This window comes from Marmota flaviventris, chromosome X, assembly GCF_047511675.1.
Source record: "Marmota flaviventris isolate mMarFla1 chromosome X, mMarFla1.hap1, whole genome shotgun sequence".
Lineage (NCBI taxonomy): Eukaryota > Metazoa > Chordata > Mammalia > Rodentia > Sciuridae > Marmota > Marmota flaviventris.
In genome coordinates, this window is record NC_092518.1 from 1,445,007 (window position 1) to 1,517,095 (window position 72,089).

The 72,089-nt window shown below is 40.8% G+C and overlaps 2 protein-coding genes, 1 long non-coding RNA gene and 1 pseudogene across 3 annotated transcripts; 1 reads left to right on the forward strand and 3 right to left on the reverse strand.

Annotated features, from left to right (window-relative positions):
• Window positions 1-5,495: 5,495 nt before the first annotated feature.
• On the reverse strand, window positions 5,496-20,962 carry LOC139703304 (zinc finger protein 709-like). The gene is made up of 4 exons (XM_071606563.1): window positions 20,827-20,962; window positions 10,624-10,750; window positions 10,391-10,451; window positions 5,496-9,727 (listed from the first exon to the last, which is right to left on the reverse strand). Exons 1-4 carry the CDS (start codon window positions 20,827-20,829, stop codon window positions 7,090-7,092), a joined length of 2,829 nt encoding a protein of 942 aa, XP_071462664.1. The 5' UTR covers window positions 20,830-20,962; the 3' UTR covers window positions 5,496-7,089.
• Window positions 20,963-21,296: 334 nt separating this feature from the next.
• On the forward strand, window positions 21,297-24,480 carry LOC139703278 (uncharacterized). Its single transcript, XR_011705683.1, has 3 exons — window positions 21,297-21,366; window positions 22,759-22,886; window positions 23,297-24,480. It is a non-coding gene; the product is annotated as an uncharacterized lncRNA (long non-coding RNA).
• Window positions 24,481-33,226: 8,746 nt separating this feature from the next.
• LOC139703334 (olfactory receptor 2W3-like) lies at window positions 33,227-33,929 on the reverse strand (annotated as a pseudogene).
• Window positions 33,930-46,380: 12,451 nt separating this feature from the next.
• Window positions 46,381-60,426, reverse strand: LOC139703335 (zinc finger protein 120-like). The gene is made up of 5 exons (XM_071606657.1): window positions 60,241-60,426; window positions 48,934-49,060; window positions 48,701-48,761; window positions 47,146-47,566; window positions 46,381-47,061 (listed from the first exon to the last, which is right to left on the reverse strand). Exons 1-5 carry the CDS (start codon window positions 60,424-60,426, stop codon window positions 46,381-46,383), a joined length of 1,476 nt encoding a protein of 491 aa, XP_071462758.1.
• Window positions 60,427-72,089: the final 11,663 nt, after the last annotated feature.

Below are 72,089 nucleotides of genomic sequence, written 5' to 3' on the forward strand. Positions count from 1 at the left end.
AAAATAATTGACATATATGTCTGATTTTTTAATTAATATGTATCTATTTTTTCTAATCGTTTTCCAAAAGAAAACACTTCAGTTATATTTCTTATACATGCATCTATCTCATGTTCTGCATTTTATAGTACAGATATTTAAGATGAATGTATTTTATTATAAAATATCTATTTCAAGAGATATACAACCATCAAGCAATCTCTAATTATCAAATTACTGTACCAATTTTTATAAGATGATCAATAGATATGATTCTGTCAACAGAAATGTCCAACAGCTTTAACTATACTTTCATTGACACACTTCTTATCAAGGTACAATAAGTAATTTGTTTAGACTCTAAGATTTATAAAAATTGTCCCAAAGTAAAACAAAAAGAAAGATTTTTATAGAAGAAAACGAAGATGTTTCTACAGAGAGGAAACACACGTTTACTAGTATGATTATCTAGCCCTAAGTGACAGAAATAAAAGGATCTCTACTAGGAGGTCCTAAAAAGAAAGAAATCATCTTCAGATAAATGGAAAGGTCTTCATATTCTAAATTTTCATGATGAAAATATTAATATAATTATCTAGACAGATGACATGGAAAGGTCAAAACAATTGAGAAACAGATTTATGTATAACTGGACTGACTATATATATTTCAACAATCAATTCTAGGATATTCTAGCCTATTTCCCTGATTTTATTATGCTGATGTAAGCTTTTTCTCCACATTCTGACATGACAGAACTTATTAAAATATTAAGCTTATACCTACAATTTGTGCTGTTTGATCAAGGACCAATTTATAATGAATCAAATTTATACAACCTTGATCAAACAATAAGTGTTTTAAAATGCTGACTTAAATTCCAATTTTGACACTTCTCATTGGAGAGTAAATTTGACTGATACAAAGATATCAGTAATTGCAATGATTGCTGCTGATTCTTGCATATCATTTCTGTTCATTGGATGTTTGTGGGATTTGAGGAAACATTATATTCAAAATGTTCTCCACATTAAAGCCATATGTGAGTTTTGAGCAATAAAACTTACAAACATTGTTAGAAATTCATTGGTATTATATACATTCTGTAACTGGACCTATAGTCCGTGAAACACTGTAAGACTTGTATACTATTCCCTACACTGGGAAGTAATTTTAATCATAATTTTAAAAGGACAATTAAGAGACACCTATTTAAAGAATAATATCCCAAAATATAAAGATATTCTGTGTAAAGAATAGTGAAGAGGAGACACAGGTGTAGCAAGGCCCACAGGGACCTTGGAGACCTTCTTACCAGGTCCTTATTGTCGTCCCTTGATTGAAGCTGTGACATCCCAGTTTTGTGGGAGTGGCAGCCTCAAACCTATATGTGTCTGATGTTGAACTGTGGAGCCACCATGGGGTGAATAGGGAACCCCAGTCAGGGCACCTCTCTGCTCCGATGAGGGGTGTCTCATGTTGGGGTCCTGGTGTGGGGCTGTCTCTGGTTCACAGGGAAGCAGGATGCTAAAATCTTATTTAAATTCCACACATTCAGAAGACAATTTTGTACAGACCTGAGCAGTTTATTTGATTGTAGATGGTTTTTAGTCTCCACACTCTTGGTATAAGATAATATTTTCAGTTCCTACACAATGCTTAATGGACTTGCAGCTAAGTCCTGGGGAAAGGGGCAGACCTTTTATCTATATCACACAGAACAGACCTCTGGGTCCATCTGCTCAGGGCCTCGACGTCTCCATGTTCCTCAGGTTGTAGAAGATGGAGTTGAGCATTGGGTGAGGGTGGTGTGGAAGACAGGCAGAACCTTGTTCCCTGCTGAAGACCAGAAGGATCATGGCTGTGGGTGAGAGCAAAGTGTGCTGAGTGGAAGGTCACCACAGTGAGGCGGTGCTGCAGAGGGAGAAGACATTCTTCTTCCCTGTCCCAAGGCCATAAAGCAGAGAGCAAGAAGTACTTGACCACAGAAAAAAGGGATTCCAATGAATGCAAACATAAGGAGATGTCACGCAGATCAGTGAGGGACAGCCAATACACCAGGAAATAGAGAGGTGTGTGGAGGCGGACATCCAGGAGGGTGAGAGGATCAGGGACAGGTTGTGAATTAGAGCCATTAAGAAGATGAGAGCAATGCAAATGAAGAGGAAAGACTAAATCCATTTTTATATCGTTATTATTTGGGGCTGGGGAAACTCAATAACATAATCAATAATTTAGACTTAACTGACACATATAGAATATTTCAACATGCATTAAACAGAAACACTTTCTTCTCAGTAGCACATGGATCCTTCTCTAAAATAGACCATATACTATGCCACAAAGCAACTCTTAGCAAATATAAAAAACTAGAGACACTACCATACATTTCATCAGATCATAATTAAATACAATTGGGAATCAAAAACAAAACAAAAAGTAAAAATTTCTCCATCACCTGGAGACTAAACATTAGGCTACTGAATGAACAATGCATTGCAGAAGGAATCAAGGAGGAGATAAAAATTTCTTAGGGGTAAATAAGAACATAGAAACAACCAATGGAAATCTTAGAGACTATGAAAGCAGTACTAAGAGGAAAATTCATTGCATAGAATTCATTCCTTCAAAGAAAAAAAAAAATTAACAAATAAATGACCTCACACTACCACTCAAAGCCCTAAAAAAGAGGAACAAACCAGCAGCAAAAGCAGTAGAAGGCAAAAAATAATTAAAATTAGAGCTGAAATCAATAAAATGGAAACAAAAGAAACAGTTGACAATATGGACAAAAAAAGTTGGTTCTTTGAAAAAATAAATAAAATTGACAGACTATTAGCCATGCTAAAAAAGAGCATGAGAGAGAGAACTCAAATTACCTATATACATCATGAAAATGATAATATTATAACAGATATGAGAAATACAGAGAATAGAAGACATTGAAGTTATCAACAAATTTCTTAAGTCATATGATCTGCCCAGATTGAATCAGGAAGACATACACAATTGAAACAGACCAATATCAAGTGATAAAAATAGAAAACAGAGCTTACCAAGATTGTGCAATATGATTAAGTGGGATTCATCCTAGAGATGCAAGGTTGGTTCCACTTACAAAAATCAATAAATGTAATTTATCACATCAATAGACACAAAGATAAAAATCATATGATCATCTCAATAGATGCAGAAAAAGCATTTGACAAAATACAGCACCCCTTTATGTTCAAGACACTAGAACAACTAGGGATATCAGGAACATATCTCAACATTGTAAAGGCTATCTATGTTAAGCCTCAGGACAACATCATTCTAAACAGAGAAAAATTGACGGCATTTTCTCTAAAAACTGGAACAACACAGGGATGCCCTTTTCACCACTTCTATTCAACGTAGTTCTTGAAATGCTGGCCAGAGCAAATAGACAAATGAAAGGAATCAAAGGGATATGTATAGGAAAAGAAGAACTTAAATTGGCACTATTTGCTGATGTTATGATTCTATATCTAGAAGAACCAAAAAACTCCACCAGAAAACTTCTAGAACTGCTTACTGAATTAAGCAAAGTAGCAGGATTTAAAATCAACACCTATAAATCAAAGGCATTTCTGTATATCAGTGACAAAGCCACTGAGAAGGAAATGAGAAAGACTACCCAATTCACAATATCCTCAAAAAAAAAAAAAAAAAAAAAAAAAAAAAAACTTGAGAATCAACTTAATGAAAGAAGTGAAAGATCTATACGATGAAAACTACAGAACCAAAAAGAGAGAAATCAAAGAAGACCTCAGAAGATGAAATCATCTAACTTGCTTTTGGAAAAGCAGAATTAATATGATCAAAATGACCATACTACCAAAGCATTATACAGATATAATGCAATTCCCATCAAAATCCCCAAGGCATTCCTCATACAAACAGAAAAAGCAATCATGAAATTCATCTGGAAAAATAAGACATGCAGAATAGCTAAAACAATCCTTAGACTGATGTAGGTGGCATCTCTATACCAGATCTTAAACTATACTACAGAGAAATAGTAGCAAAAACAGCATGGTGTTGGCACCAAAACAGACTGGTAGACCAATGGAACAGAATAGAGGACACAGACACTAACCCAGAAAATTACAATTATCTTATATTAGACAAAGGTACCAAAAACATGCACTGGAGAAAAAAGCATCTTCAACAAATTGTGCTAGGAAAACTGGAAATCCATAAGCAACAACATAAAACGAAATCCCTGGGTCTCACCATGCACAAAGTGCAAATCGAAGTGGACCAAGGACCTAGGAATTAAACCAGAGACTCTACATCTAATAGAAGAAAAAGTAGTCTGTAATATTCATCATGTGGGACTAGGCCCCAACTTCCTATAGTCCAAGAATTAAAACCAACAATCAATAAATGGGATGGAATCAACCTAAAAAGTTTCTTCTCAGCAAAAGAAACAATTTGTGAGGTGAACAGAAAGCCTACACCCTGGGAAAAAGTTTTTACCCCTCACACATCAGACAGAGCACTACTCTCTATTGTATATAAAGAACTCAAAAAACTAACACCAAAAAAACAAATAACCTAATCAACAAATGGGCCAAGGATGTGAACAGACACTTCTCAGAAGAGAATATACAATCAATCAACATGAATAAGAAAAAATGCTTATCTTCTCTAGCAATTAGAGAAATGCAAATCAAAACTTCTCTAACCTATCACCTCCCTCCAGTCAGAATGACAGCTTTTATGAAGACAAACAAGAATAAGTGTTGGTGAGGATGGGGGGGGGGGGGAAGGTACCCTCTTACCTTGCTGGTGGGACTGCAAATTGGTGCAGCCAATTTGGAAAGCAGTGTGGAGATTCCTTGGAAATCTGGGAATGCAACCACCATTTGACCCAGCAATCCCTCTCCTCAGACTATACCCAAAGAACTTAAAAACACCATACTACAGGGACACAGCCACATCAATGTTTATAGCAGCACAATTTGCAAGAGCTTGCTGGGAGCCATTAGCCAAGTAGGTATGACAATTTCCTTGCCAGCATACCCCATGTTGCTGACATGTTGCAGCGACATTGAATGTAGGTGACCTTGCTCAAGGACCAAGGCAGATTAGGGTGTTCCCGGTTTTAAGATAATCGTTTTTAGGGCGTTCCCAGTTTAGGTTCCAGGTTTAAGGTTTAAGATTATTCCTGCTGGGAATAGGGTGTATCCTGCTGCCTGAGTTCCCCTTGAGTTCTCACGGGATTCAGACAGTATATTTTGGAGATAGAAGCCCAGTGGAGGTGGATTTGGGCAGAGAACGTGGATTTCCCCAGAACGTGATTGTAGACGGCTGGTGTGAGTTCGGGAATAAAGAGTTGCTGTTTGAATCTACAAGCTGTGTGGTGGCTCGTGATTGTGTGCCCAGCCAGACTGCGGCATTTGTGCCCAGCCAGACTGTGGCAAGAGCTAAACTGTGGAGTCAACCTAGATGCCCTTCAGTGGATGAATGGATTAAAAAAACAAGTGGCATATATACAAAATGGAATTTTAATCAGCAATAAAAAAGAAAAGAAAACCATGGCATCTGAAGGTAAATAGATGGCATTGGAGAAGATAATGCTAAGTGAAGTTAGCCAATCCCCAAAAAACAAATGCTGAATGTTTTCTCTGATAAGGATGCTGACTCATAGGGGGTACATAGGGGGAAAATGGAAGGATTAGATGAATTCTAGATAGGGCGGAGGACTGGGAGGGAAAAGGAGGGGACAAAGGATTAGCAAGGATGGTGGAATGTGAAGGACATCATTATACAATGTACATGTATAAAGACATGAATTGGGTGTCAAAATTCTTTATACACAGAGATGAATAATTGTGGTATATATGTGTAATAAGAATTGTAATGCATTCTGCTGAAATTTCTTTATCCAAAATAAATAAATAAATCGATAAATAGCAGACGGGTTTTCCCAGATGTAAATCCTTTTTTTAAAATTTTTTTAAAATATTTATTTCTTTATTTATTTTTAAGTTTTCAGCGGACATAACATCTTTGTATGTGGTGCTGAGGATCAAACCCAGGTCACACGCATGCCAGGCGAGCACGCTACCGCTTGAGACACATCCCCAGCCCAGATGTAAATCCTTTTATGTCTTTGAATAAAACTGTCAAAATTAAGTACTGCCCCTGGCTTATCCACAGGATTTTCTACAGTATATATATTTTTTTTAATACAACTGAACAAAACTAAAACATCTGAAACCTTGGTATTTCTTACTTGCATAGGATTTATTCATTTTGGCATGAATCTTTCCAAAAGAATCTTTCTAGTACTCAGAATAAACTGCAAAAATTAAAAGATTTCCCACATTTTTAACATTCATAGGGCTTCTCTCCATGAGAATTTTCATAAAAGAGAAGAAAAATAGGTCTAGAACATGAAGCTGATAGAGTACAGCAAATCATCCCCATTCAGAGTGTTTGTTTTCCAGTGAGGGAAATGGCTTTGAAGACAACAGGGAAAATGGAATGATTTACCATATTTTTTCATATTTAAACAGTTATTCAGCCAGATCTGGTGATGTATGCCTTTAATCCCAGAGACTTGGGAGGCTTAGGCTGAAGGATCACAAGTTTGAGGCCAGCCTCAGCATTTTAGAACAACCCTAAGGAACTCAGCAAGTCTCTGTCTCAAAATTAAAAATATAAAAAAGAATGAGGATGTGTCTCAGTGGTAGAGGGCCACCAGACCAAATCTGCAGTACAATCCCCAGTACAATATTCAGCACAGTGAGCAGTGTGTTTGAAGGGGACAAGAAATATTGATCCACCACATTTCACATTTAAAGAATTTCTCTCCAGTAAACTTCCAACATGTTGATGAGAAGAACAGTAATAAGAGAAGGCTTTGCCAATTGTTTTCATCAGTACAATTTCTTTGCAATATGAGTTTGTTCATGTAAGTGAAGCTGATGGGATATAGCCAAGGTTTTTCCCCATTGTTGACATTCATAGGGCTTCTCTCCAGTATGAGTTTGTTCATGTGAGCAAACATGAGAGGACTGAGTGAAGGCTTTGCCACACTGCTTACATTGATAGGGTTTCTCTTGAGTGTGAGTCCCTTCATGTCTGTGAAAGAAAAACCAAGAAAAAGACTTTTCCACATTGTTGGTATTCATTAGGCTTCTCTTCTGCATGAATACTTCCATGTACGTGAGGTTCACTGGATGTGTCAAGGGGTTCTCCACATTGTTGATATTCATAAGACTTCTCTTCAGTATGCGTTTTTGCATGTCTGTGAAGATGATGGGATTGAGCGAAGGCTTTGCCACACTGCTTACATTCATAGGGCTTCTCTCCAGTATGTGTTCTTCCATGACTCTTAAGGTGACTGGATGTAGCAAAGGCTTTTCCACATTGTTGACATTCATAGGGCTTCTCTCCGCTATGAGTTCGTTCATGTCTGTGAAGCTGAGAAGATTCAGCAAAGGCTTTGCCACACTGTTTACATTCATAGGGCTTCTCTCCAGTATGAGTTTGTTCATGTTTGTGAAGCTGAGAAGATCTAGCAAAGGCTTTTCCACACTGCTTACACTCATAGGGCTTCACTCCAGAATGTGTTTGTTCATGGATGTGAAGGTGAGAGGCAGTTCTGTAGACTTTTCCACATTGTTCACATTGATAGGGCTTTTCTCCACTATGAGTCCGTTCATGTCTGTAGAGGGAAAAAGAAGTAGTGCAGGCTTTCCCACATTGTTGACATTCATAGGGTTTCTCTGTAGTATGTGTTCTTTCATGTCTGTGAAGTTTACAGGAGTCAGTGAAGGCTTTGCCACACTGCTTACATCCATAGGGCTTCTCCCCAGTATGAGACCGCTCATGTATCTGAAGGTAGGAAGAAGAACTGAAGGCTTTCCCACATTGTTGACATTCATAGGGCTTCTCCCCAGTATGAGTTTTTTCATGTCTGTGAAGTTTAGAGGACATAGTGAAGGCTTTGCCACACTGCTTACATTCATAGGGCTTCTCTCCAGTATGCATTCGTTCATGTCTGTGAAGTTTAGAGGACTTAGTGAAGGCTTTGCCACACTGCTTACATTCATACGGCTTCTCTCCAGTATGCATTCGTTCATGTCTGTGAAGGTTAAAAGAAGTAGTGAAGACTTTTCCACATTGTTGACATTCATATGGTTTCTTTTTCGTATGAGTTTTTTTATGTGAGTGAAGGGTAGACGATAGAGCAAAAGATTTGCCACACTGATTACATTCATAAGGCTTCTCTCCAGTATGCGTCCATTCATGTCGGTGAAGGGAAAAAGAAGTAGTGAAGACTTTTCCACATTGTTGGCATTCATTGGGCTTCTCTCCAGTATGGATTTGTTCATGTATCTGAAGGTAAGATGAACTACTGTAGGCTTTTCCACATTGTTGACATTGATAGGGCTTCTCTCCGGTATGCGTTCGTTCATGTCTGTGAAGGGAAGAAGAAGTAGTGAAGACTTTTCCACATTGTTGGCATTCATTGGTATTCTCTCCAGTATGCATTTGTTCATGTATCTGAAGGTAAGACAAAGTAGTGAAGGCTTTCCCACATTGTTGACATTGATAGGGTTTCTTTTTCATATGTGTTCTTTCATGTCTGCGAAGTATAGAGGAGTTAGTGAAGGCTTTGCCACACTGCTTACATTCATAGGGCTTCTCCCCACTATGAGTCCGCTCATGTATCTGAAGGTAAGAAGAAGTACTGAAGGCTTTCCCACATTGTTGACATTCATAGGGCTTCTCCCCAGTATGAGATTTTTCATGTGTGTGAAGTATAGAGGAGTTAGTGAAGGCTTTGCCACACTGTTCACATTCATAGGGCTTCTCTCCAGTATGTGTCCGTTCATGTCTGTGAAGGGAAGAAGAAGTAGTGAAGACTTTTCCACATTGTTGGCATTCATTGGGCTTCTCTCCAGCATGCATTTGTTCATGTATCTGAAGGTAAGATGAAGTAGTGTAGGCTTTTCCACATTGTTGACATTGATAGGGCTTCTCTCCAGTATGCATTCGTCCATGTCTGTCAAGGGATAAAGAAGTAGGGAAGAATTTTCCACATTGTTGGCATTCATTGGTTTCCTCATCAGTATGGATTTGTTCATGTATCTGAAGGCAAGACAAAGTAGTGTAGGCTTTTCCACATTGTTGACTTTCATAGGGTTTCTCTCTAGTATGTTTTCTCTGATGTATTCTAAATAAACTTCGGTAAGCAAAGTCTTTCCCACATACGTTACATTTGAAAAGTACTTTCCCAGTGTGCGTGATCACGTGACTGTGAAGACCTGTGGGTGAAACCAAGGTTTTACCACCTTCTTTACACTCATGGGGTTTCTCTCCAGAATGAGTTCTTTCATGTTTTCTAAATAAAGTGGGGGAATGAAAGGCTTTCCCACATACCTCACATTGAAAAGCTTTACCTCCCCTATGTGTTTTTGTGTGACTTTGAACATCTGTGGGAGAAGATGAGGCTTCATCACATTGTTGACATTCATCAGGTTGCCACCCAGTATGAGAATCTTCATGCCTCTCAATGTCATTGGAACAACTGATGACTTTCCCACATACTGTACTTTCATAGGGTCCATCTCCAGTTTGTGTTAACATTTGTGTGTGAACACTTTTGAGAGAAACCAGAGATTTCCTGTATTGTTTCAATTCACATGGCTTCTCTTCACATTCTTCATGCTTGGAGCGTTCGGGTCCACAGTGAGATGTGATCTGCCTATGAGGAATGAAGGGCATATGAAGTCTTTGGCACACGTAATGCAGTCACATGAATTTACTCTATTAAATTTTTTCTTTGCTTAAGAATTGGGATCTCATGACCAGCACATTATTAATACTTGATTAATTCATGATGTTGTATTTATTTAAGGTCCTAGGTTAACGTCACTTCCAACATGAGGTAAAGCCTAGGATTTTCAAACTTGTTCAAATAGCCAGAAAATAAAGAGATTGAGAGGAAACAATGCTTTGCAACACAGCTTGCCTATGGTCATTATCCAAATAGTTATACTCACATATGCAATTTCATAATAATTTTTGCATGTCAAGCACCTTGAATAGACTTAATATCATATAAATATATATAAATATATATATATATATATATATATATATATAGAAATAAATAAATTTATTTCAGTTGACAACAGACTTTATTGATTTAAATGTGGTGCTGAGAAGAGAACCCAGTGCCTCAAGCATGCAAGGCAAGCTCTCTACCACTGAGCCACAACCCCAGTCCCAGTGAAGTATATATTTCTGGTAAAAAAATCTTATAAGAATAAATACATTTAAAGTTGTGCAAATTTCTTGGATTGGTTTTAAAAATTATATGATATCCCCAGATTCCCTCAAGGATTCCTCTTGTGAGTATAATTACCTTTGATTGCTCCCAAAATTTTTGATCTGATTTTCAATGTTCTTCTCATCACATTTGATTCCTAAAATGCCAAACAAAAACATTATAAATTTCTAGGAGCTAGAAATGCTTTTCCAAATTCATGGTGCATTTTATGCTACAATAATTCACCAACTGATTGTCTTTTCATGTTCTGCATAAATAAAAAAAAATGAACACAAATTCTCTAATTAAGTAAATACACAAATTATTACCTATAGATGCCAGGTTTCTGAGGACTTCCAGCATCACATCTCTGTAAAGGTTCTTCTGGGAAGCATCCAGCAAATCCCACTCCTCCTGAATGAAGTTCACAGCCACATCCTCAAAGGTCACTGAGATCTAAAATATCCCACAAATGTGTAGTGGAGAACAGGAGAGATTTCACAGCATGAGAAATCTATACTCAACATGCATGATGTTCACATGATTCCCTGGCCTCTCGATTAATTCCACGATTTGGTCATTGAAATCTCCAGTGCATTTAATTCTTCACAGCCACTCCAACACTAGATTTGGGCCCCACACAAGGTAAATAGTAGAGTGTTGTACACCCTTCCTTTGGTGAGTTCATAGGAAGTAAGAGGGGCTCCCGGGTCACCCTTATCTTATTTGTTGATTGCATCTCTATCACCTTCTTACCAACATCCTGTGCAGTAGAGAGCTAATATTAGCACCCTCCTTATTACTTACCCTTAGAAAAGAAAGCTGACTGAGTAGGAAATTGCTGGGATCACAAAACTCAGCATTTGAGAGATCCTGCCAACCACAGTGGCTCACTGGGCCTACACACTTAATATAGACAACATGGTATTTACTGATCTCCTGTTTCCTTCTGAAAGTCAATTGTTCCATCCTTAAAGAAGTGCCTAGAATCAGCCCTAACCCACACCCTCAGAGTATGGAGTCACTAAAGAGTTTCCCTTATAGACAACAGTTAGACAATCTTCCACACAGATTGTCACAATGTGTTCACTGGGGACTGAGCTCAACTTGTGTGATTACACTGAGGACAACTAGAAGTTTGCAGGTGCTTTACTCCAGAACAAATTTACCCAATTAGTAATCAAGGACAATGATTAATAAACACAACAATATAATAATTTCTGGTTTTTAATGTCAAAGCAGAATGGGGTGTGTGGAAAGATGGCATGTGTCTCAGAAAGAACTCGATGACCCCAAGATGTTATCTTGCCCAAAAAACAGCCTTACAAAATTATATCGGTTTGAAAAATAGTTTTCTTAACAGACAGCAGAAAATCCTTTCCCAAACCTCATGGCAACCATGAATGTCCAATGATTCTCAAACTCTTCTGAACAGCAGATGTCTCACTCAGATCATCTACAGTCATGAGACACATACCACCGTTCTGCTCAAGGACACTTTGATCAAGATAGGCCACATGTACAATGGTGGTCTGTCATGAAAGAGATTCCTCGTTCCTGTAGCATAGCTGGTGCAAGGAAACCTCAGGCACAAGCACTTCCAGGGTGTGTTAAAGCAGCAGGTTTGCAGCCCAGAATCCTGAACTATCCGACGCTGACTGCTTGTGAAACAGGCCACTCCATGTGGGTCTCTAAGCAGGCTATGATTTTTGCACAGTGTGGAACAGCCCAAAGGACCACCTACCAGAACACAACCCTGCCACTCACAAAGAACCATGCATAGGACATAAGACACATGACATTTGAAGCAGGACAGTATCAACAGAGGTTAACAGGAGCCCGAGAGAAAGCCTTTAGTGGGCTGTCCTTCGTTGCATGGAAAAAGTATGAGTGACAGCAGGTGTCTTGGAGAGATCACAATGATGGTCCAGTCAAACTGAAATCTAAGTGGCAAAGGGTACTTCATCCATCTATTCTGCAGACAAATATCATTTATTACACATTTAACTGTGAAAGACTAAAACACATTTCAAAAATTTAAAAAAGATATAATTACTACCCACCCCCACCCCCCAGAAAAAAGAAAGTCAAGGCTCTGACATCTAAAACAGGCTTCCATGAGACACTGAAGACCTGCCACCAATTTTCTACTGTTATTTCCAGACAACAGAAGTTGAGTTAAAACTTCCTAATTCTTTCTTTTTATATTTATTTTTTTACTTGCAGTTGAACACAATAGCTTTATCCTATTTATTTATGTGGTGCTGAGGATTGAACCCAGGACCTTGCACATGCTAGGCAAGTTCTCGACCACTGAGCCACAACCCCAACCCACCTTCTAATTCTTTATATGGCATATTTTAACATATTATCAAAATTAAATAGATAAAGAAAAATATTAAATAGAAAAGAAAACTATGAAAGACTCTAATCATCATAAATGCAAAATTCCTCAAACAATACTTTACTGAATCCAAAAATAAATAAAAAGAATTTTAAACACAGCCAAGAGGAAATTATTACAGCTCTGTAAGACTGATGCCAAATTTAAAACTCAGTTAATATTTTCCAGGGACAAGCATACTAACGTGGGAAGTCAAGCCCAGTGGCCCAGATCCACTCACATCAGCCTCTGCAGGGCCCAGGAACGCAACACACATGCAAGGCTGATTCAGAATTAAAAAACCAATTAACAGTATCCATCACAACAAAAAGCTAAATAATAAATATTGATTATATTAATAGTTAAAAAATTCAAGAATAATGAAAAAACACTCAAGCTCAAAAAAAAAAAAAAAAAAACACAATGTCTTCATAGAGAGACAGCATGATCCTCTATGCTACTGGAATCCACTGGAAGAATCATGAAAAACAATGATGTGACATCAGTGTTGTCATGTTAACAAACAAAACAATTATTATACTATTGACAGCAGGAAGCTGGGCATGGAGGCCATGCCTGTGATCCTTGCCAATCAGGGGCCGGGGCAGGATGATCCCAGGTTTGAGTCCAGCCTGGGCAATTTAGCAAGACTCTGTTTCTAAACAAAAAATTAAAAGTTTTGGGAATGTAGCTCAATGGTAGAGCAGCCCTGCAAATAAGGTGAAAATTATGCACAGAAAACTTCTCAGCAGTGACTACAGCAGCCATATCCAGAACTGCCCAAAGCTAGAAGCAAGGAAGATGCACCTTTCAATGCTGAATGGACAAGGTACGTTTTAACCACACCAAAGAACATCACCCAGAAAGTGAGCTCTGCAGCCTGCAAAGATACAGCACCCTTAAAGGCAGACTACTAAGTAAGAGAAGCCAGTCTGAAAGGCCAAGTACAGTAAGATTCCAATTCAAGAACATTCAAGAAGAGACAACATTATAGATGCACTGAAACTCTTCTGTATGACATTATTATGTAGAGTATGTGACACACAAAATCACACCACACAGAGGAGGAACCCTAAGGTAAAGGATGGATTTCAGCTGATGATAAAGTGTTGCTTCATCCACTGTCTTAATCAAATGTAGGCTACTGATTCAGTAACTAACAAGCATCCAACATCAATGCAAAATACTGAGAACAGTGTAGAGAAGGGTGTTTGATACTATATGTAATGGCTCATTAGAATTGTCAACCGCATTGGATTAAGAGATACCTGTGATTAAGAGGCCTCTGGGTGTGTCCGTGAGGGTGTGTCTACAAATGATTGGCATGTGGAACAGAGAACCAAACTAGAGAACCTCCTTAGGTATAGGCAGCACCATCCAATAGGACGGTGTCTTAGGTGGAACAAAAGTTGGAAGAAGAAGGAAGCAGCAGCAGAGAAAGCCCCTTTCTGCTCCAATGGCTGCTGCAATGGCCTGAGGATATCACACTCTGCCTTCTTCACTCTCCCAAAGTGGACTCTGCCTGTGATTCTCCAGGGAGTTTCCAGAACCTTTGGTCTGACTAGGGCAGCACCAGTGATCCCTCTTGTTCTGAGGCTTCAGCCTCTTGGACTCTGCAGCTACTACTTCTCAAGCTCTCCAGCTGCAGATGGCCACTGTGGACACCAGCTTCAGGTCAAGTAGGCCAATCTAATACGTCCCCTTTTAGATCACACTTCGTGTTGATGCTGTTTCTCTAGAAAACATTGACTAACAAACTATAAGTCTAAAATTGCTCTGAAACACAAAATTGATTTAATAAGGAAGTGAATGAACTACATGCCATAAACTTTAACAAATATAAACATAAGAAACAATATTACATAATGAATACCTTTCCCAAATAATAATGCAAAAAATAAAGCAAAGAAGAAAAGTCATAGTTACAAATTTCAAAACTATGGACGAAAGCAAGGAAACTGATTTTCAATACAATTTCCATCTGGAAAGAAACTAGATGATAAATCTATTTTTTTAAAAATATATATTTATTCTTTAGTTCTAGGTGGGCACAATTCCTTTATTTAATATTTATGTGGTGCTGAGGATCAAACTCAAGGCCTCACGCATGCTAGGTGAGCGCTTTTTCTCTGAGCCACAATCCCAACCCCTGGATGATAAATCTTTAAAAGGTATTCCAACTGCTGGTGTGGTGGTGTGCACCTGTAATTTCAGCCACTAGGGAGGTCAAGGCATGGAACTGGCAAGTTGGAGGCTCCCTCTGCAATTTAGCAAGACATCCAGAAATTTTGTGAAACTTGGTCTTCATCAACAATAAATGGGGGTACTGGGATTGTAGCTGAGTGGCAGAGCACTTGCTAGCATGTATGAGGCGCTGGGTATGATCCTTAGCACCACAGATAAATTAACAAAAATAAGGTATTCTGCCCCTCTACAACTATACAAAAAAAAATAAAAAATAAATAGGCACATAATAAATAGGAAGGGCTGAGGATGTGCTCAGTGGTCAAGTGCCTCTAGGTTATGTTACCCAGTAAAACACCTGCCCACCTCCAAAATGCTGCTCACACATTGAAATTCATTTTTTTTTTTTTTTTTTTTTGAGGACAACATAAGCATTAGCAAGTCCCTGGCTTCAATCCCAGCAATCAATACATCAGCAAATAAGTAAACTCCAGTCTACAATACTAATTTTCTTGGGGTGGAGAGTAGCTCAGTAGTAAGAACTTGATAGCCTTTGGTTCAATCCTCAACAGTCCATGTACACACACACACACACACAAAAAAAAAAAAAAACCCTGAAAATATATGTAACGAGTGATAAAAAAAGATTGTAATACAAAAGATACACAATGAGAGGCAACAAAAATCAATGAAAAGACAACACACTTTCTTACAAAGGAGACTGAACTTTCCCATGATCTACACTCTTTGAAAAAACAAAGAGCATTTCAGTAAATTATGTGAAATTTAGGGCATGGATTATTGTGTTTTTTGGGGTGAACTTAGAAAAACTATATCTAAAATGAACATAGTACACTGTATCTAAGACCAGTGAAAATATTGTACAGGACAGAGAGAGTAGAGAGAGCATTTATGTTACTCCCAAGTTTCATAAGCTAAAAGGCCAGCTCCCAAATGGGTAGCCCTAGGAGGAGGTAATTAGGAGGGAACAGGAATCAGGTGACATGGTGGGAGTGCTTGTGAGAAGATCAGCACCCTCACTGAGACATATATCTCTCTCCTTTTCAGAAAACAGGTGTCATTTATTATTTCACTGATAAAGTATTCAGTGATTTTTAAATGATCACAGTTGGGTATTTTAGGTATTGCCATATTGTCCTTAAAACTTCCAATGAAGATGGGTGTGATGGTGCACATCTGTAACCCCCGTGGTTCAGGGGTCAGAGGCCCAAGGTGATGTAGCAAGACCCTGACTCAAAAGGAAGAATCTAAAAGGGGCCAGGGATGTGGCTCAGTGGCTAAGCACCTCTGGGTTCCATTGCTGATACCAAAAACAACACAGCTAACATGAACCTGCCAAGTCCAGACAACAACAGTAACAACAAACTGTCATTCGTGTCAAATTCATCAGCTTGTCAACGACTGTAACTAATTTACATAAAATCAAATTCATAAATTTATCCACCACAATTTTTGTAGAAATGGATTCATTTCCTGAAGCAATAATGGTAGACAGAGTTTCTCTGTATCTTAAGTGGCATTCTGGAATCTAGGGCATGGATTTCAATTGGAAATCATTGAAAAGACAAGATCAAATCTCCCTAATTTTCTATGCATACTCAGGGGTAGCAAAAGATAAATTAGATGTGGTTTTTTGTTGCTGTTGTTGTTGTTTGTTTTTTTGTTTTTCTGTTCTGTTCTTTTTCTTTGGTTTGGGATCAGAGATTAAACCCAGAGGAACTTTACTGATAAGTCACATCCCCAGACATAAGGCCTGGCTAAGTCGCTAAGGCTGTACTCAAGTTTACAATCCTACTGCCTCAGCTTCTGGAACAGCAAGGATCACAGGTGTGCACCACTGTACCTGGCTGTACTTGTTTTCACAATGGAAATGTAACTAGAGTTTTTAAAATCCACTTCTTTCTTGCCTATTTGATAATAGTCCATCCCATTTGGCTCTGAAAAAATAGACCTGGGCCTCAAAATGTGAGCAGATCATTTCAAAGTGATACACAGAAAGCTTTGGTGCTGAGGAAGCACACATGTGTCAGGCTCAAGGGGCAGGGAAGGTTCCTGACATCTGGGACATGCTCCCTCCTGGTCTTGCTTCCTGAATGCCTCTAGGATCACCCTCCCAGGGACCTAGACCATGACTCCACTCTACGAGGCTTTTCAGGTTTGCACAGCTCTGCACTGGGGTGGGTGTTGCTTATGCTCTGGGAGAGGTTTTGCTCCTTCACACTGTGAGACTGAAAGGGCAGGAATCACTGGTGACCTGGCCCCTAAGCACCAGCATCCACAGGCTGAATGGCCACCTCTCTCCAAGGAATGGGAACAGAGCTTGGGAAAAACAAGGTCCCAAGGAAGTAGCTGTCTAGATGAGGCCTGTTCCAGGAGATTCCTCAGCCCAGAGCCCCCAGCAGCTTCTCTGAGAGGCTGCACCCCACACCTCAGGTGTCCTCTAGGAGGAACTGACCCAGGGTCTGAAGTTCTGTTCACCCTGCAGGGACCAGGGCAGCTGTGGGCACCTTGTGGCAGCTCCAGGAGAGGACAGTGGCTGAGAACATGGGACCCTGTGAGGCGTCCAAAGGGAACCTCTGCCCAAGAAATCTGACATGGTGTCTACACCTAAGGGAGATAAAGGGAGAAGCACAAGATTTTTACAGTTGTGAACTCAAGTTCTCTATACAGTTGCATCTACATCAAAGAACCTTCAGAGTATTTGACTTGGCTAACCTGAAACCATGAGTGTGGAAAAGCAGGGTTCTGTATGGAGAGCAAAAATTATCTTGGGCTATCTTAAGCCCTTTAATAGCCAATTATCTTAATTTCTGTATCAGACCACAATTCTCAAAACTATTAAATTTCTCAGAAAATATCCCTACCCTTACCAGTCATCTAGTCCCAACCATCTACCAAAGTAAGAATGTAATAACAACAGTCAGAAGAAATTTCTTTTTTCTTTTTTTCTGTTTTTTTTTCCCTGTAACCCAACCATCTGATGATCCTACCAACGCATTTGGTTAATGTAGTGATACACAACTTTCTTTTATAAAAGTTCATGTAGGCCAGGCACAGTGGCACACAACTGTAATCCCAGCAGCTTGAGAGGCTAAGGTAGGAAGATCGCTACATTCAAAGCCACCCCCAGCTACTTAGGGAAGCCATAAAGAACGTGGTGATATCAGCCTCATAATACAATATAAAAAGGACTGATTATGGCTCAGTGATTAAGTGCCGCTGAGTTCAATCCTTGTCTTTCAGGGTGGGACACATACATCATTTTGGGTCACTTGAATCCATGTTCCTGAGTATGCTCATTAATATTTGGATCAAAATGAACTATTTTCCATAGCTGGGATTGCCAATGCCTTTAATGTCAACACCTTGAGAAACTGAAGCAGGCGGGGGAGGACTTACAGGCCAGGCTGGGCAACATAGCCAGACCCCATCTGAAAATCAAATTTAAAGAGCTGAGGATGAAGAACAGAAGAATGAATCACACACTATTATCCTATGTGCACATATGACTATAGGACTGGTGTGAATCCACATGGAATACAACCAGAAAAAGGAGCAGTGACACTCTATTTATGTGTGTTGTGTCAAAATGCATTATAATGGCATATATAACTAATAAAAAGAAATTTAAGTAAATAAATAATATATGTCAAAGTAGGGAGGGAGGCTGGGTACATAGCCCAAGATTCAATATTCCTAGCTTCTATGTAGAAATGCCTTTTTTTCCTTTTAAAGTACTTATTTTGACCAAACACAGGGAACTGTTAAGTTCCCCTTTCTTTCCCCTCAAGTATAATATTCAGAAATAGAAAACAAATGCTTTCAAAAGTGTTATTCTTGCCAGGGACAGTGGCATAGGCCTTGTTAGAATGGCCTTAGGCCCGAGCCTAAGCAACTCCATTTTAGAAGACCTGCAGTTTCACCAGGCACATCCACAGATCCCTCCAGTAAGGCCTCAAACAAGTTCCTTCCCCTCACCCTGATAAAGAGAGTGAAGCCTCTGACAGGCTGTCCTTGCCTGATGAGAGGGAAAGGGAGAAGATCAGGGTGAAGACCACCAGACTAGATGTTTCTGACGCCAGGGTAAATGACCCCACTGAGAAATAGGGTGATAGCTGATAAGGATTGAAAGGGGGGTCAAAAGCCCCCAAATTTAGTATAAATGATAGAGCAAATGAACAGGAATTCAGCCAGCTCAAACAAGGATGCACTTGAGCTGGAGAGCCTGCTGAGGACCTGACATCCCATCACTTGGCATCTTTCCTGAGTGTCTGCGTGGTCCTCACTGCTCTCAAACTTCACTGCCTCCTCTGGACCTTGGTGAGAGCTGCAACTCCTTCCTAGGACCCCCTCCTCAACTGGTCATCTGCTCCACACCAGGAAAAGACTGCCTTGGTTACAGACCTGGGCACAGAGGTCTGAGGTCTGAGTGAGTGTGCATCTGCTGGACTCAAAGCCTAAGACATAAGACCTTTAAACTCAGCATACAGAGGGAATGTCTGTCATTAGCTTATCATGATTAAGTGTGTTTTCCAGTGCTTAGAATGAATCTAGAATTGTTTGCTGTGAATTAATTAACCTAGAATTGTTTGCCGTGAATTGATTATGTCTATGGCAATGCCTAGCGTTAAGGATTGTTGTTTTCTTGATTAAGAACCTATACAGTTCAACTGTATTAAGTAATTTGAGTGAATAGAGCATTGAAAGGGGCACAAGTGTGTGGACATTCTTTATTTCTCCCCTTGACTGCATAAGTCACAGTTTTGCCCCCTCCACACAGCCCTGTAATCCCAGGAACTTTGGAGGCTGAAGCAGAAGTGAAGCCAGATTTACAGATAGGTAGTTAGGTAAATTGGGTCTAATATTGTGTAAGATAAATAAAACAGAGGCCCTTATAGAGAATGGAGTCCTGGAAACCAGAGCAGCAATTGAAATGTTAATGTCCCCAAGGCAGGAATCTATTCTAAGGAACTGTTAATCATAATCCAAAAGCCACCCCAGGCCTTTCCTGCCCTGATTACTCCTCCAGCCCACCAATCTCCCACCTTTTGGACCTTCCCACCTGCATTCTATCACTGCAACATAATGAGAAACAAAGTGTGGGAAAGCGGAAAGAAGACTTTAGCTATAAAAGAGGGAAGACCTCCCCCTTACAGGGATTCCACCTCTTGGGTCCCCTTCTTCCTGCGGGGAGAAGTCTTTTCTGCTGTCCTTTAATAAACCTCCACTTTCCACTCTACACTTGCCTCAGCGTGCTTCTCTGGTGTTATACTTCAGCATTCGGGGAAGCAAGGACTCGTCACTGGTAAACAGCGGTAACAGAAGGATCACAGGTTGGAGACCAGCTTCCACACCAAGTGGGTGCAGATCTCAAAATTCAGTAAAAGTGGAGGCTGGGGATGTGGCTGATAAAGCTCCCCGAGTTTGGGTCCCCAATTAAAAGAAAAGAACTATTCTCTCCAATATTTCACTAGATGAAAAGTGACAATTAGCGGACGGTGTCCATTTGGACCAAGTGGGAAGAACGAACGTCTGGCCGAGCTGTGAGCTGGAGGGAAGGTGGGGTTTAGAAGGCAGGAGGCGCCTGCAATTTGGGGGACCTACAGCAGCCTCCGGAGGAGCTCCCCTGGGAGAAGGAGGGCGCATGTGTGGCCCTGCTTCCTCCACGTTGGGAAGAGTGGGTCGGGCCACCAGTAGGGAGCAAAGGGGACACCAGGGCCCTGAGCCGCCCTTGCAAACCCAGGGAACCAGGGGACAGGGCCCAGGGCCACCCTCCAGCGGGGACTCTGCCACGCTCAGCAGCTCACCTCAAAAACCCAAAACCCAGCTCACCCCACGACACCAAGGGACAGGGCCACGACTCCGCCGCGCTCCCCAGCTCACCCGGGCACCGGGCCCCAAGGCGGGTGGTGACGCGTGCCTTCTGCCCTGGTCGCAAACTCACCATTTTTGCGTTCTGTGCTGACCCGGCGTCCTCTCGAGGAACCTCCAGGCACCCGAGACGGGGGTGGGGGGGACACAGGCAAAGCAGAGTCACCTGAGTCCCTGGAGCAGAGAACTCTCGGCTTGAAGGATGAGGAGCGGAGTCGCTGAGGAAGAAACGCTCGCGAGATTGCGGAAGCCCGCCCTTCCTCTCCCTCTGCGCACTGATTGGGCAGTTCCCCCAGCATCCGGGATGGACGGCCTCAGACCCGCCTCTGCATCGTGATTGACATGCAACAGCATCCAATCACTGGCTGAAATTGGGTAGAGTGACAGATGCTTGGCCCCAGCCCTTTTCAGGCGGAGCTTCGCGGCTGTGCTGGGAACTAATCCAGGTGGGAAGCCTTGGCTTAGCCTCTGGTGCAGAGGTGACACCTGGCGCTGAGCTAGGCTTCAGCCATAGAGTGCTTTCTGAGCATGGCGAGCCCCTGGGTTTAACCTCAACACAAAAAACAAAGCACAGCTTCTCAGGGAGGGTGAGGCTGGAGGAGCCCAAGGTCAGGTCAGCGTCTGCAAACAATGAGACCCTCTCTTTTTATTTATTTATTTTTTAAGTTGTAGATAATAGAATCTTTATTTATTTCTTTTTATGTGGTGCTAAGGATCGAACCCAGTGTCTCATGTGTGTGAGGCAGGCATTCTACCACTGAGGTACAACCCCAGCCCCGAGAGACCCTCTCTTAAAATAAAATGAAAAGGGTGGGCATGTAGCTCAGTGGTCGAGGTCAAGAACCACTGGGTGTGTGTATATATATATACCTCAGGCAAATTAGAAAGACACGGTCTCCAAATTTTTGAAACACTCTTTAAAGATATCATATATATGATATCCAGTAATGAAAACAATTTGAAAAATATTTTAGTAATTCTCATTACCTCCTGGCCTCTGATCTTTGAGGAGGCAGCCTGAGCTATAAAAGGAAACATTTGGGGTTCAGGCTGTGGCTCAGTGTTCCATCCCCAGCAGAGAAAGGGGTGGGGTGGGGAGGAGGCAGGCAACCCTCTCAAACAGCAACGTGCAGCGGAAATAAAATGGGCGCCTTGTGCTCAATGTAGATAGTCTACATTCTACAATTATCAATTCTTATGTACAGACCTGACTCTGCTGATCCCACAAGTCTGCTCAGCTGTTTGCCCTAAAATCGAAAAGAAAAGGTGTTGATTCAAAGCAGGAAAGGAACTTTGACCAGTGCAGCTACACCAGGGAGACAAGGAAACCCTGTCCTTACCCTGTGTTTAGGTGCTGACAAGGGCTTTGAGACTTTCTAGAAAGGGAAATCATTGTCATGAATGTATAGGGGAAATTGTATGTAGGAGTTAGTATTTATTGTAAAAGAATAATGTCATATTATTACTGCATTAGGTGACATGCTAATAATATCATAATATGTAGAATTGTATTAGGTTAGGCTTCAGGCATCTGTAGTCTCATAACATGTCTGTGAACTCAAGCTCATTTGCCCCCTTGAAACATGTCATTCTATTGCACAGACTGACCTCATTATTTTCTCTCAATATAAAGTCCCCCTTTGTGAACTCTTTTTATGTGAAGGTTTCAGATGCACCAACATTTTCAAGAAAAGCCACAAACCCATCTGCATCCTGCCTAGGAAGCAATGTACCCCCAGAAGCTGACCCAGTGCTCTCAGCTTCCTGGGTTTCAACTGATAGTTAAACCAGAAAGAAATAATAACCCTGCTCAACTCTGCCAGAAAGCCCGCATATAAAACATAAAAATTTGCCAGTTGGGGCCAATACACCCTGTCATATTAACCTCAATAATGGAAAAAAAGGATTAGGGATGTAGCTCAGTGGTTAAGCACCCCAGGTTGAATCCCTAGTATCAATAGTAATAATAGTAATTAAAGTAATAATTTTGTTGATACATCTGCAGAATTGAAAGCTTGACACCTAAGAACATGGAGCTTCTATGAGGACACGGGCAACAAAGTCAATAGAGTCAAGGGTGTGGCTGGGTCTGAAGAACGTGACCCAGACCAGAGGATGCTGAAGAACTCAGAGGTGACAAGGGGGGCTGGTGACAAGGGACACAGATGGCCCAATGTGCTGGCTTTCTCTTCCACACAGCATGGGTGATGGGAAGGAAGCATGGCTCCTAGGGATGGCCAGCTGCCATCTCTTTCCTTATCCCAAGATCCACTGGGCTGGAGATGGGTTTGGCCATCAGGAAGAGGTGGAGTTAGCTTGGGTGGTGGCCTGAGGTCATCAATGTGTAGTCAGGGTCTGTGGTCTGAAGGCCCCCAGGCTAGGTGTTTTGTTACAGCAGCCCAGGAAGACTAATACAGTGACCACCAGCCCTCTGACCAGTGCAATGACCTGAGTGTGTCTGGAGCTGACACATTGGAACTGAGGGTCCCTTAGCTCTGAGTGGCCCGTGTGTGGGTGGGCATAAGCTGTTCTGTCCTCTCCAGAGCAGAGAGAAGGCGGCCTCCAATTAGATCCCGCACAGACACATTCACTACAATGAGACCTGAGAGTGTGACATCCAGAGAGCAGCTACTGCCTGAGGATCTACACCTCAGACAGGAAAAGCCACCCATCAGGATGGACCCCAGCCATGACTGACATCTGTCTGTTCAGCCTGCTCTGTCCTGCTGCCCTCCAGCCACTGGCACAGCCCACCAGCTCCCAGCCCTGCCCGGCTGCTGGTCGACCTGAGTCCCTTCAGCTCTCACCTTCCTCCGTCACTCTTCTCTATTTGGAGAAACACAGCTGATTTTAAAAAGGTTCTTAGAGATCAAAATTCCTCTGTCATCTCACTCCAGGGACAATGGCAGCTTCTAGGAACACAAACAACAGTGAGTGTGGCATAGGGGAGGGTGTTAGACCAGGACAGGATGCAAGAAAAGACCACTGGCTCCAATTAAAATCAAATTAAAGCAAGGTTATTATTTTGACCAGCCGGGCTGCCTCTCCCACCCAACACTGACCCCGGGACCTGTCTGCACAGCAAGGCCCCCTCCTCCCCCACCATCTACCTTCCCTCCTGGCATCATCTCCACCATCCTGACACCCGCTGGTTCCATTCTGTACTCCAGAGGCTCCACAGTCTTCAGCAACCTGGGCCTTTTCTGGGTCTCTACTTGAGACACCCCTGCACATGCAAACTTTTCTCCCTGTTTCTCTCTTACTGCCAATTTAATCCCCAGCCCACCTAGAGGCCCTTAATGGGGACAGTTTCTTTGCCAACACCTCCTGAGACCTCTCTTTCACGTCTCTGCAGTCACTCTCTGCTCTCTGGGCTGTGCTCCTGTGTAGAAGGCTTCAGCCAGTTTCCTGAATTTAGAATCCTGCTCTTGATGCAGGGGGGCCTGTTTTCAACACTGCGTCATGCGCAGAGTGCCCCCTTCTGCGTTATGACCACTGATTTTACATGCCCTCCTCCGTGGTGTTCAATCTTCAATCCCCACGTAGACGTGTAAGGTCCTTATACTCTGGTGCACTGTTCCAAGTGTCTGTTGGTGCATTTGCTACTGCACATTGCTTCCAGGGAAAATGGGCCTTTTTTACTAGTTAATGTGCCTGTACGGACACCTTCCTTTACCCAATGATCATTGTAAAATATTTTCTGTAAAATACTTCTCCATAAACTTTTAAAATGGTAATAAATAATGAAGCACCAATTGTAAGTGATACTGCATCTTTCCCCTTCCAGCTGCTCAGATCTTATATGGCATATTTTCTCCATGGTCTCTGGGAGAAGGCTTTGATATTTTTTACATTATTTTCATATCTTTTACTGAGAAAAAAATATTCAATGATAGATATTAATGTGCTGTAGGAAAACCATAGACAAGGACCACTGTGCTGGGCCTCTGGACTCAGTCCTGAGAGGGAGCGCAGCACGTGGGGATGGAGTGGTGCAGGGTCAGTAGAGGAAGGTGGCTAAACCGAGCATCAGCCTCAGAGAGCTCTGCTAAATTGACCTGAAGCCTGCCCAGGATGGTCAGTTACTGCCTGTGGGATGGTGAAGGACAAGGACCCTGATAAGGGATTCACCTGGGAATTTCTACAAACAAATGGATGTAGCAATGGTTCTTTGCTCTAAGTGTATTTCATAAGGATGAGTCATTAGGTTGACTAAACTTTGGCCAAGCAAACATTTATGTCACCTTCAATGGAGCTGTAACATCCGGGCTTCACATCAAAGCTGAGCCGAGGGACAGCTTCACTGGCACACCTATGATCAACCCTACTTACACAGCCTTGTGGGCTTGCAGGGGAATGAAGAAAGCTAAGGAGAAGGGTACACTTCTTGAGCAGCGGTCCCCACCACTGTGTTGCTGATGACACATCACAACTTCTAGGTCTGGTCTGCATTAGAAAAGTGAGAAGGCAAGTGGGGACACTGCAGCTACCTCCAAGTCACACCTGCAGGTGGTGGGATGAAGCGCTATCTTCCCTACTTCCTCCAGGGGGCACTGTTGCACAGCTGCTGGCCACAATCGTCCTCTCTGTGGGCCAGCGTGTCCATATGAATGCTTCAGAGACTGGAGTGAGGCAAATGTAAGTATGAGGTCACAGCATTGTCTTTCTGTTACTACTATGTGAAATCAAACTCTTTGCCACTTAATGCCCATGAGCAGCCCATAACTAACATTTATCAGTGTGTGCATGTTTTATTTCATCCAAGAATGTGCTCTTTTATCCAATATGCTTGTCCATTCTTACAGAAGTCCTCCCTGAGTAGAGTCAAGTCCAGCCCTGAAATAAAACTGTGGAGGAACATGAGGCCTTTTCTCACTTTTGCTTTAATTCTCCTCATTTAGTAACTGACAGGGGTTCAAAATGCAGATGAGGTTGTAATATTCTTTCAGCTGGTTCAAGTCAGACCTCTTTACCTGACACAAATTAGCCTTGATTTTATTTTCCTGGTGAGAAGAGCTTAGATGGCCCCAAACATTCATTAGTCCCTAGCTGGGATGCACTGGCTGTATGCACAGGTTTCTGCAGAGAAACACAGGTTTTAGGTTTTGGCATCTAGTAGGCACAGCGTATGTCCCCAGCTGGTTATGGGTGACAAGTTCTGTTCCCTCACATGTTCAACATTAGAGAAGCACACCAAGACAAGCATTTAAGAAAGGTTTATTTTAAAAGGCGGAGATATACTTCTCCCAGTGAAGCCAGAAATAGACAGGCAGTTGGTCTACATAGGTAAATCCAGTCAGGTCAGGTCAAGGAGGCCAATTGGAGTGAGTCTGAGAAGTTGGAGAGAGCCCTTCCTCCACCCTCACCAAGATAACCTGCCCCTGCTCCCACCTGTTGCTAAGGTAACCTGTCCCAGGAATTGCCCCTCCCTGCAGGGAGCTGGGAAGTTATTAATTAACATGTCCTGGGCTGCTCCATCCCGCCCTTTCCTGTCCATCTGGTCTTCACATTTTGGCCACCTCATGGACAATCTCCTGGGCCTCATCATGTACACAGGAAGGAGAGATCAGGGGAGAGAGCCCCAGAACAAAGAAAACCTAAGACCTATTAAAAAAGGCAGAACACCCCCTTCTTGGGATCCCAAGAAACCAGCTATGGCCCCCTCTCCCTCTTGGGAGAAGTCTAAAGGATATTTTTATTAACATAAACTCCCCTTCACATGCTTGCCTTGGAGAGGTTCCCTACTGTTATGTCTGAACATGTGAGGAAGCAGAACTCCTCACAGGCAAGTTGTTCTATCACCAGGAGGGCGAAGGGGGCCAGGGCTGGAATCCTGGTGTCCCAAGAAGGAGGGTGTCCTGCTGTTTCTTAGGGCTTAGGCTTGCTTTGTGCTCCTGCTCTCTCGCCCTCATCTCTCCTTCCTGTGTTATCTTGATAGGGTGGGGGAAGGGCTCTGAAGGCATTTCCATCCCTCAGGGGACAGCCTCCAACTTTCTGGACACACTCAAATTGGCCTCCGTGATGCCACCTGACTCCATTTACCTATATACCCTGATGCCTGTCTAATTCTGGCTTCACTGCTACCCGCCTTGGCCTTATATCTTGGCATCCCTCTGTCCCTACTAGTGAAAGGACACTCACACAATGTCCAAGGACCACGCGATGCACCTGAATCCCACTGGAGAGATTTTTTGCTGAGTTTCTGTTCACAGCTAAAAGGCTCAGGGGTCACTCCAGGTAAACTGGGCTAACTGGGCTGCACAAAATTACCACACACAAGACACAAATACCTTTTTCTTTGGGGTCACTGTGATGGTTCCTCTGACCTTAAGTGTCCACAGGAAGAGAGAGAGACAGAGAGAGAGAGAGAGAGAGAGAGAGAGAGAGAGAGAGAGAGAAAGAGAGAGAGCATATGCTGACCCTTTTTACTATTCAAATGAGGCAAGGGGTCAGGTTTCAGGGGGCTGAGTCTCTTTTCCTGATGTCCACTGTCAGCAGGTTGACTGACACCTGGGTAGGCCACACCCAAGGGCACAGTAAGAGAAGGGGACACACACAATGCACTTCCATGGAACTTTGTATCTTAAACAGGGCAAGGGCTTATATTACAAAAAAACAGGTGAGTGTAGCTCCACCCATGGGGCTGTAGGAAGACATGCCCAGGCACTGGAACCCTAGAAGAGCAAGGCAGTCTAGCAGCATGGGTGTCTGACACCACATTGCCCAGCAAGGGAGTTAACTCTGTCATGTGTGAGGTTGGTCTTTCACAATTTATGGGCAGAGCCTGGAGCAAACTGATAAGGTCGTACCTTCGAAGAGAGCACCAGCCTGTGGGCACTCACAGGGCAGCTTTATAGCCTGCAAGAGGAATGTCACCAGCATGCTTAGGGGTTATGTCATCTGCTGGAGTGAGGACAACCCTTTAGCAGGCACAGGTTCTTAAGGGAGGCTAAGCAGCATTGCCTCAGGGTCTGCAGATAAAATGGCTCCTCCTAAAATGGTGGATCCGATGCCAACATTTCTCCCTTTTTGTTTTTATACATACTGAGGGTGGGGACAATGGTCTTTCTTCTGTTGCTTGTTTCTGCTGATTAGGGGCAAAGAATCTCACTCCTCTAAAGGGATGAGGTAGGGTTTTAGGTGGGGCTGAGTCTCTGGAGTCAGAGGACTTGACCATGAGTCCTAGGTCTTGGTCTTGGGCATCAGGGCTTGGAGGCTTGAAGGAGAAGTAGTTGATTGACTGGCTGATTGGTGAGTTTCTTTCTCTGATCTTGTCTGTAGGCAATTGAACAGGCATGGTCCTGTTAGGAGAAACATAGAGGATAATAGGGGTTCTGTGAGGGGGAGGAGCCAAGGCCATACTTGACTGAATGCTCCCCAGGGGACTGTTGTCCTAGATGCTGTCTCCCCTTATCTAGCTGCTCTTGGAGCTGTTTGATCCTGTCCTTTACTACCCCTGACTGGTTGACATAAAAACACCACTCTGGCTGTAGGTATAGGCAGAGGTCTCTTCTCTCTGCAGTTAATAGGTCCAGTCCATGGCAGTTTTGTTTGACAAAAGTGGCTAAGGAGTCCAGTTGATTCTGGAGAGGTATATAGACTTGGCTACCTGTTGGGTGTCCCCTATTAGCTGATAGGGGAGCTGAGGAACATGGGTAATGAACATGGTTATTCCCGGTGTTCCTGAGGCTGGGCCTGCTGTATCCCCAGAGCAGATACTAGGGGAAAAAATTCAATAGCCCATTTGTGGCAAGGGCTCATATGAGTCATAAGAGGGATAGGGACTTCCCCATTCCCTGAGACAATGACTGTAGATGGCAATAAGAGAACTAAAGCACATAGACCCTTCCATCTGGGGGGCAGGCAACGATATATAGCTGTCCTGCACAGGAAGGAGGCCTTGGGGACTGGTGAGCAGTGTTTGAGACACTGTGTATGAGATGATCTGTCCACACTGACATTTCTGCAAGTCCCCAGAGGACATATTCCCCTATGAGTTAAAACCTATGGACAAGTTGGAAGAGGGGTACTTCTGAAAGCTCAGGTGAAATGTCAGTGGAGTCTGGGGAGGTCTCATGGAGAACAATGAGCTGTTCAGGCCTAGAGGACCTGCTATTCAATGAGAAAAACCAGCCTTTAGGCCCATCCAACACCCCTGGGCCGGGAAGTCTTAGTAAGGTTTAGCAGATGGTGAGTGGCGTTAACTATCTGAATTAAGAAGCTGTCCTTACATCAGGGTTTCCATCTGATTGATAGGTTTAGGGCTCGGTCACCTTATAGGGAAGAAGACATTAGGAAGTACTTGGGGCAGCTCAGTAAAATGGTGTTCCTAGTGAGCCTGATCCTGCACCCCACCCCCATCTGACATTCGCAAGTCAGTCTGGACAGTCTAGCAGTATGTCTTGAGAGTGGCTTGATCTGGCTAGGGACATTGAGAGAGTGTAGCTTTAAAATTTGACGGTCCTGTTCAATACCTAGCCTGATCTCATTTGCAGAGGGTTGGCTGATCATAGCATTCCTCTGGGACATGGCTATAGGCAGCAAAAGAACCCTGGGAAGAGCAAGCCCCAGGACACTCTGGGAAATAAGCTAGATTTGGTTTCGGAGACACTGGGTCTGGCTAGAGGGTAAGTACAAAGGTTCCTGCCATGGGGGCAGAGGGGGAAGAGCCATCAGGGTTTTTCTATCCTTTGCAGTAGCCTGGCCTCCTCTGTCTGACAGGAGCCTCCATCAGGAATCCGCCAGAAACTTTGGAAGGTTGAAAAGCCAAATTTTGGAAATGCCAAAGATAGAGGGGGTTGCCATAGAGCGAGATGGGGTGAAGAGTTTGAGATGGGAGTTGTGAACCCAGTTTGGAATGCCCTCGAGTTAGGCCACAGAGGGGTAGGTAAGGTAACCCTGAATGGTCCCTTCCATTTTGAGGTTAGTAAAGAGGAGGAGGTGTGGGGGGGAGAGAAGAGGACTCAGTCTCCCGGAGTCAGAGAAGAGCATGAGGCCTTCGGATTGGGCAGCAGTTGGTCAGCATGGGCTCATGGGAAGGAGTGTAAGAGAGGGGTCTTTAGATAAGGGAGGAGGTGGGGGTAGGTGAGCTAGAGTAGGAGGGAGCATGGGGACACCTGACATTAGCTTGAGGGGGAAATGGCCTCCTCCGTCTGACAAGAGCAGGGCTGCAACCCTAGTGGGGCCCAAGGGAGGAGTTTCAGCCTGTCTAAATGTAATTCTATCGACAGCTTCGTCAAGGTTGATTTTAGGGTTCAGTTTGTTCCACCTTTCCAGACATCTGAAGATGGGGAATGTAAAAGTGCCCGGGAATGTTTAGGGCCTTTGAAATAATTTGGGAGATTTGAAATGTAAGTTCCAGGCCATTACCTGTCTGCAGTGAGCAAGGTGACCCCAAGTGGGGAATGATTTTTTTTTCTATTAAGGTGTCAGCTACTGCTCGGGCCCTCTTATTAGCCTCTGTCCAGCTGCTGAAGGTTTCTAGAAAGATGTGGCATGCTAGACACCACGTAGTCCTGAAAAAGAGGCTTGGGGAGTGGAAGGACAGAAGCCACACTCAAGGTGAAGCAACTGCAACTTTATTCAGCCGTGCTGCATATTTATACAGTTTTCACACTAAAGAACATTTGTGCACCCTATGGTATTTTAAGATACCATAAACAGAAACAAAGCAAAGAATAGTTTACTTATGAACTCCTTACAATGTACCGCCAAGTTTCCCAAGGACAGAATAACATCCCATTATCAAGAGAACATTACAAGGAAGAGCTATAATGAGAATCAGAGCTATGTTCCTCAAGGCACTGACCTGACTAAAGAGGCACATGTCCTTAAAGGAACCCTTCAGGAGCAGGCAGCTCCAGTTAACTCATTCCCAGATGGGCAGCTCCTCACAGAAAGACCAGAAGATATTTAAATCTCCTTACTGTGGGCATGTGGGTGACGTCCATCTGCCAGTCAGACGCAGGCAAATGGCCTCAAGCTTCATGGACTGGGAAGGCAAGTGGTGAAGTTTTATGTTGGGATTGGGCCTTTGGCAGATGTGGCAAGAGACAGAGAGGGTCTTTAGAAATTTTGAGTCCTCAAGAAGAGGGGGATATAGGACTTAATGTGTTCATAGAAAAAAGACTATTAATTTCTCTATTTCATTTTTTTTATTAATGGTAAAAACCAAAATATCTACTCTAGGCTTATTTAACATATGGACTTTGTATTTTAGATAGATGTTTATATTTTCCTCATGCCCCTAGGAAAGATCCACACTCCTAAGTTATAAAACTTGTCTTACTTCATTCCAAATTACAATAACTATTTAAGTTTATCTAGAACTAAATTCAAGGTACAAATTTTATATACAACTTACTATATTTATTTTTGGTAATTCAATTAAAGTCAAAATTAAATCTAATATCAGAAACAAAATGAATTTCTTTTTTGCCATAGTCCCTTTAAATAACTTTTGTCAAAATTAATGATGACAAATCTTTTCTTAGTATTTAAATACTTGTACTATTGTTTATAACTTAGCTGATGATACTATGGCTGATGGTAGGCCTTTACTCAATTTTATTAAATAAAAAAAGGGGGAAAAAGAACCACATAGGATGCACTAGATCTTACAAATATTTCAAAAATTTTCTTAACTGTGATGCTGAGAGTCTTACTTCTACTGAATATGATTTAGTAAAGTATTCAGATTTTGAAGGAGAGGTAAAACCTGTCATCATGATAATAATTGAAAGCCTGACACAAAAAGGAAAATTTTCAGCTGCAAAATTTAGAGCCCTGAAGCTTCACAGGCTTGTCAGGTATGTAAAAATTATGTCCAAAGTCCTATGGACCCATTTCTCTGGTCCTCCTTTAATATGCTTTGCAGTGTGGACTGGAAAAGTCCACCCATGTAACTAGATTAATTGTATGGCTTATAATGGTCAGTTATACTTCTATGTTGATCCTATGGTAAACAGACTCTCTGCAAGTATCTTTACAGAAAAGGACAGCATATAAGAAAAGTAAACCAGCAAATTATGCTGGTCTTCAGGAACTAAGACTATATATCTGCACAATTGTCAGACAGATAATTAAAACAGATTTTTCCTATACAGGCCAGTTATTTACATAACAGATCCAAGAAGGTATTGTTGCCCTAATCATTCTACAATAGAAATTGGTACCTTTCCTAAGTGGACCGATTGTGCAAATATCTTGCCAGTGCAACATAGAGTGTCTAGAAATAATGGGCCTATTTTAGAGTGGTCTCCCAGAATTGACAAAGATGATTATACAAGGATGCCATAACACCTGGAGGTTTATTGGTAATACACTAACCCTCAGTGAGATGGCACTCAAAAGGATGTTTTGATGTTTGTCTTCAACCTTCAGAATATTTACATCACTGACAGACCTAATAGACTCCTTAACTGAGAGAATTAAGAGAAAGGATGATGAATATCCTGTAGCCTGTATGAATACAATTTATCTTATCATACACTAGTTATTGCCAGATGATATTTCAGAACTATAAAATGCTGAAGTTAACAAACAGGTTTGAAACAGGTGCATGCCAATTAACCAGACCTATTCCAGCTCCTGGTCTCGTGATCCTTGAGTGACTACATTATATTATTCCTTGTTCCTACAATTACAGGCTTTATGGCTATGTCTCAATTTACAACATGTGGATGTTCCTAATAATTTAAACATAAGTGCAGATAGAAGGATTGAAACTAAGTTAAAATGCTCTAGAATCCACTGTAATGAATATTGCAAATTAGCGCTCTGCTCTATGGATTGTGGAAAGGCTTAATGCCATGCTAAACAAAAATGTCTATGTTACTATGGCCAAACACAATGCTTCTCAATAAAATGGAAAAAAAAAATATTAAGAATCTTCTGATGAGTGTGATAGAGTAATAATAATAACCTGGATCTTCTAAAGTTATGTTATTGAAATCATGTATTCTACTAATTCTTTTTGTGTTTCCATAGTAGGGCATGATGACCTTGGTCCAAGAATCCAGTGGCTGAAAGATACAATTCCTCAGTTGCCCTTTTAATATATACATTAAGAAATGGTGGAAGCCAATCTGAATAATCACAGCTTCCAGTCCTGAAGCAGCAGGCTCTAACCAATCACTACATTTTGTAGTGACTTGGGGTGTTGTCACAGCTTGGATAGCAAAACCTGTCTTCAGATGTAGTCACCTAATAGGTTGAGGCACACTCACCTGCTCTATTGAAATGCTACTCTTTTGCCCTTTTGTGATAGAATGTTCCATGGAGCCTACCCTGTGTATTCACTGTATGCATTTAAAGATGTCCAGCAGTTCCCTCTCTTTCCAAGGATCCTTAAAGTCACAGAGCCATCTCTGGAATATTGAAAATGGTTCTTCTGTATGGACGGATGCTTTCTTTGTTGTTTTGTTGAGTTCTTGGAAGAGTCAGATTTTGTGAACCCAGCATTAGGTCACCAGCTAGGGCAGTTGGCAAAAACAGGGGTTGCAGCTTCTCTGTCTTCCTGAGGATGAGTGTCTGAACACAGCTCTGATGATGTGGCCACGGAAGACCAAGATGAAGACCAAGGGAGAGAGCAAGATGCCCATGGCCAGGGTGAAGGCGATGCCCTCCACAGCAGTGCTGATGTAGGCCAAGCGGATCCAGGTGGGCATCTCACACGGGACAGGAAGTGGTTCACCTTGTTGTGCAAAGTCATTGGGGATATGACCAAAGAGTTGGCCACCACAGAGCCAAGGTAAGACCAGGCAGAGTTGTGGATGCATAATAGCCATAGAGTGCAGGAACTTGCAGATGGCCACAAACCTGTCAGAGGCCATGATGGCCACCAGCAGTCACTCCACTCCATGAAGGCCCAGGAACAGGAAGAGCTGGACTTTGCAACCTCCATGGCTGATTGTCATGGCCACTCAGGTTGTGGAGCAGCTGGGGATGGAGCTGGTGGTGAAGCTGAGGTCCAGGAAGGACGGGGAGATGGGGAAGAAGTATACAGGTGTGTGGAGGTGGGGATTCAGCTGCGACACCAGGATGATGGTGTGTGGCCCAGTAGTCAGCAGGTGGGCTACCAGGATGACCACAACGAGGACCCTCTCCAGGTAGAGGGTGGTCAAAAAAACCCAGAAGGAGGAAGTGGCCCTGGGGGTTGCCATTGTTCTCACCCATCTCTACTGCACTTGAGGAGAGGTGTCAACACCAGTAATGACAATGGCTGATGCTGGAGTATGGACTCCTAGCCAGGCCTAAAGAAGCACAATATGGGTTTATTTACTCACAATAAATAAACAGTGGTGTGGAGGCTCTGCTATGGTTATTATGATTATCTCCAACCTCCAGAAGAAGAAACAGGCACCCATGTGCTAAGTAAACGTCATCTGTAGAGAGGCAGAGGTGGTCTGCACACAGGAAATGTGGCTGACATCTTCATCTTTATTCACACCTGGTACTCTGTCATTCCAGAGAGGCAAGACCCACACCTGCCAAATTCCAACCTTTGCTTCTCTCACAAGCCACAAGTTCCTGAGCTCCTGTCAAAATCAGAGGCACAAAAGAAGGCTCCAAGCAACCGCCTGATAAAATTTATGAAACACCATATACAGCTGATCTTTCAACATCGTGGGTTTCAAACACAAGGGCACACTCATACAGAAATCTTTTTTAGTAAATTAAACATGTTTAGAGACTTGCAACCATTTGATAAAATCAAAGACAGAACATGTGACTAAATATATAAATTTTAAACACAAATCTAGGATGTCATGAATGCATAACATCTGTGCAGTTATTATGACATTTTATCACTTACTAATATAAAATATACAAAATACTTATAAAAAAGTTAAAATGTATCGACATTTCCCCCAACAGAGACCATGCATTGTGCCAGTTGTAAAGAAGAGAAATGGAAACCAAAGCAAAACTGCAGCAGGCATCATCGCTGCAGGAGAGGAACTCAGGGAGCCTGGCCCTGTGCCCTGACCTCAGCCACCCCTGTGGTGGGAGACATGTGTCCTCCTCAATTACACAATGGGGACAGGATTCTGAGTCTCTGGTACATGTGTACAGGTTACCTGCTCAGGCTACTGACTCCCAAAATGAAACACAGGCTCCTGGGAGCACCAACAGTCCTGACACCTGTGACTCTCCCCTCATAGTGGAGAGGAAATGACCTAGCAAACACCCCCCACAAAATGCACCCTGCACATTGAACTTCACCTGGAGGAGCCAGAGAAGTGCTCAGAGGAACATCCTGGGTCCTCAACCCTAGGGAGCCCCTCACCCTCCTCACCCAGCATCCAGATTGTTCTGATGTCAGATAAAATATTTAAAAATCTACCATAAAATCAAGTTAAAAATAATATAAAAATGAGACATCTTCTATGATAACACATTCACCATTATCTTATGCAATTTCCAACCTGGGAAGTAAACAATAGTCATGTAGTTGTACTCCATTAGGTCATGGCTCAGACTCTGAGCCTGTGTGGGACAACTTCAAATAACACCCAGTTAAAGCCTGTGACGTGCCCACCCCAGAGCTTGGACAGGGGTCAAGAGCAATTTTTGCTTCTGTAGACCATGGGACAGTGGGACCCGGTGAGCACTGCTGGGCCCGGACACTGACTGCCTCACGTTCGTCCCACAGCTTTACCCAAGAGAAGCGATTGCATTTGTGCTGACTGCGCAGGAGACAGCCCCCTGGGGTGCTCTGACCATCACATGCTGGGCAGCTGGCCTCCAAGTCCACCCTGAGCTGTGAATTCTGTTTTTTCTAAAAATCCCTCTCCTAGTGATTTAGGGGTTTAGGAGCTGGTTGCAGGGAGGGTGCTGGTACAGAGGGCAGATCCAGCACTTAGGGCCATGGTGCCTGCTGCCCCCGACATCCATGGTACTCATTTCCTTCAGAGGCTAGTGCTTGGTCCAGTTACTGAGCAGATCTGCTGAGAGCCTACTGTGCCACAGCCCCTGAGCCAGGGGTTAGACAGGTGATGCAGTAGGTCCCAGCTTGTCCCTAAACAGCACTCACTCGTGCTGATGGGCCCAGGCCTCAAGGGTTCCTAGTTGTTTGGGGTCTTTTGCTAAAGCCATGGAAGCCCCAGCTCTTCTCATTCACCATTGTCCACTCTCCACCCTGGGCTCCTCCTCTCAGCCCTCTGCTCCTCCTGAGCCCACTGTGGGAGCTCCAGAAGGGGACCTGGCCTCATGCCACACCCACTGGCCTCTCCCCTGGTCCAGACAGAGTCTGAGTCCTCACTCCTCCCTACACACTTGCCAGAGGGCCTGAGCTTCCGGAGCCCTCTTGTCTCTGCTGCTGCCCCGATGACCCGGGCAGGCTCCCTCCAGGGCTGGTCCTGCTGCTCAGTCTGTGCACAGTGTTCCAGAGCCTGAGGGCTATGGTAGCATGTCCTTGGAGTGACCTCCTCAGTACTGCTGCCCGGCTGTCCCTCTGTCCTTCCTCTCTGTTCTATTTCCCTTTCTGCTACTATTGCCTTCATAACCTCATAGCATACATTTGACCTTATTCTATTTTTTAAGAGAATTTTTTTAATATTTATTTTTTAGTTTTATTTTTTCGGTGAACACAACATCTTTGTTTGTAAGTGGTGCTGAGGATCGAACCTGGGCCGCACGCATGCCAGGCGAGCGCGCTACCGCTTGAGCCACATCCCCAGCCCCTTGACCTTATTCTTAATCAAATGTAAAGAAGAGCTGGGCATGTGGATCAGTGGTTAAGTGCCCATAGGTTCAATACTACATGCCAGAAAATTAAAATTAAAAAAAAAATGTAAAAAGAATGTTTCTGATTGTACCTTCGGTATTCTTTCTAAGACATCTTTTTCTCTCCCAAGATCATCAATATTTCCTTTTTTTCATGTTGCCCTGAGAATTTTAGTAATTTCAGTATTTGCATCTATGTGTGCTTCATGAGTGTATTGTTTTTTTTTTCACTTTTTAAAATGTGTTCTTTTTTGATATACGTGACATTAGAATATATTTTGAAATATTATACATACATGGAGTATAACTTATTAGGAGCCAGGCTTTTGGTTGTACATGATGTGAAGTTACCCTAGTCTCTAGTCATATATTAACATAGAAATATTTTGTCCCATTCAGTCTACTCCCTTTTCTATGCCCTCTGCCTCCCATCCCATAATTTCCCTTTGTCTAATCCAATGGACTTTTATTTTTTCCTCCCCCCCGTGTGTGTGTGTTTGTGAGTGTGTGTGTGTGTGTGTGTGTGTCTGTGACATTTTCTTTATCCATTCATCTGCTGAAGGTCACAAGAACTACCATGAATTCAGCTGCTATAAACATTGATTTGACTGAGCTACTGTAGTTTGCTGATTTTAATTCCTTTTAGTTACAAATTGAGGGGTGGAATAATTGGGTTAAATTACGTTTCTCTTCCAAATTTTCGGAGGAATCTTCACACTCTTTTCCAGAGTGGTTGCACCAATCTGCAGTCCCACCAGCAATGTATGAGTGAATCTTTTCCCCACATTCTCACCAATATTTACTGTTACTTGTATTCCTGGTAAATGCCCTCCTGACTGGAGTGAGATGGAATGGCAAGGTAGTTTTAATTTGCATATCTCTAATTGTTAGATATGTTGAACTTTTTTTTTCTATATTTATTGACCATGAATGACTGTATATTTAATGTGTGACTGGTGCTGGGACTCCAGCTTCATCATTTTGCAGGACAAATTTTTGCATTTTATAGAAGCATTTTAGAAAGTAATTCTCTCTTCATTGATGTTTTTAATCCATTTGCTATAATGAACTGTTCACAATTGTGCACTTCATTCTATCTTCAAATGTTTTCATTGGTTTATAAGACTCTTTTCTCATGAAAGAGCTTGGTGGGAGACACCTCATACCAAAACCTCATAAATTTTGGAGAGAAATCTGCCCAAATCATTGAAAATTGTTGGAAGTTCCAAAAAAGATGCTAAGAACAAAACATACAGTCTTAAAGACAGCGGGCTGATCCTATGACCTCCTGGGAAAATTGCTGATAGAGTTGTTTGTTTTTCTTCTGGCATCTGAGGTCTAACTTAAGTGGGTATTAGAAGAGTTCAGTCTGCATGTTGTTTCAGTGGTGCCATTACTGATATAATGGGCAAGTGCTGACATTTGCTTTCAAGCAAACTAAGTTCAGAGAGATGCAAAAGTTCTCCAAGGAGATGGGTGTGAAAAAACAGTGCACTAGGGTTCTGATTGCCTCCACCATTTGCAGCCTGGAATGAGGTCAGGGCCTGCACTCAGCACCTCTGATTAATTCAGTATCCTTCAGGGCCTTTTCAGGGAAAGCAACTGACAAGAACAGCAGAGATTGTACCTTAGTGCATTCAATCTTCGATACCAAGATACCTTAAGGTAGAAAGCGTATTTAAAATGTAAACCAATATCTACATATTCAGAGTCTGGTGAGGGCTGCATTCTTGTTTAACATGGTGCCTTCTTCTGTGTCTTCACTTGGAGGAGGGTGAACAAACTCACTAGGAACCATTTGTCAAAGGTCCTGATTCAATTGAAGAGTCCCTACATTCATGACATGATAGTCACTTTCCACAAGTCTTACCTCTTAAAACCATCAATACAAGGTTATGATTATGATACCTGAGTTTTGGAGGAAACAGACATTCTCCCCATAGCACATTCCCATCCATATTCATATCTGAATTCTGTATTTTACCTCCTACCCCCTTGTACTCTCCTTCCCAGGGCTGCCTTGGTGCACAGACCTCTTCACATTCACAGAGTTCCAGTCCCAGGAGGGCTCTGTGAGAGCTTCAAGGCTATGCTGTGCTGTGTTGGGCTAGTCATCATTTTATATCTGAGCATGCATGAAGGCTGAGGATCTTAGCAGGGGACAGCATTATTACAGAGTTCAGTTTAGCAGCAGGGCTCACACATTTGCTCTATGTACAGGTTTGTACACGGAGATATTATTTTGTCCTTCTCACATGGTGCTAAAACACTTCTTGGACAAATTCATGGTTCCTAGTTGCCAAGGGACCAAAGGATGGACTGAGTTCAGATACAGTAGTTATGGCAGCAGCAGCAGATGTTACAGAGAAGTCAAACATTTGCCCAGGAGAGATATGAATCTCTGGTGGCAGTGGCAGTGGAAGTAGCCAATGTGAGAAGCTAGTTTTCTCTCCTGTTTCAGAACACTTCCCTGTGGAATCTGCAACAGGCTTACCATCTCATATGAAAGACAGGATGTTCTTGGGAACTTAGGTATTATGCTTCACTAGGTACTTATAACTAAATAGAAGTGCTCACATGATCATTGCAAGAACACCTAACAGGGACGTATTGCAGATCCGACATTTTGAATTCTAAGGATGGGAGCACTCTTCCTATGAGATGAATATTCACAGGTTGAGATACAGAAATAAAATTTAAAGTTTATTGAACGATTTTAGAGATAAAAAGTAAGTAAGATTTGGCTTCAAAATGCTATTGTAAAGAGACAGATGAACCATTAAGAGTAGAAATCATTAAGACTAAAGAAAAAATTAAGTGTACTTTGTAATTCAAGATAAGATGTAAAACATAGCTAGGCTGAAGCATGCACACATTCTCTTTTTTGTATAATATTTACAAGTTAGAAATACTGTGAGAATCTTTTGAAAGCTGTTGATACATTTTGTATTTAAATTTAAATAAGAGTATAACTTAGGGTGGGAAATTTGCCTTATAGGTGCATGTCTGTGGTTTGGACACTCAATACTGCCAAAAAATGTGTGTGTGTGTGTGTGTGTGTGTGCTTCTTTATTTATTTATTCTTTTTTTAATGTTTAAACTCTGAATGATACAAAATTCATTTCCAGCAAGAGTTACATAGTATTTGAACATAAATTACTTCTTGAGAATTGTAAATTTTGCAGATTCATATAATTTTTATGAGAAAATTATACCAAATGATTTTCAGTTAGAAATATTTTGGAAAAAAATTAGTAAAATAAGCTGAAATTTTTTGTCAAGTTTAAATATTATTAACATCATCTTGTAATATGTGCTAAGTATGAGTGAAACTCTACATCATCTTGTAATATGTGCTAAGTATGAGTGTAACTCTTGGTGCATCATTGCTTTCTATAACCCATTTCAGTAACTGTATGAGATGTGGCAAGTAAAAAGTAAACCCTCATTTGGCAGACATTGTGGGATTCACTAGGAATAGAGGTCATGTGAGAAGTCAATGGATTCTGTGTGGTGGGTGAGGAGGATGACAGAAAGGGCTTCATATTCCTAACTCCACTCATTAGACTGAACCATGGCTTGTACGTCTTATGGCTCACCTGTCCTCACCCTTGATCTCTGCTTGAACTTCCCAGTCCTCACTGATGTTTACTTCCTTAGGAATGAGCCCCTATAAAGTAGCATTAATTTGACATGTGATATTTAGAACAAAGACTTCAATATCCCAAATGAGTTCTCTGCTGAATCCTATAATAATTTTCTTAAATTGAAAGAAAAATAACTCATAATGATTAAATTTATAAAATGAGAGGAAGAATATACAAAATCTACTGCATTTGATTAGAGTTATTACTCAGAAAAAAATGATTCTTTGTTTTGAATTTGCACAAATAATAAATAGAAAAATATAAGAAGAAAAATTGAATAAAATTTTATTCTAATGCCCATCCAGGTAGAAAATTTCCAATCTTGTTTCAATTAGACCAAGAAAAAAATCTCCTTATTGATAGTAAATTAGCAGAAAATGAACACACCTAATATCCATAAATAAACTTACAAATTATTATATGCAATTGTTTTCCCAGAACATAGACATAAAAAAATTATGTAAATGCATCCAATAAAGGTCCATATTACAAAATTCTTTAAAAATGTTCACAGTGGGATCTATTTTTTTTCCATATTTATTCATTAAGATTTATTACCAGAATTTCACTTTTATTATTCACTGTAAGGAAATATGGTTTTTCCTTCTCAAGAGGTGCTTTCTCAGCACTTCCAGGTGCAGCACATCTTAAGTCAGGAAACATATTTTTTTTGTTGTTCTAAAATTTATACTGAATTTTTACTGCCAAGACCTCACATATTTAGTCAGGAAATTCATACTCTGGCTTTTCACTGTTCACCTCCATCTAGTCTCCTTTTGGTCTTCATCCAATCTCCAGAGTGTTGTAGAATGTCGTTCCCATGTCTGATATTTATCCCCATGTTCACTTCAGATTCCCAGCTGTGCCCAAGCTCTTCACAAACAGCATTTGTGTTATGTCTCTGTGCTTCTGTGATGCTTATGCACCAAAACCACAGATTTATGGGCCCTTCAAAAATCATGTGACAGAAAACCTTTCATTTGCCTAAGTGGAAGAAGGAACTGTCATCCTGACAATATTCAGATCAGAGGAGTATAGGGGATTTTGTTCTTCATGAAGTAGATCATTGGACAATTTTGAGAGGTACTCCCCAAGTTTCTGTGATTTTTTTGGCTTATGTATTATGTTAGAGCTGAAGTTTAACAGACTTGAGTAAAGCTCACATAATGAAACCTAAAGATGCAAACAATTAATCCTGTGTGCACATGCATGCACAAACACACACTCACACTCACACACACACACACACACAAAGGATACTCTCACTACCACCCAGCCACAAACAAGTGTATTTGCTAGGTTGGAAGTGACTGAAAGAATGGTCACTTTACAGGAAATTTCACAACTTTGGGGAAGACTCAGCTGTCATTAAATCAAAACACCATGTCTGTTTAATTTTTTTTTCCCTTTATTTTATTTATTCATATTTATATGCTGCTGAGGATTGCACACAGGGTCTCACACATGCTAGGTGAATGCTCTTCTGCTGAGCCACAATCCCAGCCCCATGTCTTTTTAATTTTAAGAGATAAAGAGAAAAGGCTATTGGAAAATTAATTACAATGATTGGCAAAAATATGAAATACAATTTTATAGGTCAAACTGGATAAATCTAACAAAAGGAAGATGAGCCAGAAGCAACAGCATGAGATAATTGACGTTAAGAAAAAAATAGAAAACAGGGGCTGAGGCTGGGGCTCAGTGGTAGAGCACTTGCCTAGCACGTGTGAGGCCCTGGGTTTGATCCTCAGCACCACATAAAAACAAATAAATAAAAGAAAACAGAAAAGAGAGACATAATAAAAGAGAACTAATGGATGCTTACAGACATTCATAGAAATATGTATAAAAATAATAATGCAATGTTTATATATATATGTATATATATCTTTACCTAATATAAAAGAAAAAACTTTTAAATGAACTTCAGTTATTTTAAACTTGGACGGACAAATGTATTTTTTTGTTTAATTAGGTAGAATCCTGAGTATTTATTGAGCAATAGATATTTAATTATGGTATGAACTTTAAAAATTGGTAAAAAAATTGAGAACAGTAAATTATTCTTTAAATATCATTTCAAACCAACATGAAAAGAACAGATTAGATTGATAACCTCATGTATCTAACTAAGTTATTAGGAAGTAAAAACATTCTATGTAAAAATCACATGATACTACAATAATTTGTCATTAATTCACATTAATTACTGAGAGTTCCCAGAGAAGGAACTGTCCCTCATGGCCTTTGCAATATTATTATTTTTTAAATCCAATACATGCTTTTGACTGAACTTGATCATTTCACAGCATTCTTGAACTGCTAAACCATGCCTGAGAATCCGAAGAAGAAAATGGTATCATGGACAGTTCCAACCACCCATCGAAACAGTTTATTAAAACCTAACCCATATGCAACTCATTGAGTTGCTTAGAAACTCTATTTGTGAAAGCTGGCTTTGAAATCACAATCCTCCTGTCTCAGCATGCTGACAAAATAAGATTTCAGCTGTGTACCACTACACCTGGTGATTGAAAAGCATTTTGAGAATTTTACACTTTTTCATAAAATTATAACAAGTGTTTAAATTTAAGTCTGCTGCAGGTCTTCCAAATGTCAAGGACACTATGTCATTAAATAAATCTCTTTATATTCATCCCAGTTCATTCCACAAAAGCATCTCACTACGAAATTTTGTGGGAAAATTCATGTGTGAAATAAAATGTGTCTCAAGGCCCAAGAGGTTACTTGTAATGGGGTTTGGCATCCATATCATGTCATCAGTATAGCAAAGGATCTTTTAATTCTTATTTAATCAAAGGATCTTTTAATTCTCTTCCTACTGGCTCAGATACTCACCTAAACACATCAGAAGGTGGCCATCCACCTGCCAGCTATATGCCTACACTATTGACCAGAAGTGGTAGGCACATCCTCACAGAAGATACTATGGCCCTAACAGAAGTCTGATTTCTGCACTGATGTACTCACCAGGACTAAACTCTACAGAGAATGTTCCCACCCCAGAAAATTTCCATTCACTCATATGCTTCACACTGGGCAGGAGCAAGCATGCAACCCTTGCCTTCCGCAAAAGGATTTATCACATAAAAATTCTGACTGCAACAAGTGATTATATACCACTACGCAATATTTCTATTTAATCAGAAATATCAAATTAGGCAATTGCCAAAATGTCTTATTAGGTGGAATGAAAGTTTTCAGTACTCCTGGGGAGCTTTCAAAACTATCTTTTAAAGACTTAAGTGCATATTTGGTAGCTTAAGCTGCATTTATTGAAAACAGAAGTGCCACAGCACTGTCTTTTGACCATTTGTTTCTAAATGAACAGTATGAGATGCACCCCTAAAGGCTGGTAACAGAGATAGCAGTGACAATCACCCCATCTTTAGTATGTTTGATACATTTAATACTTGGACACAAGTATGTAAGAAACTCTTATCAATGACCACACAAGATCCATGACACTAGAAAACTAGAGTGTGGGTGAGGTTTAACCCAGGACAATCCAGTGAAAACCTTACCCTGAGCAGAAATCGCTTTCTCCACAGCATGGACTGTACAATGTAGATCTGGTTGAAGGCTTTAGGTAGCACCTGAAGTAGAGCCACAGGCATCCTCTGACACTTGTCAAAGGCCATTTGGTTCGACTCTAGAGATTGGTGAATTCAGGAGCCATTTTTTAAAATTCTCATGCATGTTCCAGCAATATACTATAAAATCGTTCCAAGTGAAAGCAAAAATGGCCTTAATGTGGACCACCAAAAAAGCACTAACCAAATAAAAATTACTAAGAGATAAAAAATCATTCCATCCTCAACCCCTTTTCCCACTTTACTCATTTTTGGTTAAATATAATTTGTGGTAACCTCAGACTAAACTGAAACCTTAAATTATAAACCACAGCCATTTATAGATGACATGAATACAGTTCATATCCTGGTGGCATGTTTCAGGAAGCATAATACAACCAGCCTAACATGCAGAGTCTTCAATGAGATGGAGCACATGGCAGGTCAATGTGGATCACTTAAATCTCACTCTTACAGCAGATGAGAAGCCAGGTTCTCTGCTGGAAGCCACGCTCTTTTTACTTTGTAGGGTACCCGGGATAGGGGAAGAGTGTGTAAGGGCTCCACACGTCAGGCAGAGTTGCCCACCCTGTGGCACACACCTGGGAAACCTCAGGGCAGCGTACCATGGTTCCACAGTAAGGTAAGATGCCCTCACCATGGCGTAGACCTGGGATCAGGTTTTCAGAAAACATACAGGACCTGGGCATGCTGGCATGTGTCTGTAATCTCAATGCCGATAGCATAAGAATTGAAATTTTAAACTCAGCCTCAGAAACACAGTGAGGCCCTCTATCAAAATAAAAAATAAAAAGGGCTAGGGATTGGTTTCAGAGCTTAGGCACTTCAGACTTGATGATGTTGATGATGTAATTTTTCTTACCCTCGTCATTCTCTGAACCTAAGAATTATATCCAAAACCTCTCACAATGTTTCTTTGTCACAACATATATAAAACTCATAAAATATTTGTGGACAAAATATCTGAACTAAACATGGGCCTGGAAAAAGGTTTTTTGATTATGAGACCAGAGTTTTAAATATATTTTATTGGCTGACTCCTTTATTGGAAAAGGTGGACTACATGAGAGAACACATACTTACAGAAAATAGAAAAATGAAAACTCTAAATTTTTCCCATATATTTCTATGTATAAAATTATAATGCATACAAGATTTTACACACAAGTGTATGCACAGTATATGTCATAATGTTTGAGAGTTGACTACAGATGAAAAAAAAAAAAAAACATAAAAACAGGAAAATTGAATCTAATAATAAGACAGATTTAACCCAGAAAGGATGACGCTTTCTTGTCTTCATGCTGATGCCATCCTTTGCCCACTCCAGGGTGCATTTCATTACCTATTAATAGACAGGGGAGAAATGAAGGAACACACACTTTTCCACACCTATAATCATTTTCTAAAAAAAAAAAAAAAAAACAGTTGATTGCTGAAGGCACTGCATGACTATATCAGGGGGAGGCAGGAGGATCACAAGTTCAAATCCAGCCTCAGCAACTAAGGAAGTAAGCAATCCAATTAGAACATTTCTCAAAATTGAAAATATATATATATATAAAGAACTGTGATTTGGCTCAGTGGTTAAGTATCTCTTGGTTGAATCTCTCATAACATAACAAACAAATAAATAAAAGAAAATAAAAATTTCTTCAAGTCTGAAAAAGTCCAACTAAATCGGAATCAACTGAAGGTCCCACTACATTTCTACATACAAGGCTTTTCTACACTGAGTTTTTCCATGATGCTCAAAGGGACATGAAAAGTTGAAAGTGTTACAACCTGTTTTAAAGAGCAGAACTTTTGTCCTTGATATGAATCATTTTGTATTACAGAAACTGGGAAAGTTGAACACAGCCCCACATTGCTTATCCACAGGATTGTTTACAGTATGAATGCATTCATAAAACTAAACAAATTAGAACACTTGAGCCCTTTTTATTTCTTACATGCATAGAATGTATTCATTTTGGCCTGAGTCTTTCCAAAAGAATCTTCCCGGTCCACAGAGGAAACTGAAAAGATAAGAACACTTCCCACATTTCTTATATTCACAGAGCTTCTCTACATGAGTAGTTTCATATGTGAGAAGAAAAATTAGTCAGAAATATATTTTGATGGGTTGTAGCAAATCTCCCAAATTCAGAGGGCTTGTTTTCCAGTGTGAGGGAAATGGCTTTGAAGGCAACAGAGAAAATGGACTGATTTGTCATATATTTTTTATATTTAAAGGGTTATTCAGTCAGATGTGGTGATATCTGCCTTTAATCTCAGACATTCGGGAGGCTAAGGCTGAAGGATCACAAGTTTGAGGCCACTTTCAGCACCTTCACAAGACTCTAAGGAACACAACAAATAACTACCTCAAAATTTAAAAAAAAAGAAATACAAATGTTGCTCAGTGTTAGAGTTCCACCAGGCTAAAGCTCCATTACTATATATATATACATACATACTTGGCAGTGGGAGCCTTTTCTTGTCTTTGAAGGTGGCAAGAAATACTGATTTATCCACATTTCACATTCAAAGGATTTTTCTCCAGTAAATTTTCTACATATTTATGAGGGAAACAGTAGTAACAGTAGACTTTGCCAATTGTTTTCATGAGCAAAATCTCTCTACAGTATGTGTTCTTCAATGGGTGTAAAGATGAGGTGATGTAGCAAAGGCCTTTTCACATTTTTGATATTCATAGGGCTTCTCTACAGTATGCAATTTTTCATGTTGGTGAAGGTTAGAGGATGTAGCAAAGGCTTTACCACATTGTTGACATTCATAGGGCTTCTCTCCACTATGTGTTCTTAAATGATTTTGAAGGTAAGAGGACCGAGTGAAGGCTTTGCCACATTGTTCACATTCATAGGGCCTCTCTCCAGTATGAGTTCTTTTATGTGTTTGAAGGTGAGAGGACTGAGTGAAGGCTTTTCCACACTGCTCACATTCATAGGGCCTCTCTCCAGTATGTGTTCTTAAATGATTTTGAAGGTAAGAGGACCGAGTGAAGGCTTTGCCACACTGCTTACATTCATGGAGCTTCTCTCTTGTATGAGTTTTTACATGTACGTGAAATTTACAGGATCTAGCAAAGGCTTTTCCACATTGTTTGCATTCATAGGTCTTCTCTCCAGTATGCGTTCTTTTGTGGTTTAGAAGACGAGAGGACTGAGTGAAGGCTTTGCCACACTGATTACATGCATAGGGCTTCTCTTCAGTGTGAGTTCTTCCGTGTCTGTAAAGATCACTGGATGTAGCGAAGGCTTTTCCACACTGCTTACATTCAAAAGGCTTCTCTCCAGTATGCGTTCTTCTATGTTTCTGAAGGTCAGAGAACTGAGTGAAGGCTTTGCCACACTGCTTACATTCATGGAGATTCTCTCTTGTATGAGTTCTTACATGTACTTGAAATTGACAGGATCTAGCAAAGGCTTTTCCACATTGTTTGCATTCATAGGGCTTCTCTCCAGTATGCGTTCTTTTATGGTTTAGAAGATGAGAGGACTGAGTGAAGGCTTTGCCACACTGATTACATTCAAAGGGCTTCTCTCCAGTGTGAATTCTGCAGTGTCTGTAAAGATCACCGGATCTAGCAAAGGCTTTTCCACACTGCTTACATTCATAGGGGTTATCTCCATTATGTGTTCTTCTATGGTTTAGAAGATAGGAGGACTGAGTGAAGGATTTGCCACACTGCTTACATGCATAGGGCCTCTTTCCAGTGTGAGGTTTTCCTTGTTTATGAAGCTGATGGGATCTAGCAAAGGCTTTTCCACATCGTTTACCTTCATAGGGTTTCTCTCCAGTATGTGTTCTCTGGTGTATTCTGAATAAACAGGGATGAGCAAATTGTTTCCCACATAGCTTGCATTTAAAACGTGTATTCCCACTCTGCCTTATCGTGTGAGTTGGAAGACTTCTGAGTGTAATGAAGCATTGATCACCTTGTTTATATTCATAGAATTTCTTTCTAGAATGAGTCTCTTCATGTCTCCTCAAAAAAGATGGGAAAGGAAAGGCCTTCCCACATACCTCACACTGAAAAGATTGGCCTCCACTGTGTGTTCTCATGTGTCTTGGAACACCCGGGAGAGAAGAAAAGGCTTCACAACATTTTTGACCTTCATGGGGTTGCCATCCATGAGTTTTTTCATGCCTTTGAATGTCACGGGGACAACTGGTGACTTTCCCACACAGTGTACTTTCATGAGGTTCATCTGCAGATTGTATTAACATTTGTCTCTGAACACTTTCAAGAGAAACCAGAGATTGCCTGTACTGTTTAAATCCACATGGCTTCTCTTCACAGTCCTCGTGCTTGTAGAATTTGATTCCAGAGTGAGAACTGGTCTGCCTATAAAGGAAGGAAGGGCACATGAAGTCTTTTGCACACATGATGCAGTCACTTGGACTTACTCTATTACACTATTTCTATGCCCAGTTAAAAATTGGCATCTCATTGAAAGTTTCCCCAAACTAGCTTCTTTGCCTTTGAATTTCAAGATATAACTTCTTTGAAGAACAATACTCACATTATCAGTGCTTAATTCATGCATGATTTTCTATTTATTTATAGGTTTTAGGCTGACATTACTACTAACATCAGGGAAAGGCTAGAATAAGCTATCATTACTACTAACATCAGGGAAAGGCTAGGTTTTCTGACTTGTACAAAGTGCCTAAATCTAAAGAAATTGAAAGAAAGGAATCTTTCTCAACATAGCTTCCTTATGGCTAATATCCAGATAGTGTTATTCACATACACAATTTCATACCACTTTTTGCATGTCAGCAACTTTGAAAAGACTGAATATCTTTTACAGTTATGTAAATATTTTTGGTAAAAAATTTAAGAAAATAAGTACATTTCAACCTGTGCATATTTCTTTGGTTGGTTTGTTTTAAAATTTATATGATATTCTCAGATTCCCTCCAGGATTTCTCTTGTGACTATAATTACCTAAGATTGCTTCCAGAATTTTCGGCCTCATCTTCAATGTTCTTGTCATTCCATCTGTTTCCTAAAATGACAAACCAGAAAAATCTTTTTATAAATTTTGAGGAGCTAGTAATGCCTTTACGTGCTCTTTATGCTAAATAATTCACCAACTGATTGCCTTTTCAAAGTCTGCATAAATGACCAAAATCTTCATGAGTTCTCTAGTTGATTAATTAAAGAATCATCAATATTACCTATAAATGCCAGGTTTCTGAAGACTTCCAGCATCACGTCTATGTAAAGGTTCTTCTGAGATAGATCCAGCAAATCCCACTCTTCCAGGGTGAAGTTCACAGCCACATCCTCAAAGGTCACTGAGATCTTAAAAATGCCACAAATGTGTAGTGTAGTCCAGGATAGACTGACAACTTGATGAATCTACACTTAACATGCATGCTATTCAGATGATTCTCTGACCTTCTGATTAATTCTACAACTTGGTTCATCAAATCTTTGTGGCACTCAATTCTTCTCAGACATTCCAACACTTGAACTGGGCCACTTGGAAGGCAAAAAGCAAAGTGTTTTATACCCTTCCTTTGGTAAGTTCGCAGTAAGTACGGTGGGCTCCTGAGTCACTCCTCACTTCTGGGTTGGTTGCACCTCTATTACACATCCTAAAAATGTTCTGTGCAGTACAGAACTCATATTAGCACTCCTAATAGTACTTACTCTTAGAAAAGAAAGGCAACTTACTAGGAAATTGCTACAATCATGGATAACAGCATTTGAGAGCAAATTTTCCAACCACAGTGTTACACTGTGCCTACACAGTTAACATAGACAACATGGTATTTACTCATCTCTTGAAACTTTCTGGAAGTCCATTGTTCTATCTAAAAAGAAATTCCTAGAATCAGCCCTTTTTTTACTCACAACTTCTAGGCATGGGTCACAAAGAAACTTCTCTCATAGACAATATAAAGACAAACTTTCAAACAGGTTGTCAGAATTTGTGAACTGGGGATTGAGCTCATCTATGTGGTTACAGCAAGAGAGCAACAAGAAGTTTGAAGGTGCTGTACTCCAGATAAAGACTTTAGTCAACTAGTAAACAAGTACAATAATTAATGAACACAGAAATTTGATAATTTCTTGTGGTCACTTTCAAAGCAGAATGGTGTCATGGAAAGATCACAGGTGTCTTATAAATACCTCAATGGAACAAAGATGTCACCTTGTCCGAACAACAACCTTACAAAGTTTCAGGAGACTCAAAACGGTCTTCTTAATAAACAACAGGAACTACGATTCTAAATCTCACAGCAACAATGAATGTCCAACAGTTGAAAAACTCTTATGAACAGCAGTCAGTTCACTACCATGGGAACTTTCATGTACCTCATGGCCACGTTCTGAACAAAACTCTTTGAGCAAGGAGGGACCACATGTACAATGGATGTCTGTTGTGAAAGAGTTTTCTCGTGCCTGTAATGATGCTGGTGCAAACAAACCTAAGGTGAAAGCATTTCCAGATTGTGCTAAAACAGCAGGGTTGCAACTCAGAATCATCACCTATCTAACACAGTTTGGGTGTTCGACAGGTCACTCCATGTACATTTGTGAGAATGCTGTGAATTCTGTCTGCACAATGACAGAAAAGCCAAAAAGATTATCTACCAGAATGTGCCCCTGCCACTGATACACAACCGTACTCAAGGACTTAAAACAGGTGACCTCCTGAGCAGCATAGTATCAGCAGAGGTGAGCAAGAGACCCAGAGGAAGCTTTCAATGTGCTGGCCTTCTCAGCATGAAAAGATCACAGACACCAGGGGTTTGGATACAGATCACAATGATGGTCCAGGCAAACTGGAATCTAGTTGCAAAGGGCATGACATACCACTATTCTGTAGAAAAAAAAGCCCATTTATTATACATTCAAATGTGAAAGAGTAAAACACTTTTCAGATGCTTACAAAAGGTTTAAACTATTTATTTATTTATTTATTTATTTATTTAGGTGGGGGCAAATTAAAAGAAAAAAAAAATAAGCAGAGATCGAACCCATGGCACTTAACCACTGAGATACATGCTCAGCACACTTTTCCTTTTAAGACAGTACTCACTAACTTGTTCAGGGCCTAGTAGGTGGCTGAGGTTAGCATCTAAATTAATGATTCTCCTCGTTGAGCCTCCCGAGCTGCTGGGATTACAGGCAGGCACCCTGCACCAGTGAAAAGTTAGATTCTTTAAAAAACAATAAGATAAACAATTTTATAAAAATGATAGGCAGTAAATACAAAGATCAGCATGCATACCCAAATGATGCAACAGGGGGCTGGAACTATCACAGCACTGCAATGAAACAGAACAGAACAGAAAGCCGGAAACATTTTGATTCTGTCATCAGCTAGAAGGTAATAGAACCCCAAAATAACCTAACACAAGTATAGCCAATGATCTTCAAAGAAAGAAAGTCATTTACACCCAAGATTGTAGTTATTCCAGGGAGAGGAGCTGCTCCACACATACCTCCAGAGAAAAGTGGAAACACAAGCAGAACCATCAGAACAAGACATCACCATGGCCAAAACCCTGAAAGGATCCCAACAGCTCCATGAGGCAGTCACAAGGAAGAATGGAGAGCGGCAAGCAAAGTGTGACCTTCTCTAGCCCTTCAGACTGACCCTCTCTGGTACAGGACAGAGGCCTGACATCCCAATGTGAGAGCGTGGTCACTGTCTCCAGAGTGCACACAGCAGATCTGATGTAAGTATGGACAATCGATACTAAAATCATTAAGGAACTATGTTAATGTCTAAAACAAACTCTCCCTCTTCTATTTCAGAAGTGATCATTTTGAAAAAGAAGCAGAAATTCCTTAAAAGAAATTAAGTAAACAAACAGCCTGCATTAGAAAATCAGAGCAAATCATTGTTTACTCTCTCAACCATCAACTAAAATCTGATTGAAAAGAAGCTTCAGAGAGAGACCAGACTCCAGAATTCCGGGGTTAAATTTTATATTTATGTATTTGTTTGTTTATATTTTATACCAATGATTGAAACCAGGGGTACTTAACAAATGGGCAATTTTAAAATATTATTTCTAATTTGAGAAGAAAAATTCTAAGTAGCTCAGCACCTAAGATGTTGAGGATGGCTTTGAACTTGGGATCCTCTTGTCTAACACTCCTCAGTTGCTGGGATTACATATATGTATCACTGTGTCAGCCATAGGCTAAACTTTGCAAATAACTGTCTGGAATTTTTAATGTGCATGGACCTGAAACAAAGCAGAAACATACAAAACTGTCCAGAACGAGGAAGACTCTGCAGTTACACCTGAGACAACACCACAAGTCTGTAGAGTCTGACACCACACAGCAAAGAAGCAGACGGGAGGGCTTCACTGGCCATTCACCAACAGCAAAACACACAGCCTTCTCAGGATCACAGCAACACTCCCCAGAATAGGCCACATTCTGAGCCACAAGCCTCACCTCAACAAGTGTGCAACACCAGTGAAATCCTAAGTATGCTCAAAGAACATGGGAGCTAAGCAGAAATGAGATCAGAAGCAGCTGGAAAGCCTCCAGGAAATGGGAGATGCAACACAGGACTCTAAACAGACTCAGGGGAAAGAGGTGATGCAAGGGAAAACTGGACCTTGTTTAGAAAAAAATGAAACGTAAAAGTCCAACATGGGAAACTGCACCGATCTTGTGTCAGTGGTATCTACAGCATCCAAAACATTATCCAAGGGATCCAAAACACATTTCAGAATAAAAGAGAAAAAAAGCAATCATTAAACCTTCCACTTCAGAAAACCAGAGAATGAAAAGCAAGGTAAGTGTAAATTAACACAGGCAAATAACATAAAAGGTATTGATGAAACCACAATCAGGAAGTCAGCAGTCTGCAAAACCAAGTTCTTCATGAAGATCAGCATCACTGATAAACTGAAAGGAGGATAAGGAAACAGAGCACAGGGGTGAGGTTATGGCTCAGTAAAGAGCTTGCCTAGCACCAGTGAAGCACTGGGTTCAATCCTTACCACCACATCAAAGGAAGTAAATAAAACTAAGGCATAAGAAATACTATGACATTAAAGTAAGAAGACAACAGAGGACAGAGAAACTATGCATTAGCATTAAAAGAGCCATTGTTAGCATTCATGGGCAACTTCAAAAATATCATGAACATGTGCTCGATAAAAATTAGATAACTTAGAGGAACTGGCCCAATACTTTGAGAGAAACAATCTCTTATAACTTACACAGAAGTACAGATACACAATACAGATGGGCCCATGCCTATTGAAGAAATTGACTCAATAACTGATTACTATCCAAAACAAAACATAGGGACTCTCAGCGTCTCCAGTTGCTGTGTGCACATGGAGGACCGAGCTAGCTTGCAATAAACACCTCTTTGCTGCTTAAAAAAACAAAACAAAAACAAAAAAACATAGGGCTCTGATACATCAGACAGGCTTCCAAAAGGCGCATAGGAACCACCACCAATTATCTACATTTCTTTTCTAGCATGAAGAAGCAGAGAAAACAACGGTTTCTTCTGAGGCACATGTTACAATATTAACAAAATGAACATGATAAAATAAGGGAGCTATGAATTACTCTCATGGTCATAAAAGCAAAACACCTCCACAAACATTACTCAACTAAATACAAAAATAAATAAAAAGAATCATACAACAATTCCATGAGAGAATTACACCTACGCAAGGTTGATTAAAAATTTAAAAACTAATTAACATCATCCATCCCAATAGGAAGCTAAATAATAAATATCATGGTTATATCAATACTAAAGAAAAAAGTCGAGAATAATGAAGAAATATACTGAAGCTCACAAAATTACAAATTTCTTTAGAGAGAGACATGAACTTTATCTCTATGTGAAATAAGTCAAAGAATTATGAACATCAACAAGATGATATCACGGTTGTAAAGCACAAGGTTAACAAATAGGAAAATTGTTAGCAGCAAGGTGGGCACAGAGGCAATGCCCGGGATCCCTGAACTAGTTGAACTATCTGCAGTGACAAGAGCCAGGAGGATCCCAGCTTTGAGGCCAGCATGGGCTGTTTTACAAAACTGTCTCTAAATAAATAAATAAATAAATAGTACTAAAAATGTAGGTTAATGGTAGAGCACTCTTGAGTCCAACACCCAGGACCAGAAAACAAAACAAAACATTAACACAAACATACACCACTTATTTAGCACACATACACAGAAAGGAAGAAAGAAAGCAACACTCATATATAAAACTGAAAAAAAATCTGTATGACAAAAAGTGCAAGTTTTTAAGGAGAGAAGGAAAGACCCGGCAAACATGTGTAGATATTTCATGTTCATATTGGAGAAGCTTCAGTGTAATCATCAATTATTATCAATGTCAGTTATGGATTCAATAAAATCAAAATAAAATACCTTTTATGTTTCATTTACAGTCATAAAAGGCCCATAACAAAAAAAAAAAAAAAAACCCACAATAATGAAAACTAAATCCATACAATGGACATTATCTGAGGTTCAAACTACTAAAAGGCTACAATCATCAAGACAGTGGTATTTGGCACAGTAGAAATATACTCTACTGATATTTGACAAATAAGCAAAGGAGAAATCACTGCAAAATATACTCTCTAGAAAAGTGTTGCCAAAGCACCTGTACATTAGCATGAAAAGAAATGGAGCATAGTTACTTCACAAATGTCACAAACTCAGCTCCGAGTGGAGACTCGGTTTACAAATATGACACAGGGCTGGAGGTGCAGCTTTAGCAAAGCACCTGGCTGGCACTTAGGAGGCTGTGGATTCTCTACCTACCACCAAAATATTGCCTACCCATCCTCCAACTAAATTCAAAATTTAGAACTTCATAAAAATAACGAAGAAGTACTTACACACAAATATGGACTTGGCATGAAAGCTTCATATGCAATATGAAAAACATGATCCGTGAGTGAAACACTAGTAAACAGAACTTTATCAAATTGAAGTTTCCATTTTTCAAAAGATAAACTTAAGAGAATAAGAAGACAAGCAGAAAAACTGGAAAAATGTTTTCAGAACACACAATAACTATGGACTGGTGTTCAACATACATGAACAACAACTTAGTAAGAAAGCAAGCAACCAACTTAAAACTGGGCAGAAGATCTCAAGAGACACTCACACAGGCAGCACAGAAAGACAGTGAAAACATAAATCATCAAGAACTCTTTCCCTGCTCATGTGAATGGAAAGGAGAACAGATACTGTGGAAGACACTCATGTTCTTACAAAATCAACAGTGTGCACTCTACAATTAACTCAGGGGCACCTTTCAAGAAGTGAATGGAAAAACTACAATATTACTACACGAAGAATATCACACATAAAACGAGCTCTCCACCTGGAGAGATACAGCACCCTTCAATGCAGATGGTAAGTGAAAGAAGCCAGTCTCAAATGGCCAAATGCAGTAAGACTCCAAGTCAACATAGTTCTGAAAAAGGCAACCTTATGGAGGAACTAGCATGACAATGGGTGCCAGAGACTTAGGGCATGTGTACAGAAGAAAGTTTGAAAAGTAAGAAGTGATAAAAAGAAGAATCACAAATTCTCAGGGCCGTGAATCTCTTCTGTATGACCTTGTCATGTAGAGTACATGACACACACAATGATATCACAAAGAGGAGGAAACCTAAGGTAATGTATGATTTGGACTGATGATAATGTGTTGCTTCATTCACACTCTTCATCAAATACACTCAACTGGATCATTAACTAACAGACATCCTACACCAATGCCAGATGTTGAAAACAGTGGAGACTATAAGCTGGATAGAAGGGGTGTATGATACTATGTGTAATGGTTCACTTGAATTGTCACCTTGATTGGATTCAGAGATGCTGATGATAATGAAACATTTGAGTGCTTCTATTAGGGTGTGACTAGGAGAGATTGCCATGTGGGATACCAAAGTGGAGAACGTCCCTAGATGTGGGCAACATCAACCCACTAGGACACTGGCTTGGATGGAATAAGAGTTGGAAGAACAAGGCAGCAGCATCAGAGCAAGCTGGATTCTTTTCAGACGGCTTTTGCACTGCTGCTGTGATCACCTGAAGATATCAGACTTTCCCTTCTTCACTCTTCTAAAGCAGATTCTGCCAGGATATTTCCAGGGAGTGTCCAAAAGCACTGAATCACAGACTAGGGCACCACCATCAAACCCTCTTGTTCTGAAGCTTAAGTATCTTGGACTGCACCTCTCCTACTTCTATAGCTCTCAAGCCTGAAGAGGGCCACTGTGGACTATCCAGCTTCTGGTCATCTAACACAATCTAAAAAACAACTTTTTAAAACTATACTTCCTCTCCATCTGTTCATCTAGAGAACCCTAATACACTATATAAGCCTACAACTACTCTAAGAAATAAACCTAATTTAATAAAGAAGTGGATAAACCACCATACCATAGCATATTCACAAATTATACATAAGAAGTAATATTACATAATGGATATATTTTCCATAATAATGCAAGAACAAAGGAAAGTGGATGACATACACACACACACACACATACACACACAGTATAAAGAAAAGAAAGAAAATGGATTTTCAATACTGTTCTCATCTAGAGAAATGGATAATTTATTTTAAATGTCATTATAATGGGATTCATCCCAGGGATGTAAGGTTGCTTCAAAACACAGAAATCAAGAAACATAATTCATCCTATTAACAGAATTAAACACAAGAATCATATGATCTCTCAATATATGCAGAAAACGCATTTGACAAAATACAGCACAACTTCATGTTCAAAACAGTACAGAAAATAGGGACAGTAGGAACACACCTCAACATTGTAAAACTGTATCTGCTAAATCCAAGGCCAGGATCATTCTAAATGGGAAAAAAATGAAAGCATTCCTGATGTAAATGGAGCAAGATAAGGATGTACTTTTTCACCACTTCTATTCAACATCATCCTTGAAACTCTAGTCAGAGCACTTAGAAAAAAAGAAATGAAAGGAATACAAACAGGTAAACAAGAACTCAAACTATTCATATTTGCTAGTGACAGGATTATATATCTAGAAGGTCCAAAAAATTCCACCAGAAAATGTCTAGATTTCATAAATGAATTCAGCAAAGTAGCAGGATATAAAATCAACAACCATAAATCGAATGCATTCCTATATATCAGCAATTAATCTTCTTAAAGACAAATTAGAAAAACTACTCCACTCACAATAGCCTCAAAAATAAAACTAAATACCAGGGAATCAAGCTAACAAAAGAGGTGAAAAACCTCTGATTTAAAATATAGAATACTAAAGAAAGAAATTGAAGAACACCTCAGAAGATGGAGAGATCTCCCAAGATCCTGGATAGGCAGAATTAATATTGTCAGAATGGCCATACTACCAAAAGTATACAGATTAATGCAATTAATACAATTCCTATTAAAATCCCAATGAAATTCTTCATAGAAATAGAAAGAGCAAACATGAAATTTATTTGGAAAAATAAGAGACTCAGAATAGCTAAAGAACTCCTTAACAAGAAAAGTGAAGCAGGAGGCATGACAATACCAAACCTTAAACTACACTACAGAGCTTTAGGAAAAAAAAAAAAAAAAAAAAACGCTGCAAAATATCGGCATCAAAATAGATTTGTAGACCAAGGTACAGAATTGAGGACACAGAGACAAACCCACTTAAATATAGTTATCTCATACTAATCTAAGGTGCCAAAAACATTCAGTGGGAAAAAAAGAGCCTATTCAACAAATGGTGCTGGCAAAACTGGAAATACATATGTAGCAAAATGAAATTAAACCTCTATCTCTCAACCTGCACAAAAATCAACTCAAAGTGGATCAAAGACTTAGGCCCTAAATCAGAGATTTTGTGCCTAACAGAAGGAAAAATAGGCCCAAATCTTCACACCCAACTCACAGCTCACCCCGCGGGACCTGCGACCCAAATCTTCACACATTAGCCTAGGATCTGAGTTCCTTAACAAGAATCCTAAAGCACAAGAAGTAAAATCAAGAATCAATCAATGGAATGGATTCAAATTAAAAAGCTTCTTCTCAGCAAAGGAAACAATAATGTAAGAAGAAAGCCTACATGATTAGAGAAAATCTTTACCACATGCACCTCTGATAAAGAATTAATCTCTAGGATATATAAGGAACTCAAAGAACTTAACACCAAAAAACCAATAACCCAATCAGTAAAGGGCAAAGGAAATGAACAGATATTTCACAGAAGAAGAAATACAACTGATCAACAAATATATGAAATAAAGTTCAACATCCCAGGCAATTAGAGAAATGCAAATCAAACTACTCTAAGATTTCATCTCAGTACTGTCAGAATGACAATCATCAAGAATGCAGGCAACAATAAATATTGGCGAGGATGTGGGAAAAAGGTGCACTCATACGTTGCTGGTGGGACTGCAAATTGGTGCAACCACTATGGAAAGCAGTATGGAGATTCCTCAGACAACTGGGAATGGAACCACCATTTGACCCAGCTATCCCTCTCCTCAGTCTATACCCAAAGGACTTAAAATCACCATATAGATAGCGATGCAGTCATGTCAACGTTTATAGCAGCTCAATTCACAATAGCTAGACTATGGAACAACCTAGGTTTCCCTCAATAGATGAATGGATAAAGAAAAAGAGGTATATATATATTTAATGGAATATTACTGAACTTTAAAAAACACTGAAATTATGCATTTTGCCAGTAAATGGTTGAAGTTGGACAGTATCATGTTAAGTGAAATTAGTCAATTCTATAAAACCAAAGGACAAATGTTTTATCTAATATGTGGATTCTAGTTTACAATAAAGTCACGGGGCGGGGGCACTACGGAAAAATAGTGTTACCTTAGATTAGGTAGAGGGAAGTGATGGGAGGGGAGAAGAGGGGATGTGGGGATGGGAAAGATAGTAGAATGAAATAAACATTATTATTGTATGTATATGTGTGACTACATGAACAATATGATTCTGCAAGTTGTACACTCAGAAAAATGAGAAGTTATTTTCCATCTATGTATAATACACCAAAGTATATAAATGCATCCTACTATCATGTATAATTAAATAAAATTAAAAAAATTTGAAAAATATAAACTATTTTCTTCAGATATGGTGGTCAGTGCTTTTAATGCTAACAGCTTGAGAAGCTGAGGCTGGAGGATCACAACTTTTAGGATAGGCTGGGTAACACAGCCAGATGCTGTCTTATATTAAAATTTAAAAGGGCTGGAGATGAAGAACAGTAGAATAAATCAGACATTATTACCCTATGTGCATATATGACTACATGACCGGTATGAATGTACATTATGTACAATCAGAAAATGAGAACTTTCACTCTATTTATGTATGATGTGTCAAAATGCATTTTACTGTCATGTATAAGTAACGAAAACCAAGTAAAATAAATAAATAATTTTCTGCAAAAACCAACAAAACAAACAAAAAGGGCTGGGGATGCAGCCCAAGATTCAGAATCCCTAGTACAACTAACCAACTGCTTTATTTTCTTCAAAGCAGTTATTTTACCCAGACACGGGATGTGCCAAGTGATGGTTCTTTACCCTCAAGTATGATATTCAGAGACAGAAAACAAATGCTTTCAAAAGTGTTATTCTTGCCAGGGATACTGGAACAGGCCTATAGTCCCAGGGTCTCAGGAGGCTGAGCAGGAGGATCACAAGTTGGAGGACAGCGTACAAAACACCTGGAATAAGATCTCAAAATTTTAAAAGAGGAAAAATATGCGTGGCTGGGATTTCACTGATAAAGCTTCTCTAGTTTTGATCCCCAATAGAAAAACAAAATATTCTTTCCAATATTTCTCTAGAGGAAAAGTGAAAATTTCATTTGAAACACAGGAGGAAGAGCAGATATTTATGACGGGAAGTGGAAAAGATGGTGGCATTTTAGAACGCAGGAGGCAACTGCAGTTTGAAAGACCTACAGCAGCTTTCAGGGGAACTAAACTGGGGGAAGGAAAGTGGATTTGGGATCCTGCTTCCTACACGCTTGGAAGAGTGGGTGCGGGCCACCAGCAGGGAGGGGAGGGGAAGCTGGGGACCTGAGCCGCCCATTCAAAAATGGAAGCCAAGGGACAGGGCCCAGGGCCACCTGCCAGTGGGAACTGGGCCTCAGGCTCCGCAGCTGACCTCAGGGACCAGCCCACCCCTAGGGCCCAGAGAGCAGAAGCCCAGGGCCATCCGCCATGGAGGACTAGGCTGCACCCTCTGCACCAACCTCGCGCACCCAACACCCAGCTCACCCCGCGGGACCAGTGGACAGAGGCTTAGGGTCAGTCGCCAGGGAGGTGACTTCAAGGTTCTTGCATCCAGCCCAACCCCCAGGACCAGGGGACAGAGACCCAGGGCAACCTCCAGAGGAGACTCGGCCAGGCTCTGCAGCTCCCCCGTTTGCGGGGCCCCAAGGCAGGTGCTGACCCCGTGGCTCCAGCCCTGGACACAAACTCACCATTTTTGTCTTCCTGGGGGACCCCGGGTTCTCTCGAGGAACCTCCGGGAACCAGAGATGGAGGGGGCACAGGCTGCTCAGAGTCACCCAGGCCTTTCTGGCAGAGCACGTGGGGCCCGGAAAGGGAGGAGCCGAGTTGGTCAGGAAGAAAAGCTCGCGAGATTTCCAGAGCCCGCCCTTTCCCATTGTTGTCGGACCTGATTGGACACTTCCACCCCAGCGTGTCTGATGGGCCGCCCTTAGGCACGCCTCTGCATTGTGACTGACAGCTGAGTTTATCCAATCACTACCTAAAACTGGATGGAGTGGCAGATCCTTGGCCCCAGCCCTTTTCAGGTGAGACTTTTTAGCTAGACTGAGAACGACACCAGGTGGGAAACCTTTGCTTGGAACCTGGTACAGTTGGGAACCTGTGGGATTGAGCTCTGGCTGAGGGAGACTGCTTTCCCACCATGGGTGATGCCCTGGGTTTTAACCTCACCACAGAAACAAACAACGATTAAAACAAACCAATAAAAAAGGTGACTTGGTGGGTGGCGGAGGCAGGAGGAGCCCAAGGTTCAGGTCAACATCTAAAAACAGGGAGATCCTAGCTGAAATTAAAATAAAGAGGGTTGGGGATCTAGCTCAGAGGTCAAGGCCCACAGGGATTATCCCACAGAACCTCAAAGAAAAAGATACCTCTATGCATATATAGTGTCCCCTGGTGCGACCTCAGGCAACTGAGCAAGACAGTCTCAAAATTCTTGAAACAATATTTAAAGATATCACATCTATCACACTTGTATGATATCTAAAAATGCAACGAGTTTGACAATTATTTCAGTAATTGTCCTCACCTCCTGGCCACTGATCTTATGAGGAGGTAGCCTGAGCAATTGGTGTTGGTGATTTGGCTCAGTGTTCTCTCCCCAGCAGAATGGGGGTGGAAGGAAGGCAATGTGCCCTGGAAATAAAATGAGTGCCTTGTGCTTAATGTAGGTGCTCTACATTAAGACTTTGTGAAGTCTTCCACATGTGGCACACTGTCCCGAATTCATTCTACCAAACAATGTCATTCATGGATAATAGAGGCAGGGGGCTAATTACGAAGAGTCACATTCCCACAAGTGTAGAAGAGTGGCCACATGCCAGTTGAGGGCTGAGAACTTCAGGTGCATTTTTTCCCCCTTCTGTGCTGTGCATTGAATCCGTGGCAGGGGCACTGTAACCCTGAGCTCCATCCCCAGCCCTCTTTTTTTATTGTGGTACAAAGAAGGTGGGTGGGAGCATAAATGTAATGGGTTTGAGAATAAAACTCAGGATGGGGACTCCAATTTACTATTGACAAATGAAGCACAAGACAAATAAAAAGATTAGAGTGGGCATGGTTGCACACATCTGCAATCCCAGTGACTCCAGAAGCTGAGGCAGGAGGAGTGTCAGTTCAAAGCCAACATCAGCAAGAGCGAGGCAGTAAGCAACTTAGTGAAAACATGTCTCTTAAACAAATACAAAATAGGGCTCGTGATGTGATTGCCGTGAATTTAATTCCCAGTACCAAAAATAAATAAATAAATCCTAATTATATCATTGGTCTCCTTTTAACTTCCTCAAAAGACATTGAATTACAGAATGCAATAAGTATTCTAGCCAGTTACTGTTTAATCTGGAATTTAACAGCTATAGGACATATAAAAAATAATATGCAAAAATTAAATGAAGAAAAGGATTTACAGCTGTCTGTGTAGGAGGGTGGAGATATTAACTTTGTTTTTGAAACCAGGGATTAACCTGAGGTCTGCCTAAACACTGAGCCAAATTTTTAGCTCTTTTTACTTTAATTCTTTTTCTTTTCTGTTTTTTTTTTTTTTTTTTTTTTTTTTTTTTTTTTTTTTTTTTTGAGACAGGTTCTTGCTAAATTGTTTAGGGCCTCACTAATTTTTTTTTTCCTAGTGTGAACAGACCAACACTCCAAACCTCACTAATTTGTGAGGCTCGTTTTGAACTTGCAATCCTTCTAACTGAGGACCTTGTGCACCAGAAAATAAAATGCTGACTGTACTGTTTTCTGTGTGCCTTCTCCCACAAACATTTCATCTTGAAAGACCATCATTAAAACATGTGTCCTTCTCTGTACATTTGTCTCTCAGTCTTTTGTTATAGTTAAAGCTCATCCCGGAGTTTCATAAATTGACTTCCAAACCACTCATGTATAATCAAATCAAGCCTTTATTGAAGCTCACCAGTGGCGGCTGACCACAACATAAAGCTGTTTCCCTGATCAGCCTGGAACAATTGCAAGGGTGCTTCTTATAAACCTGAAAACTACAGAAGGGACGTTCGGGGGTCTAGCAATGCAAGCAAGCCAGGTTACAGAAGCAGGAGAGTGCAGTCAAGGGGCAGGAAGCCTAACCAATCACAGTTAGCCCAGTCACCCCAGTTACAGAAACAGAGCCCCGTTACCCTAGTTACAGAAACAATACCCCATTAGATAGTTCCATGTTCTTAAAGGTTTCTATAGCAAAAGGAAAAGAACATCTTTCCCCAGTCATGACTCTTCTACTTGGCATGGTTGTTTTACAGGATGAAGTCATAAAACAAAATGGAGTCACATTTGCTCCTACTATCACACAGCTACAAAATAAAATAAAAATAAATAAGAATCTAATTAGAACTGCTCATCATGAGCCAAGGTGACATAGATTTAGTTACCATTACAGTGGGTACTTGAAGGTTGGATGTCACCCTGTGGTCAGTCAAAAGTTAAGTGGTGGACCTGGGCAGGACTCTCTGAAATCTTGTCTGGAACTCCAATGAAACTGGAGTGCAGAAGGGGTACACTCTCCCTCTCCTCTCTGAGAGGACCCAGTCTACACCTTTAGAGTGTCCCTTTCCCCTGTTTCTAGCCCTTCAATAAGCTCATGCCTATTATTTGGCAACACGTCTCAAGTTTTTCTGACTAGATTCCAAGAATTGAGGTTTGAAGGGGGTCTTCACACTGCTTCAATATCACAAAAGTTGCCAGGTCTGCAACAAGCTCATCTTTGGGTTAGAACAAGTGAGCATATTTGTCACACATGATGACACATCTCTAGGCCAATACATAAAAAAAAAAAACCAGAAAATCATTGAAGAAATTCTGTAACCTCACTTGCAGTGGAAGCATAAATGAGAGTCAGACTCCATCATTCCTCCTGCATTAAGAAATCCTGCAAGAGGAGTGGGAAGTGTGTGGGAAGGGCACCCCCTGCCAGGCTTTTGCGGGATCACACAGCTGCCCTGCTCTCAGCATTCATTTTAGCTCAGACTATGTCACCTAAGCAGGGAGCAGAGATGGGACCTCAGATTCCCCAGGCTTCAGAGGTGCGGGGTGTTTGCACAGAGCAGGACGATAACCCTGGGAAAACAGGGGGGATAAAATAATACTGCGGGATTCAGTGAGACCCAGTCTGTAAATAAAATACAAACATTTTCATTAGTGATCAGGCATTTTGATGATAAAAATCTGTGAGATTCCATAGCATCTGGAACAAAGGCAAAGGAACTTCACAGCTGCATCTGCATGAATGTTACCCTCTGTCAGAGGTCCAGGAATCTTGGTGTGGCTAGATATATCGGTGAAAAAAAATGTGGGATGTGTGATTGTGTAAAAGAGTGTAAAGGAGAGAGAGAGAGAGAGAGAGAGAGAGAGAGAGAGAGAATAAATTAGAATCCAAACGGGGGCATAACACAGCCATGGAAATATGAGGCACAAGCTTAGCTGTATATTGAGAATTTGTAATACATTTAAAATAGTAGAAAACAATTTCAGCATTAGGATAATGGTAGCTAACTCAGCTTGCTATGGAAAAATCTGAGTTAGAGTATAATAGTCACTTTATTTATCATTAATAAAAACAGACATTATTCCTCTTTGTTTACCTCCATGTGAATACACCACAATTTCATCTATAAGAGAAACAGTAGAAATTAAGGGAAAAGGCTATAATGCAGGAACCACATATACCAAAGACAGTTGTCCATCATGAGGCATGTGAAAACAGTGGGCACTAAAATTTTAGTTAATACAGCTTGATAATAGGTTGAACTGTAAGTATTAAAGATATAGGGTGGTTTTTTTTTTTTTTTTTTGTAAGTATGGCATAAAACATGAATGTCCATACCTCTTAAGGATAAAATTTTAGTATGACCATTAGCAATTAGTTGAGAAAACATCTCATCAAAATACAAAATATTACAGCCTTTAAAATGAGGAAAATATAACCATTTTATTATACACACTTTCTTATTATGAATTGCAACTACTGATAAAAAGCATAAGGTTTCCCAACAAAAACTATCAACGATAATGGCACATTAGATATAGGAAGTTGATCAACCATCACTGTCGTTAACTTTTCATTAATTCTGTGTAAAGCCTGCTTTGAAGAAGTCGAATAAAGAAAGGAGGCAGCAACCTGTTTCTTTAACAACTGGAAACAAAAGAGGAGATCAGCTCGGCATCAGCTTTAATTTTTAATTTATTTATTTAAGAAAACATACTTATGAAGACTAATCCTATTAATGTTAAATTTAATTTACTCATTTTAATTGTAACAAAAATATAAGAAAAACATTAATAATATTTATCATCCTTTTTCTGTTGAAAAATTGAAGTAATGAATATTATGTTTTACATATTTTTTGAAATTAATATTTTATTGTTTGGCCACCTAGAAAAACCCATGAGCCCTAACCTTAAAGACATTTACATATTTATTTAATTACTTGATTTGCATTAAGTTATCTGGATCCATTTAATTCTTTGAATTTTAATAGATGAGTGTTCATTTGTCTAAATGTCAATTCAATACCAAGTATATAATATGTAGCCATAAGACAGGCCTGTGTAATTGGAAATGTCAGGTATAAAATCCAAAAAACATGTTGGACATTGAAATCATTGGTTTCATATAGCTAGCATATTTGTCCTTGATATTATCAGACTTATTCCCAACATAACCATGTTTATCTTCGTAAAATTTATTAAAAGAAAGATTTGAATGTGTTTAAGAGTTAACTCTATAGAAACTGGCCATTGCAGAAAGACATAATATAAAAACCTTTATAGTTAGATAAAAAGAGACTAATCAGAAAAACACATCAACTTACATAGAACATTTAAAAACTTACATGGAGTAATATCAACATTTTTGTCAGGTCAGAATATATGTTTAACTCACAAGGATCAGTTGGAAACCTGTAAAATTCTTAAAAAAAACTTTTGAAAAAAGAAAACTTGAACTTTTGAAATCTTTTTACTTCTTTTCTTTTTGTTTTGCAACATTACAAAAGGGGAGGCTTGGATTTAAAAGATACACTTCTTTTGTCTAAACTGGTGTTTTACAACCCTAGTACATCATATAGTGTCTGTAATTCACATTTTAATATAAGGCTAGTAAAGTTAGAAATCCACCAGAAGTTAAAAGTAAGGACAACTGTAGTATCATTCTTTCTTTTATAAGATTATTTTCTTAAACATGGTGTTGCAGTTTATATTCTTTCTGGAGAGTTGTTTTTCTTTTTGTTTTCAACCTTGCAAATCTTGTAACATTTTCCACACATGGTTGAACATAACCAATGATTTGTTGTGGATTGGAAGGGGCAGAGCATGGTAGCCACAGGGATGTTTGGGATGCTTGTTTATTTTTGTTTTCTTTTTTTTACAAACTGGTGTGGCCTCTTGAGGCCATGCATAAAGCCATACCATAAAATTATTCATTACCATGACATTAGTACTTGTCTGATAATCCTGTAATCGACTGCTTAGTAGTACAAAAAGTTTATTTAGGTCTACTCTTAGTAATTGACAAACATCACCAGTAACAGAAGAGTCTAACATTTTATCTTCCCTTTCATTTAAAAGTTGTTGCTGGGGATTAAACCTGGGTGCTTGTGCATAGGAGGCAAACACTTTATCAATTGAGTTATGGCTCCTGTCCCTGTGACCCCTCATTGGATGTCTTTAGTAGTAATCAAGACTGTTTCAGCGCTTTCTCTAGTAGCATGAAAGGACTTGTGAAATGAGGTTGAGAGGTCTCTGTTTAAATTGGAAATGTGTGTATCATGGGATCCTGAGGGGGCTGGAGAAATTAGTTCCTCTTCCTTTTGTCCTGAGTTTTAAGGCAGTGGCAAGCAAGGTAGCTTGATGAGTTACCATTTTAGTGATTTTGGAATTTTCTAAAACAGTACATTACAACTATTCAAATAGAACAGAAGGTCATTGCTTATGCTCTGGCTGACCGGCAAAATTTAACCCAGTGGAACAGAGAGCTAAATCATGAAATCCCCCTTCCTTCACAGCTTGTCCCAAACAAAGTTAACTTGAATTTAGCTGGGGGCAGGACATTAGCTAGAGGCAATGCATGAAGAAAAAGGTTGTAAATCACCTAGGGGAGCAGCAGGTCGCAGGTCGCAGGTCGGGAGTGTACAGAACAAGCAGCGGCAGGTCCCTTAAAGGGACGGGGTGGCCAGGTACAGAAAGAGAAGAGCATGCAGTTTGAGAAGCTGAGACTTTATCAATTTCATCCCTACAAACAAACTCACTTTGCAACAAGGGTATGGGGGCACGTGATTCCTCTATCATTCCACCCATCTTCTCCCCATCTTTCAAATTTAGTGATCCATTTTCTGGATAGAAGGGACTGCAAGAGCTTATCCCTGTTAGCAAGGCAGTAAGATTACCATCACTTACAGTATGCCCAGCCTTGCACAGTAGGAAAGAAAGTTCCTCTCTGTGGTGCAGCTGCATGTCAGACAAAGAAGTCCCCTTGAGTTTCCGGGCCAGTGTGAGCCACACCTTCCTCTACCTGTCTAAATAGAAAAGGTCTCTGTCTGGGTTGATCTCCTTGTCCCAAACTCTCTGTGGACTGGGAGGACATGTGGGTTCTAGTGCCTCACGTTGGGCTCCAGCTGTAAAGGAACACTTGTGGAGAAATACCTGTGAGAAAACACACAAAGACAGACACAGACGCAAATACTGCAGCAGACAGCCAGGAGGAGTAGATAGGAGTGAAGCAAAGTGGTAAAGAAGAGGTGCCAAAGTGAAGCGTTTGCTCCTCCCCGCCCAGGAGTTTATTAATGCAAAGAAGACACACCTCTCCTTTCTATGATTATATCCTGATTAGCATTTCTTTATTTTTTTACAGGTTTCATTCACTTTATTATTATTTTTGTATAAAAACTGTATACTGTAACCACAACTGGAGCCTGAGCCCTCTGGACAGACTCTGGTGTGGATTTTCACAAGATGGTCAGTGAATTCCTGAAAGGAGACTTGGTGAACACAGATCCTTTCCAGAGATCAGTGGTCAAATAGCCGTATGTCTTGGAGATGACATCAAAGGTGGCCTTGGCAAAATTGCCCGAGGTGGCAGTGCAGCCCCCTGGCAGAAGTGTAGCAGTCACCCATAGCAGCCTGCATCAGTAGCTTCTTGCGTACATGAGCTGAGACAATGCCAGTACCTCTGGGGGCAAGGTTGAGCCATACCAGCACAGAACCACAACATCCTGTCACCTTGCAAGGGACAGTGTGAAGCTTGCTAATCTTGTCCCCCTAGTAGCCTCTCTGCACAGGAACAATGGAGAGCTTTGACTTTTTCTGAGATCATTGACTTTTTTCTGAGATTATTAGTTTTTTTTTGGGGGGGGGCATCACTTAAGGATGAGGTTTTGAAGATCATGCCTGTACAGAAACACACTCGTGCTGGCCAGAGGACCAGGTTCAAGGCATTTGTAGCTATTGGGGACTACAATGGTCACATTGGACTGGGAGTAAAGTGTTCCAAGGAGGTAGCTGCTGCTATCCGAGAGGCCATCACCCTGGCCATGAGATAAGGTCCAGGTTAGAAGTAACACAGGGCTCCTACCTACCAAGGGCATAACCATGGAAACCAGATTGTGCCTGCATAGTTGGCTCCATAGCTCAGAGGGAGGAGGCTGGGCACCCCAGGTCTGGGAAGCAGGGAAAGTTGTAAAGGACAATGCTATGGCAGCCAGGCAGTGCATGCTCTTGCACAGGACTTTCCCATTTAGCAGGTATTACCTAGCAGCCAGGCATTCTGTGTCTTTGCAAAGAAACTGTCACAATCACAAAGTCTGTAGACCCCAATTTCAAACACAGAATTTCTACGCTGCAATACAAATCATGAGCAACATCTCTTTTTCTTAAGACAAAACAATTCTTCAAACAATACTGCAAGTATATCACTCAACAACATGAGCTCTATCCGAAGGGATTTCTTTAGAAAGAACAGATTTTTTTTCCTATCTCTTGGTAATTTAAATTTCTTCCCTGCTCTTATTCTTCTGTATTTTTTTCTTTGTTTCAAAATCACAAATCAATGTGAGCCACCTATCCCATAATAACCAGGATGATCACATGCTACACTGAGAATTACAAAAATAAAATCAGCAGTGTCTCCATCGTTGATTCTATTCCTTTTATACAAAGATCTCAAAAGTATATTCTACATCATAAATCTTTTACTAATATTCCAACCACCGCAAATTTCCTGGTAAATTTTAAAAGCTCACAAGGTATCATATGAAAAGATTTCTCAAAGTATTCAAGTCAAAATATTTGCTCCAGGACCAGTAAAAATGTTCTCCAAAGTTTCATTTTTATAAAAATAGATGCTTTTTTTTAAACCCAAATCAAAGAGGCTCTAATCTCTTTGGAAAGTTACTGCTTTACACAAAATTCTACAGTATTCTTACATTTGATAAACCACAACATAAAGAAAGACCACTGACTCCAGTTGAAATCAAATTAAAGCAAGCTGGTAATTCCCACCAGCCAGGGCTGCCTCTCCCAAAACCCGTAGGAACAGAAGACAGCCCCGCAGCTTTCTAGGAGTGCAGCTTTCTAGCACAGAATGTTTCAAGGGGGGGGGGGCATGTCTTGAGATCTTACAGATAACAGGATTTGACAAGCATAACACAAAGGCATGTAGTAGGTTAATGGTCCAGCACTTAGGGAGTAAATTTAGATCCCAACATCAGAATTTATGAGGCACCATTAGAGCTTCAGAGAGGGTCATTGTCTGGCCAGAGAAGGCCAGAATTTATGAGGTCCACTAAAGTTTCAGAGAGGGCTGCTATCTGGTCAGGGGAAGCCAGGCATGGGTAAGTTCAAGGCACAAACAGGCATTCCAAGCAAGTTTAGAAGTTGTGGTAATTTATAGTAAAGCCAAAATTAACTTTTCATGCCTTTGTGGTGAGATGGCTCCCAATCTAAAGGGGGAATTAAGCTGGGTTTACCAATTTAGAGACAGGGTCTCACTGAGTTGCTCAGGGCCTCACTAAATTCCTGAGGCTGGCTTTGAACTCACAATCCTCCTGCCCCAGCTACCTAAGCCACGGGAATTATGGGCATGCACCACCTCACCAGCAAGAACAGAAAATTTAATAAAGAGTACCTTATCATATTTTAAAAAAAAAATTCTCTTCAAACATCATAAAGAATAAGAGAATAGTCTCTAGGTTTAAGTATTCCAAAATGTATGTGTACAACAAAATATAATTAATACATAATTATATTTATTTTAGTTATACATACAATTTGATGTGAAAATATTTTTTAATATTTTTTATTTGTTTTAATTAGTTATACATGACATAGAATGTATTTATGCACTTTGATATATCATACGTAGATGGGATAGAATTTCTAATTTTTCTGAGTTGACATGTTGCAGAATCATATTAGTCATGTAGTCCAATATATACATACAGTAATAATGTCTGTTTCATTCTACTAGTATCTTTCCTATCCTCACATCCCTCTCCTTTTCCCTCTCATCACTTCTCTCAACCTAATCTAAGGTAATTGCTATTCTTCCCTAGTCGGTCACCCCCCCATTCCAATTATCACCCGCATATTAGAGAAAACATTCGGCCTTTGGTTTTGTGGGGTTGGCTTATTTTGCTTAGAATGATATTTTCCAACTCAGACCATTTACTAGCAAATGCCATAATTTTAGTCTACTTTAAAACTGACTGATATTCCATTGGTTATATATACCCTGTTTTCTTTATCTGCTCATCTATTGAGGGACACCTAAGTTGGTTCCATAGTCTAGCTATTGCGAATTGAGCTGCTATAAACATTGATGTGGCTGCTGAGAAGGTCACATATGTGAAAATTTAAAAAAAAAAAAACAGGATGCTGAGCAGGAGAAACCATTTCACATTACACATTTAATTAGTTTATAGTATCCAGACTATATAAGGAACTCTAGTGAGTCCATTATAAAATGACAGTTGACCAATTAAACAATGAATTCAGAACTGTGAAACCCTCAAAGAGATCTGCTGCCTTTTATGGTGTTTCCTGAGGATGATGTTCAATGTGCCAATTGTTAACCTTCACTCCCCATCATCTGGATGATCCTAGAGAAAGGGCGCCCCTTTCCTGTATCAGGACTCGGTTCCTGAAGTCTTTCCCCACCCCCCGGATGGAGTGGAGGGCTACTGGGGAATGAACTCAGGGACTCTGACTACTAAGCCACATCCCCAGGCCATTATGTATTTTATTGATAGAATGGGTCTCACTGAGTCCGACAGTGCCTGTTTTCCCGAGGTTACTGACATGCTCTGTGAAAATATCCCACACCTGGGGAATCCTGTCTCTACTCTGAGCTCAGGTGACACAGTCTGAGGCTAACATGAATGCTGAGAGCAGGGCAGCCGTGTGATCCCGCAGGAGCCAGGCAGGGGGCGCCCTTCCCACACACTTCCCACTCCTCTTGCAGGATTTCTTGATGCAGGAGGAATGATGGAGTCTGACTCTCATTTATGCTTCCACTGCAAGTGAGGTTACAGAACAACTCCAAAGCTCTAGAGGACACATTTCGGTATCATGTCCAACTACAGCATCAACTAGTTATGAAAATTAAATGTTTCCCTGTCTCACCAGAATGAGAGGATCTCGGAAAGGGCTGTCAGGGATGGCGGGATGGGGACATGTGCTCTTTTCATAACCTTCCTGGGATCCCAGGAAGAGGATCCCAGTTTTCCCATCTCATCAGAGCTGGAGGGACTCATTGGAGCTCCTTAGGCCCCAGCTTCACCTGCTGCTGAGGAAGAGGGTGCACCTGACCTTGTGTGAGGAGCTTCTTCCACTGACAGGGCTTTGACCTGCAGGCCAGGAGGCTGCAAGGGAGGTTGGGTGTTCACAGGGCCGTCCTCAGAACCATGGGCCAGTTTCCTCATCCCCATGACTCATTGCTCTACAGCTGTCATCCTTCAACAGTGACCACATGTGACCCTGTATGTGGAAAAGGGTCCCCAAAATCACCTGCCAACAAGTGGAAGAGGCGACAAATCACTTAGCTTGGGAAACCAAGAGGCCTGGGACTGAAGCCATCTGGGTCATTCTGACAGAAGACACCCTGGGAAGGGCATTGCCATTAGCAGAGTTCTGGTTTCCTCAGCCAGAGCAGCACAGTGACATCTGTGCTGCCACCTCCTCCTCTGATCCTCCTCGAGTGGTTTCACAATGATCTATAAACCCAGATGACTAGGACGCTGATGCAAGCGCACAGGTTCTAGGTGGACAGAATTTCTTTCTCCTAAGGATCATTCTCACTTGACCCCGGTAAACTCTGCCGTTCCACACCCATTGTGCCTCATTCTCTCAGCAGAAACACATGGATGACCACAGCATTGCCCCATTTACACAGAAAAGAAAAAAACAAACAAACAAACAGACAGACAAACTAGTTTCTGGCAAGACACACCCATCATAGGGGCCAGGGATGGAGCCAGTCAGCTGCCTGACTCCTCAAATCCATGTTTAGTCTGTGCTTCCCTCAGACCAAGGCAGC

What these genes read in the sequence shown, in the direction of transcription:
- LOC139703335 (XM_071606657.1), bottom strand. Translation starts at nt 60,426, where the DNA reads ATGGGAAAGGGCGGGCTCTGGAAATCTCGCGAGCTTTTCTTCCTGACC. An exon ending in CCCCCAGGAAGACAAAAATG is followed by an intron (nt 49,061 to 60,240) that starts GTGAGTTTGTGT and finishes GGCATTTTTAAG; the next exon opens with ATCTCAGTGACCTTTGAGGA. An exon ending in CTAGATCCTGTCAATTTCAA is followed by an intron (nt 47,062 to 47,145) that starts GTACATGTAAGA and finishes TCTGACCTTCAG; the next exon opens with AAACATAGAAGAACGCATAC.
- LOC139703304 (XM_071606563.1), bottom strand. An exon ending in CAGAAACCTGGCATCTATAG is followed by an intron (nt 10,452 to 10,623) that starts GTAATAATTTGT and finishes TTGGCATTTTAG; the next exon opens with GAATCAAATGTGATGAGAAG. An exon ending in AATTTTGGGAGCAATCAAAG is followed by an intron (nt 9,728 to 10,390) that starts GTAATTATACTC and finishes CATTCCTCATAG; the next exon opens with GCAGATCACATCTCACTGTG.